General features: G+C 37.9%; 1 protein-coding gene and 1 pseudogene across 6 annotated transcripts; both read right to left on the bottom strand.

Annotated features, from left to right (window-relative positions):
• Nucleotides 1–20,422: 20,422 nt before the first annotated feature.
• LOC131825656 (uncharacterized) lies at nt 20,423–22,794 on the bottom strand (annotated as a pseudogene).
• VGLL3 (vestigial like family member 3) lies at nt 20,753–69,696 on the bottom strand. 6 transcript variants are annotated; one of them, XR_009351166.1, is made up of 6 exons: nt 69,004–69,696; nt 55,212–55,497; nt 47,039–47,569; nt 28,757–28,793; nt 22,764–22,841; nt 20,753–21,136 (listed from the first exon to the last, which is right to left on the bottom strand). XR_009351166.1 is itself a non-coding variant. In XM_059164438.1 (5 exons), coding segments are annotated over exons 1-5 (981 nt in total). In that variant the 5' UTR covers nt 69,130–69,696; the 3' UTR covers nt 22,706–22,840. The 6 variants fall into 6 exon arrangements, 4 of the variants coding, with proteins under 4 accessions (XP_059020421.1, XP_059020420.1, XP_059020419.1 ...); XR_009351165.1 differs by having other exon boundaries at nt 22,764–28,793; nt 69,004–69,694; XM_059164438.1 differs by lacking the exon at nt 20,753–21,136 and having other exon boundaries at nt 22,706–22,841.
• Nucleotides 69,697–72,089: the final 2,393 nt, after the last annotated feature.

The raw sequence follows: 72,089 nt of genomic DNA, 5'->3' as shown, positions 1-72,089 counted from the left end.
TTAATATTTTGCCTGAGGACAGATATCAATTTTTGAAATCATTTATCCTAAACATTTGAAGGCATATTCTATCACCTAGTGTCCAATGATGCTTATGAGAGCTATGATGCCCCTCTTAAAATTGATCCTTTGTAGGTAGCCATTTAGTTTAGCTTTCAGTTTCGTTTTGAATCCTTCTGCAACAGAGTTTAAAAATCTTCTCTTGTTCTAAGTTTTGTGATGTATCTAGCTGCGTTCCCCTCCCCACCCCATCACTGAATGTTGTTTTGTACTTAGGAAGATTCATTCAATCTCAGAAACACTGATTTGTTTTGTTTTGTTTTGTTTTGTTTTTCTTTTCAGAAAACCCATTCTATTTTCCCCTGATTATTTCATCCTCTCATTATTAATTTCTCACTCCTACTGTAACAAATCGCCACAACCTTGATAGCTTAAAACAGTAGTCATTATCTTATAGTTCTGGAGATCAGAGGTCCTGAAATCAAGGTGTCAGCCCAGCTGCTTAGTTCTGGATGTTCTAAAAGAGCATCACTGCCTTGTTTTTACCAGCTTCTAGAGTCTGCCAGCCTTCCTGCCTGTCAGCCATGGCTCCATGGCCCTTCCTTGATTCATCCAGAATTATGCTTCCCTCATCACATTCTCTGACTCTTCCCTCCCTACCTTTCTCTTATAGAGACCCTTGTGATTACATTGGGTTCAATTGGATAATTCAGGGTACTCTACCCATCTTAAGATCCTTAACTTAATCACATCTGTAGATGCTCCTTAGCCATGTAATCTATGCACAACTTCTGGCAATGAAGACAGAGACATCTTTGGGAGCCACCATTTCTCTACCATACCCTCTTTGTTATCTCTACTTCTGTATTTTCATTTCACTGAATTCTCAGGAAGTGAAATAAATACATGTGACCTGTGTAACAGCTTGAAGTGGAAGCTCTATAAACCTGAAATTTAGTTTCACAACGAATGGATGAAATAGGAAAACCTAAAGAAAATCATCATAAAAGAAATGGGGGCAACTGAAAAGGCAGATGAATAGCAGTGATGGGAAGAAGAAGAAGAAGAAGGAGGAGGAGGAGGAGAGGGAGAGGGAGGGGGAGAGGGAGGGGGAGCAGGATGGGGAAGGGAAAGAGCAGGAGAAGCAAAAGAAAGGGAAAAAGTTGCAGAGAGGCATCCTAGTAGGAGTAGACAGAAATCTTTAATATTTGAAAGAAAGTAATTATATTTGAGATGAAAGTTAAACTGACCTCTTCACAAAAGGATGGTAGGAAAAATAAGCGTAAGGCAGTGCATGAAGGAATAGAGACCCCTTTGATCTAGGCGCTAAATGAGGAAATAAATGTCAAGCACTGGCTTAGACAGGAGCTACAGTGGTTAATACTAAGGCTTTTAGTGTTTTGAAGTGCTGAAGAGTATTTAAGGATATAAATTTTAGTCTAGATAAATTGGTTTGAATTATGTAATAATTCATGTTCTTTGTTAAACATTCAACAAAATACTGAAGTATGTTGCATGAATATCATGAGTATTTTTACCATCAAATAAACATTAGTGTGGTGTTTATTAACATTGTAGATATGGAATTTGTTCAACCGGGGGTATGACTTGACCTGTACTCAGTGTTCTATCTACTCTATAAGAGCCAACCAGGTGACATGAACTGAAGACAAACTCCAGGTCATGTTTACTGACAACATGTAGCAACTCCAGCTTTGAAGAGGGAACCATGACAGAACAAGACCTCGTGACAACATCGAAGCATAGCTAAAGCTAGGGATATGGAGGACACTGTGACCCTCTGGATTGTTCCTGAATAAGCATGATTGCCGGTATTCAGCATGCTGATGGCCAAGGACTTCACATATTGCCAAGCAAGAACTCCATTTTACCAACTATGAACTTAGAATGTGACCCATCCTTGCCCAAAACTTGCCACACAACAACCTGAAATACCTAATGACATGGTTTAGTGTGGGCCTTCCCCTTGCAAGCAGACTATATGTGTTTGAATTCCATTTCTTCCACTCACTAGCTATATGTAAGCTTGAACATGTTGCTTAACCACCTATGCCTCCGTTTTTCCTTTGGAACAGTCAAGATAGTGACAGCACATACTTCTTAAGGTTACTGTGAGAATTAAGAGGGTCAATATATGCAAAGCTATCAAAAAAGTGCCAAGATAACTAGGCATGGAAAGAATGTAAAGTATTGTTACCTGCGGTGTCTTGTCTATCTTGCTTCCAGGAATAAAGGAAGGGCAAACCAATCGGCATTTCCATCAATAGTTAGTCTTCTTTTTGTTTTAGTAGTCATGAGGTCGACTGATGCTTGAAGTATATCCATGATGTTCTTGGATAGCCAACAACATTGACAACTTACTCCCAACACAACTGACTCCATGGAAAAGAGCCTACTTATCTCCTTCTGCTATAGCTTCCTTAGTACAGAAATGGATCTGGACCCAATGGCCCAAGAATTGATTTGAGGCCAACCACATATTTTCTACTTGCAGGCTCTTCAGTTCATGTTTGGACTTCTATTTTCTTTCTGCCCGCATTTCCAGTAACATTCCTTGTTTAATTCTCAAGGTTGTAAGGGTTAAACTACTTTGTCCCTCTCACTATGAGAACTGCATTGCACTCCACCCTCTTATTGGAAAGGGGCTTGTCCTTAAATGAAAGGCAAATTTGAATACTACTGAGTCATGATAAATGGTGAAACTTCAGCCCACAGAATATTTATCTTTGAACATATTTTTGTTATGACATCTTAAAAATATTACATGATGCAATTATCTCCACAAGTATTTGTTTAAACCACTTTCTATTCCAAATGGGACCTCAGGTTATTACCATTATCATCCCATGAATTCCTACTCTGTGTAAAATATTTTAAGGATATGGCAAACACAAAGAAATGTATCACAGACCTTGGCCACTAAGGGTTTAGAGTCTGTTTGGGGAAATTGTACAAGCACAGAAAGATAATGGTCCCAAACAGGATTTACTATGTGGCTAATAAATGTAGCAGGTAATACGTGTGACATACAAAGTATAAAATGGCTGGGAAGGGTCTTAAAAGATGAGTATTATTGAGACAAGGGAAATAAGTATATCAGAGTACTCTTGACAGAAGGGATGTAGTGAGCACACATTATGAAAGTCATGTGACATGCCTGAGAAACAATAGTAGAACTGTTTGGCCACTGTGGAGAATTTCAATATGAAATCATCTTTCTATTTAGTAAAAACTACAGAGTTCATAAGAGAAGAGGAAAAGAACCCCCAAACATCAATTAAAACAAAATATGCATTATAGCTGTTAGGTGAATATTCTTTTTGCTGTGAGCAAATATTTCTTTTGCATGTCTTTTCCCCTTTCCCTTCCTTTTTGATGGCAACCTAGTGTTTTTGATTTTGTCAAGTTATGACACCAAGCAAGAGCATCTTGAATTTTCCATGAGACAAAGAAATAGAAAATTAAAAAAAAAAATGGTTAGAATGGTTATCACCTGAAGAATATGGAAACTAAGAAGGGCCCAGATGGTATATCCAGTGTGAAATGGTTCCAATATCTCCAGAAGGCCCCTGTTTCTACTGTACAGGCTAGTTTTTTTGTATTTCACAATACGGTCAAGTCCTGTGGTGTGCTGAACTCCTTGTTCTTTTTCTCCTTCTCTTCAAAGGTTAAAATAAGCAAGAGAAATTGGGTGATGATCATAACAGGAAGAATGTGGGTGTGGGAGGTGTGAGGAATCAGTGCCTGAGGCTTGAGTTGGTTCTCCCTAGAATGACTGGAAGTTACCATGTGGTCTGATGACCAGAAAGTATACCAAAAATTTCAAGTAGAAGCTTCAGTCCAGGCCCAGGGGAACAGTATTCTGCAAGGATGAATCTAATCATCCCTCACTCACATTAGCCAAAACAATTAGCCAGGAGAAGGACATCCCTCTCCCGCCAGGTCCTGTTTCTTTCTCCCAGGATGTAGTATCGCCTGTTGCTAATGAACCCTTATGATGGCCTCAAATACACCCTGACAGCTGCAGGAGATTTTGGTAACAGCCCTGACTCTAGTTTCCCTTCCATCTGTCTGCAGATGTTTTAAATTTGACCCCTTAAAAAAAAAAAAAAAAAAAAAAAAAAAGTATCTTACCAAGAAGCAATTACTATGCTTGTATATTTCCCATTTAAAAAAATAACGGGACTGCGATTTGCAGGAGTCTTGTAATTGTGGATTATGTTGGGAGTTTGACACTCATTCTGGACATGGAGATTTTTTACACTATTTGGGGCTGGATTACTAATATTTCTTTTAGATTTATTCAAACTGTCAATCATAACGACATAGAAAATAATCAGAAATGTCAGCCATCATGCTGAAGGAAGTTAATCCTTTCAAAATTATTCATTGCTTTTATTTTTCTTTTTCAAAATATCTTTCAACTACAACAGGATAATACAACACCAGAATGTTTCTGTTTATCATGGGCCATCTGGATTTCCTTTATTAATTATATAATTCTACAAAATTTTTCTTCTGAGAATTGCAAAAAACAATTTCAAGGTGTTATTTCAATGTTCATCACACTTCAAGGGGATTATCTTAGTATGAATAATGTAACCAAGATAATTTAGGAAAAATAAAGATGTCAATAAAATCCTAATGTATTTCAAAGAATTATAGAACCTTAGAATCTTTAGGGCCTTAATGCTTTCTGGTCCAAGTCTTTCTTTTGCCAGGTGGGGGTCTTAGGTACAAGAAAGGTTGACCTGCCTGGAGTCAGTCCTTTAGTTGGTCACTGAACCAGAAGGAGATGCCAGTCCTCCTGAGGCTTGATTCAATACTTCTCACACTGAATTTTTCCGAAGATGTACTTAAGTCATTCTTCTTTAAAAAGTCAAGTTTTTGTAATGATTTCATTCCTCTCTAAATAAAAATCTCCGAAATAGGAGAGATTTCACTTACAACATATCAAAGCAATATTTTAAATCACTTGCTTTGTGTACAGTACTATGGAGCTTACCAATAAGAGACACAATCCCTTATGTAAAGAAGCATATTATTCTCTAGGGAAATAATATTGAGGAATCAAGGCCAAAGTATGTGAAAATATAATTAAGACTGTAAGGATGTATACAATAGAAAATGAATGACACAGTAGATACAGGAGACAATAGGGCTTCTTACTGGCTTTCAACAGGTGCAGTGTGAATACTTATAAGTCATTGAGCTATATTTACTTGGAGAAGATCTTCTCTTTGGGAAGAGGAAGGATGAAATCAACAATGTCGCCTACTCATTTTCAGTAAAAATCCTATAGACTTGGGTTTAATTGTGTGCTTTTGTGTATTTTATATTTTTAAAAAGATGTATTTATTTCTTTTAGAGGGAGAGAGCTAAAGAGAGAGCACAAGCAGAAGGGGGAGAGGGAGAGAGAATGTCAAGAAGACTGTGCTGAGCCGAATTCAACACGGAGCTCAATCTCAGGACCTTGAGATCATGACCTGAGCCAAAACCAGGAGTCAGTTGCTCAACTGACTGTGTCACCCACATATCCCAATTGTGTGCTTTTTAAGAATATTTAAATGTAAAATAAGTCTAGAAAGACATTTGGGTGTCATGCATTCATTCTATAAACCTGATGATAAAAATAAGGATTATATTAATATGTGAGAAAAAATATTTCTTTAAATAATTTTCTAAGGATTTTACCAGTAGCTTTCTGAACTATGATGGTGAATTTTATATGTCAACTTTGTTAGGCTGCAGAACCCAGATATTTGGTCAAACACAAGTCTATATTTTGCTGTGAAGGTATTTTTCAGATGAGATTAACATTCAAATCAGTAGACTGAGTAAAACAAATTATCCTCCCTAATGTTAGCGGATCTTAGCAACCAGTTGAAACAAATGTCTCTTGCATTAAGCACCTGAAGTTTGGTAACTGTAATCTCAGCATGACTTTCCTATTCTGACTCAAATACATCTGAAGAGAAAAAAAAAAAAAAAAAAACAGGAAACAAAAACTGACAATCCCCAAAGGAAGAGGGAATTCTGACCACAGTCTGTCTTCCGATTCTAACTGTAACATACAGTTAGAATTTTAACTGTAATATCAACCTCTTCCTCAGTTAGGGTTCCTACCTACAAACCTACCCTGCCAATTTGGAATTTGCCCAATGAATGAACAAATGAATGAATGAACAAGCAAATAAGTGGATAAATAAGTAAATAAAATTCATACACACACACACACACACACACACACCCCTATTGCTTCTGTTTCCCTGTGAACCCTGAACAATTATACACCATCAATGTAAAAATTTAATAAAGTATCACAAAAATGAGCTGCTCAAAGGAATATTCATCTCAGTGGTTCAACAGAAAAACAAAAGTAACACAGACATCAAGAGAAATCTATCATTGTGCGTGACCATTTGACTTGCCTTGGATTTCGGCAGTTGGAATATTCTTTTGCAGGTAGAGAACTGCTAAGTTGTGCCCTTAAGGCAGGGCAATTTGTGGTCTAGACTCAGATGAATTATACCTTGTATCCTTATTTATTGGCTGTATCTCTTGAGTAAGGCATTTAAGTTCTCTGTCATTATTTTTAAACTGTAATTAATTTAAAATTGCATATTATAATAATTGTACATATAAATGCATATAATAGTAATATATAACTATGTTCCTATCCATAGGAAAAATACTCTACAATATTTCACTATTTTTACTGGTTATTCTTTTTCTTCCAAATGTGAATGAATACTTGATTTTTGGAATCCTTTGGAGAAGTTTTATCATTTCAGTTGGATGACTATATTATTGAAGAAATACTTCCATGGTTGGCTTATAGGTTTCCAGAGGATATTTGGGGATTGATATATTGTTCTGTGCTCAGGATTTTGCTCAGTGATTTACATATTTATAGGTACTCAATACATATTTGTTACCGTTGGTGGCCACAGTGGAGAAAATGTTCACCAAGTATTTCCTGCCCAGCTTTTCCCATGTTCATTTAGCTGGATAGGACCATGGGAATAGTTTGAGTCAACTAAATATGAACAGAAGGAAGAACATGTTTAACTTCCAAAATGAATCCACTACAAAAATAAATAAATAAAATAAAAATAAAAAACAGAAACAGAAAAGACTCAAGTTTCCAAGTGTTGGAACTTCAATATGCAAAACCTTCCTTATTCTGGGTTCTAGAGTGGATAGAGGTCCCTGTAAATTTCTACACGGAGTGTAGAGTAAATTTTTCTTACATTAAGCCTTTGAGGTCCTATAATTATACTTTCAGCCTACCGTTCCTATCCTGTTTAAAACAGTGATGTACCATGCTTACCCTTCAATAAGAATAATCAGAGACATTCCCAAATAACTGGAGACTCCAAACAAACATTACATTAAGTAAAATATAATGAATTATCTACATAATATGTGCTGAGAAGACAAAACAATGAGATGACTCAGATTGAAAAGAGTTTTTACTTTTTAACATTTTGTTAATTTATACGTTTGTATAAAGTTTGATGTTCAAGGAATCTGTATACTCTTTACTTCAAATAAAACTTATTCTGAAACTCTTTACAGAAGGTTCAAGTAATTTAGGGAACTAACATACATTAAATGGGTTTGGCATTTTTAATTACAAGCATGTTTTAATATTTAAGATAAACTCCTTTATCTGTACAAATTCATAAATTTAGTTTCAAAAGTTGAAATACCCTTTCTGGTGTCACTCGACTGTCATTGTAGAGTTGAGATTGTGACAGAAGCTGAAGAACAGTATCCTTTAATTATTAGCATGTTGAGATACTGAAATGGTTCTAGAATTTGAAACAATAGTATCAGTCATCCCTGATGAAACTTAGAGGAGATATTCTAGTACCAGTAGGATAAATTCTATAACTCTAATACTAGTGATATCAAGAACTATGACTGGGGCATATTAGAATGCTGGATCATTGGCAAAATATTTATAATGTTTCATAACTCTCCAACCATGCGAGCCTTGTATGCTCTCATCAAATGTATAAACCATTTTAAACTCCAAAAAGTAGATTTCTTTAAAAGTTTAAAGTACATTAGACCTAAGAGGAAAAAATCCAGAATTACATGAATCCCTTATACTTTCTAGAAATTGTAAAGCTTATCTGTATTTCTAACAAGTCATTCTAAATTAATTTTTTAAAGCATTTCAAGTAATGTAACCTTGCTTTGTGATAATGCAGCTGGTCAGAGCTTGTTGTTTTAAAATAAAATTAGCTGTGTTAATAATGACACTGGAAAGGTCATTTGCAGTCAAGAAATGTTCAATTTAAAAAGGTGAAATGTTTCTTTTATAAAATTTCCCACACAAATACAATTCAAACTCTGTGCATGCAAAGCTAAGTTAAACGAAGACATGTAAAAAAAAAAAAAAAAATCCTTTGAGATAACAGTACAAAAATCATTTTCAGAGATCTGTGGGGCACCTTGGTGGCTCAGTCAGTTAAACATCTGACTTTGACCTGGGTCATGATCTCAAGGTCTTGCGATCAAGCCCAGCCCACATCAGGCTCCCCACGAGGTGGGGAGTTTGCTTGGCCCTCTTCCTCTGCCCCTCCTTCTGCTTGTTCTCTCTCTCTCTCAAATAAATGAATAAAATCTTTAAAAAAAAAAAGGCCTATAAAGAGTTTCCACATATAAAATATCTGTGTCTGTAAGGAAGAAAACTAGCAAGAAGTCATATTTTAAATTCAGAAATCCAAAGCTAGCAATGTAGGTGGTTAGCTCTAGACAGGGTGTCTTCATTAATTGGGGATAATTTGAAGATGCTTCCTGCAGAAAAAATAATAGTTTGCATGTGCATAACATCTTAGTGTCTCCAAAATGTGGGCCATAAATTCCTTATTAACTAGGAGAGATGTATTAAGCATGCATAGCCAGTAAGTCATGAAGGCAAAGTGTTTAATGCACAGACATCTTAAAATGCAATTAATGTCTCTGTCCTTAAAAAATAACAATGAAAAAAAAAAAAAAACCAATGAGATAGTAAGATAAGACATATGCGAAAATAAGAATGTCTACTTTAAACTGCGTACTTATATACTGAAGAACTCTATCTTACCTGGATTCAAGATGTCTATTTGCTTTAAATGTGGTGTGAAATTATTCGAGGGAATAAAATGAGAATTTCTTTTATGCTCAAGTCCTGCTTATGGGACAAGCGTTGGTCAGGGAATCTGGTCCAGAGAGACAAGAAAGGTTTTGCCTAAATGAGGAGGACAAATCCTAATTTTAAAAAAAAACAAAAACAAAAAAGTTGTAATAAGGAAAAATGACATGTGCTGAATCAAAATTATGAAATGGAGTCAGATCTACATTTATTTGGTATCCTGAAAATCAGGAGAAGAAATAAGCTTTCCATGCAGGGCCAATTCATGCAGGATGGTAGTAATAAAAGCACTAACATGGTGTACAAAAAAACGCAGCTGCTTCAAGGACTGAGCCAAAGTGACCACCTTGACCCTCTCAAGTCTGACAGATAAGGAAGCAGAAAATTAAATAGGTTTTCCTATTTTACAGATCCTGAGCTCCTGTGAGATGAACTTATGTCTGAATCATTTTTCTCTCCTGGGAACTGACCTCAGGGACCAAAAAAAGAGCAGGAGTAGTTGTAACTCCACAAATTCCCCAAATAATAAGTGCTAAAGGCACTGTGTCTTTGGTGCTTGAAGGCTATTTTATCTAACCCGTATAACTATGCTACTCGTGCCCTCAGCCTCTCACAGATGGTCAGGTTTATCACCTACAAGGGTAATCAAACCTACATTTCTGAAGGATCTGAGTTTCTGGGACTTGCCTTTATAGGTTTTACGTTATCTTCCCTGATCTTATTTTGAAATATGGAAGTAATAAGATCTATTGTAAGAATCCCCTGAATTCCACACATATTTCTTCTTACCACAAATTACTAGCAATCTATTTTCCCCCTTGGTTTTATAACCGTCCTCCATACCCATTAGTTCAGAACCATGAGGAGCCCAAAATAGCCAGGTGTTCATCCCCACTCCCACTTTAATAAAACAACTGTTGTATCCTCTGGTAAAACTATTCCTTCATTAGAGATCATAGCAAAGCAGCCCTCAAACCTGCAGGACGGTAAAGCAAAAACTTGCCAAGTAGATTGTTTGTTGCAAAGGAGGCACAAATATACACTATGAGGAGCGCATGTGCCTATAGTGTATATAGAGAGTTTATTAGAGAAGCATTTGTATGTGTGTGTGTGCATAAATGTGTGTAAGAAGCATATATAGTCCCCTGAACTCCACATCTTGGGTCGAGATGGCCTGGATGCACCCTGATTACTGTTCTCCCAAAGGAGACCTGCCAGGATAAAAGGCCAAAAGAGCAAGTGAGATCATGCCAAGACAGCCAGTGAGCCCCAAGGCCACACTGCATTGCACATTCATAGGTGAGCCTAAAAAGAGATAGAAAAAATCCTAGCTAGGCTAAGAAAGGAGAAATATATCAAGTTATCTCTGGGCCCAAGTATGATGTTACAGAGGAAGCATTAAAATGACTCAGGGCTGCATACGGAGTGCCCTGAGAACGGCTTGCGTGCCCAGAATGCAGACATAAATTAAAGCCTTTCTTGTTTCTCTGTGGGTTCTTACCCCGACTGAACCAGCTCTCTGCTAAGGTACCAAAAACGAAGAGAAAAGGAGCCTGGGGTCCATCTAGATTTGTCTCTTATTAGGTTTATAAATGTACCGGTGAGAGAATTACTCCTACTTCCCTCAGTCCCCACACTAGGGTCTTGGGATAGTGGAAAAGGTCACACGGCGCATTAGTTCCAGTTTCAAAGCAGGTTCAGCAAACTTTGTAAGCCAGCAAAACCAACCTTGGAGCACATTGCCCAGATGACCCCCAGATGGAAGCATTAGCTGTTCCACTACCCTACCAGAACAGTCGGTGCCTGAATTAAGTGCATTTAGATGGATGCGGATCACCCTCTTCTCTGGCTGTGAAATGGGTCTCTCAGAAGCTGTGAGCTGTGGGATATCTTGACGGTGAGGCACTCTGTCATTGTACGGATGCTGGTGCTGGAGGAAGAAGCAAGGTGCACAACTACGGTAAATCCACTTGTGTATCTGTATTTATGAAAACAAGTTTTGCTCCCCCAAAGTCATTTTTTCTTCTGAGAGATGTACTGTGCAAGTTACAGCAACCTGCCGTTCAGCTTAGAATTTCCCCCTATGCTTTTAGAAATGTGGCTGACAAGGCAGAAGATGGGATTTTCATTTATTTCCTGCTCCCTTTGCACAGAGAACTTCCTAGGTTTTTAAGTTATTCTTGCTGCTTCTTCCTTACCAGACTCAATCGGCATCACTGTCATGGACTAGAGGAATGTGCTGAGGAACATCCTGGTCAAGGACTTGAGGACTTTATCATATACAGAAGCCAGGAAAATTAAAAAGCCCTAAGATAGAGCAGTCTCTATACCTTATATATTTATAGATTCAGTATTCTGATGTCGCTGATGGGTGAAATTCTCTTAATCCTTGCAGATTATTATGGAGAGAAAAAGGATATAGGCTCTTTGCCAGCAGATCAATAATTGTGTACTGAGGGGCGCCTGGGTGGCTCAGTGGGTTAAAGCCTCTGCCTTCGGCTCAGGTCATGATCTCAGGTCCTGGGATCGAGCCCCGAATAGGGCTCTCTGCTCAGCAGGGGGCCTGCTTCCTCCTCTCTCTCTGCCTGCCTCCCTGCCCGCTTATGATCTCTCTCTCTCTCTCTCTGTCAAATAAATAAATAAAATCTTTAAAGTAATAATTGTGTACTGAGTTCCAAAGACTCTTTGCTTTCTTGTACTGAGGATACACACCTGGGAGAGTAGTTATAATTGGAGCCATCACCTGATTGAGTTTATGACAGTCTATAGCAGTGCTCCAAGGCCCCTCCTGCTTTTTGTGGATGAGTTAAATGTGGAGATCCTGGAAATTGCTATTCCTCTATCGTTTAATTCTGTGTAGAGGAAGCTGATAGACATAGTTCCTCCAGAATTTTGCTTCTGGTTTACTCTTTAGGTATGGATGGACAATTCCAGGGACTAACATGCGGCCCTTCTTGTCATAATGACCACTAGAGGGGATTCTGTCATTTTCTTCATCTACTTTACCCAACTATGTGATCAGGACCTGGGACAAAAACCAAAGGATGGACCCATGGATTCTATAGGCCCACTTTGAGACAGACTTGGGCCAAAACCATTCACCAGCCAATTTCCGTTAAGTTTCAATGAACCATAGTGACCTTTCAGGTCCACAGGGATTAGGGTGAACTCAGGGTCAGTATCTGGGATTTTTTTTCCTTTCTCTAGTGCAGAGTGGCAGATAAAATAGCTATATACCATATCAGGGGATGCTTAGAGAGACATTTAAAATCAGTTCACGTGACAGTGTTGCAAGGCCATTCTCAAGAGGGTCCTGGTGTTTCCTTCAACCAGGGGATCAGGTTTATAGACTAGCTGGGGTGGAAGAATTGGGTAAGAGGTCATGACTTGAGGCAGTGACTCACATGATATTTCTGCTCCACAAATTTCCCGTAACATAGATCAAGTTGTATTTTATGATTATTTATTTTGTTGCTGGGACTCTAATTTCTTAGCCATGCCCCAGATCCCTAGCGGTTAAAACACTCTGAATGGCAGTCCATCCCTACAGCCAGTTATGGTAACTGAGCTGTCCTTATCTCTGGAGGTTAAGTACCGCCACCTGGCCTCTGCAGCTCTGGGATCCTACAATTCCCATTAAAATCATGGAAACTACATCAAGGGTGGCAACTCCCACCATCATCCCCAATCTACAGATGACAGCCAGCACCAAATTTTCAAGGATTCTGCTATTTCTCTCATAACACATTTCTCAATGCCCCAGGGATAAAAGTGTTTTCTGTAACTTTTAGGCAACATTGTCAGGAGGAGAGAAATTAAGTTGCATGTAATAATTTTATTCTAACATTATCAAATTTGTAATTCCGTTGGATTCCTTCCTTTAAATACTTGCAGAGTAGTTCTGGCATCTTGACGTCATTAAACCTAGCCCCTTGTGGCATCCATGCCTTAGTCAGTCAACCAAGCAAATTATTAGAGCCATTTCCCACCGGCAAATTAGTATATTCAATCTGGGATCCAACAGATCAAGCCAACCAAACTTTTTTGTTCCATCTTCTTGGTTTAACATGCCCAGGATCCACTCATGTGCATGCTTCTCAGTTTCCAAATGGTAAACATGGGCAGATTCTTTCAATCCTTGTGATGTGTAGACTCTCTTCTCCCAAGATAACTAGTGATTCTCCCCTGGGTCTTATTGGAATATTATCTAGAGGCAATGAGGTGTGATACAGGTATATCATGCAAGAAGGCTAGTATCCTCAGAAAGAAGGAGGGAGTTGTTTCAAGTAACAAATGAATTTAGGAATTCAGTTATGGAATTTATTTAATCATGGGAGACCAAAATTTCCAGCTTCATCTGAGAACGCCTAAATGTTTCTTCTGACATCTAAAGGAATTATTCCTTCCTCACTAAATCCCCTATGGTTAATGGAACATTCTTGTCAAAGTTGTCTGACCATTTTGCTTCATAATTATCCAAACTGTACCATAAGATTTTAGTCCTGATCATCAACCATGCTTCCCTTTGTGTCTATATTGAATAAAAACATTCATTTAAAGTAGTCATGAAGTTTTCTGGTTTTCTACTTGTGTTTTCTTTAAAGATTTTTATTTCTTTATTTGACACAGAGAGATAGATCACACGTAGGCAGAGAGGCAGGCAGAGAAAGAGGGGAAGCAGGCTCCCTGCTGAGCAGAAAGCCCAATGTGGGGCTCGATCCCAGGACCCTGAGATCATGACCTGAGCAGAAGGCAGAGTTTTTAACTCACTGAGCCACCCAGGCGCCCCTCTACTTGTGTTTTGATATAACAGCTCAAAACTTTGAGTTGTCTTTTTCTTTTATTTTCTTCCTTCCTTCCTTCCTTTTTCTTTTTTTTTTTTTCTTTCCTTTTCCTTTCCTTTTGTTCCTTTGGCAGCCCTCCCGTATAGTCTCAAATAACTTTCTAACCTCTACAATACTTGCAACCATTGTCACTGCTACAGCAGCCAAGTTCAGGAGACTTAATTTCTTAGACTCCTGATACTTCAGGTGGTTGTGATGCCACTGGATTACTAAAATCCCTCTTTTTGCCTGCCTGGGAGTTATTCCTACACTCATGCTCTCACATGAGAACTCTATGCCACAAACTTTTCTTGAAAATGTTTCCTGGGACCATTCCTTATAGGCAAAAGTATTCCTGTCACATTCCAACTAGTAAATAAAAACCACTCTGAGTACTTAAAATAGCAAATTCATCTTAGGAACATGGTTACAGGGTAATAGAAATGCTAAGGAGATGGAGAAGCAAACCACAGAACAACAATATCAGGAAGTCACTCCCACATGTAGAGGCAAAAGGGAGAAGCAGTATTAAAGGAACCTGGGGCCAGGGAACCTGGCAGGAGCTGAAGCCACAGAGGAGCCATAGTCGTTGCTGGAGACGTAGCTGCTGCCAGAGATGCTGCCCAAACTGCACATACGGCAGGAGGCAGTAAAATATCTTGGCTTATCCCCACCTCCTCGCTCTGTGCTTTAATCTTCAGCCAGTGCCGGAGGTCAATACTCCTGTGATACTGAGTGGAACATCAGAAGATTTGGGAAGAGATCTGAGCGCAAAAAGACATGCAGGAAAACAAATGTGGTTGCCCTTTCTAGAACTGAGTCTTTTGCTCCAGAGGAGAAACTATTTTTCTTTCCACCTCAGAATACACACAGAACAAAAGCCACTGCCCAGTGAGAAGAGCCTCAGGCTCCATGTGGGGCAGTCTACCGATGATAAAGCTATTAGAGGGTGAAAACTGACCAACGATGCATTAGGATATTTACTAGGGCAAAAAAATTGAGGATAAGCAGACATTTATGTATAGAAATTAAGGAAATAAAATAGGATTAATTTGGCAAATCATTAAATTATTGATAGAACACAATGTGATTGAGATCTAAACAAATGGTACTTCCAGACCAAGGAGGTTGAAAATATTCTTAGGGCACAGAGACTGTGTCCATTTAACTCATCTTATCTGACATGAGGAGATGGTGAATGATTTCGGATTATGTTGGGAAATTGTTCTTCCTGATGAAGAGTGAATGGCTGTAGGTAATTACATGAAATTCAGATACAAGGAGATTTTGTCAACAAACATTTATTGATACTGAAATGTACTCAATGATTAGTTTTCCAGTTGAAATCATAGAAGCCAACATGGTATGTTAAAACTAAGCTGGACACATCACAAGTTTGGTGTTTTTTTTGTGGTTTTTTTTTTAATTTTTTATTTTTTATAAACATATATTTTTATCCCCAGGGGTACAGGTCTGTGAATCACCAGGGTTTTTTAAACCAATCAGAGCTAAGTGAGTAGGGGATAAGGCTAGATAACTTGTGTCTTTAATGGTATATGCCTGTGACTTTGTCTCTTGTGTTGGACATAATTAGTAATAAGAATGCCGTAAGCAAATTTTTTTTGATTTGTACATTTCTATTTTCCACAACTGACTAATTCAAACCAGCACGTGAGACACATGGGATGAGCAAAAAAGTCTAAATTATACACAGGTTTGAATATTGGCTCCTTGAGGGATAAACTGTGTTAAAAATACAAATTCCAGAATGCCTAATTTCTAAGGGAATTGTCTCCCCTTTGCCTTTTTTTTTTAAATTTCAGATTATATAAATACCAATGGCGTTTATTACAAAGAGATTCTTCAGAATTTTTCTTTGTTACACTCTGTACAACATTGTCATGATTGGATTTTTTTTTTATAGCTCAGACTTACATTGACATCTGAACAAGTTGTTAAATAATCTTTTCCAATTAGGTTATTCTTTCCAAAGTATTTTAGTTCCAGGAAAATTTTAATTCTGATATCTAAATAGGTTAATGTGTTTTATTTTACAAAAATATATGTAGAATCACAGCCCTTTTAGAATTAGAAGAAGCCTTAAAGATTCTATCATTTTAATGTCATTATTTTATAGATGAGAATACACACCAAGAACATTGAGTGATTTTTCTAGAAGCACATGTGTTGTTAATGACAGATCTAGGTAAGAAATCCATTTCTTTTCAGATAATCTAAGAAAGCATTCTTTGTTTCATTATACAATAAGTGCATTTTTTTGAACATGTTACATAATTCTGGTTCATGATCATGAAAAGCTGCAAACATCATATAGCCTTTTTTTTTTTTAAGATTTTTTATTTATTTGACAGAGGGAGAGAGATCACAAGCAGGCAGATTAGCAGGCAGAGAGAGAGAGGGGGAAGCAGGCTCCCCGCTGAGCAGAGAGACCGGTGTGGGACTCGATCCCAGGACCCCAAGATCATGACCTGGGCCAAAGGAAGAGGTTTAACCCACTGAGCCACCCAGGTGCCCCATATAGTCTTTTTTTAATCCTTAAGAAAAACAAGATTGTGTTGTGAAGTGTGTAAACCTGGCGACTCACAGACCTGTACCCCTGGGGCTAATAATACATTATATGTTAATAAAAAATTAAAAAGAAAAAAAAAAGAAAAACAAGACTGTTTTTTGCAGGAGGTAACTCATTCCTTACTGTTCTCAGCTTCAGGTTATTTGCACATAAATTCTTCAGTTCAGTCATCTCATAAACTATTTTCTCCTTGTCTATATTAAATTCCTTCCAAAATATTTCAGCTTTTTCTTCTGTCTCCCTCTCTCAAATGGAAGCCTTTTTAAATCTTGGTTATTTGGTATGGAACTCTTATCATCTTTGGATTTGTAGTTTAATGTACTGTAACATCCAGGAACCAGAGAAGTAAAACTGTGAAGCCACATATCAATGCTCTTATAAGTAGGACCTTTTTAAAAAACAACAAAAACAAAACAAAACAAAACACAAAACAAAACCATGGGTGACACATTTAAGAGAAATGATTTGTCCTAAGCCAATGAGAGTAAAGCTTCTGGACGCCTTATTTGCATGGACCACCTTCCAAAGCTCTGAGATGAATCCTAACTAACATTCATCTTGACAGAAGTTTTTGCAAATTTTAAAAGGTAAGCTATTTTAATGACAAGCATATAAAAATACTCTCTCCTTCACTCAGATATCCCCTCCACCACACTTCCCTTTGCGGGTTGGTAAGAATCAAGCTATCTACTAGATACATATAGTTTGAATTTACATTCAGCAGGATGTATTCATACCTCCATATATAATTAAGTATTTATGTCCTAGGGAACAAATGGTGTCTAGGAATACTGCAACCCCTTACGATGTTGTGTCAAGAGGGGCTGAGAACGTATTACTCTATGAACAGAACCTACCTGTCCTACCACCAAATAGGAGAAAGGAAAGAAACATGTTTGAAATGTACTAAAGATAAAACAAAGATAAATGTGCTAATTGTTGGAAGAGTAGTATGTTATGTTATACATATGGCTTGAGCAGGTAGTGAATACAAATTTGCATGATTTTTCTGAATTTTGTGTTTATGTTCATCACCTTTACAAAATTTGTTGGGATTTCTCATACATACTCTAAATACTCACTCTCATAACTTAGTATGATTTTTGTTTCTTCTTAAAAAGCTCCCCTCTGCACAACTTTTATAGGATTCAGATCCTAGATCAGCCCTTGGGTGATCAGCTTGCCAAAGTTAATCATTTCTGCCTTCAGGACCTCTGGATCCTGGCTCACTCCAGGAGCTAGAGTCAGCAGGGCTGGGGCAGTAAAGACCCTATTATGAGGAACCAAAGAAGTCAAAACAGGTACAAACTTCTTTGGGAAGCACAATAAAAAGTTCAACATCAAAGCAGTTGAATTCTACTGATAAGTCTAAGGGCATTATCATGGGGCCAGGAAACAGACAAGTTCAGAAGCTTCACAGGCCCAAACATACAGCAGAGAGCAAGAAGCAGTGCTTGCATCTGAGAATATTTCCTTGAAAAAGGTGGCTCTTTAAAGACATGTTTTTATGAATGGGAACTGCCTAATAGGAAAGTAGTTGGCTTATCTCAAATAGTCAACATGGACACTATACCCACTGTTAAGCATTCAGGCTAAAGAATTTAAAATCCATATGACTTCAAGACCATAGCCCCAAAGGATTGGAATCATTACTTCATTTTGCTTGAATGAATGTTATTAGCGTATATAGGTGATCTGTAGAAAAAGTAGATGGGAGAAGAAAAAAATAGGTTACATGCACATACACACACAGTAAGTTCTGAGGTTCCAGGAGCCAAGAAACATTAATTTCTGAGGTTCCAGGAGCCAAGAGATTTCTACTGCTCCATTTTCATAGGATTTGGAGGAAGAATAAAATGGGAATCATTCCAGTTGGCTAAGAAATTATTAAAATATTCTCGCCGCAAATACCTTCACTTTAAAGGGTGGTGTAGTGGTCTAAGATTCTTTTCTTGGTTAAATCTGGGTTTGAATCTGGCTCTGCCACTTGTAGTCAAGTTCCCTGGGCAAGGACTTAACTGATTTCCTAAATTCCCTAAATTACTAAAAATAAGGTTAATAAGAAGAAAAGCATACTATTTACTTAGTGATAAATGATTTATATATGTTATTTAATTGCTGTAACAATTGTTTGGAGTAATTTTAATATCTTCATTTGACAGGTGGACACACTGAGACTTAAAGAGGCTGAGGAAATTGTCCAAGGACTTCCAGCTTCTAAGTAGCATCATTAAAAATGAAATCTGCAGGGGCTCAGTGGGTTAAAGCCTCTGCCTTCAACTCAGGTCATGATCCCAGGGTTCTGGGATTGAGCCCTACATCGGGCTCTCTGCTTAGCAGAGAGCCTGCTTCCTCCTCTCTCTCTGCCTACTTGTGATCTCTGTCAAATAAATAAATAAAATTAAAAAAAAAAAGAAATCTGTATGGTTTTTATAATGCTCACTGCCTCCCAAATAATGCTGTCTACATGTTGCTATTTGCGAGAATTCTTTAAATTCATGCAATGCTCATGATATACGAGTTTTAATAAATATCAGTTCCTTCTCTTTGTATCTATACAGTACTATTAATTTTCTCAAAGCAATTTACATTTATTTTATTTGATCATTATGCTACTGATAAGGAAACTGACTAGATGATATCAACAAATTATGACTGGATCTGATCCTAGGTCCCAGGGTTTTTCACTTCACATTTTCCACCTTCTCGTCTCCAAACTAGTCCAAATGTGTTAAGAAGAGACTCATTTTTAATTTCTCTTGGGTCCTCCCTCCTTTTTTTAAGCTGTAGGCAGAAAGGAAAAAAAAATTTTTTAAATAAATGAATGAGTGCCTTGATGTTACAGAACCTGATAGCACACATTTAAAGTGATTATTCTCTGTTCTTTGGGAACATCAGAGCAGGAAGGCCACGCTCAACCAGACATTCCCTCGCCTTGCAATGACAAGCCTTAATGGAATCTGGCCTGCAGAGTGTCTGGGCTGTGTGCAAGGCTGGTGTCAGAGCAAGTGCAAGCAAGTTCGGGGAAGCGCAGACTTTATGACATCGTGTAACTCAAACAGTCCTTCAAGGCACCACCCACCTTTTCCAGGGGGAATCTGCTGAAGTGATTCTCTTGGAAACAGTGTGGAAGGGGTGTGTGTGTTAAGTTATGTGCTTTTGTATGTGGACGGGTGAGTGGGTGGAGACGGGTGGGGGGTTGGTGAGGGAGATGCGAAACAAAGATGGAAAAAACAACCACCACTGCCACCAAAATATTCTGCTCAAGGATGAGGGAGTACACCCTACAGCTGTTCGCACTGTTCAGCATATTCTGCATATTTACATATACCAAGTATTTCCAAACAGCCTTGTGTTTGTTTTAAAATCCCACATGAAGATGTCTGGTAAAGCTGTCACTTGAAAGCTTATTTTCTTGGTGATGTTTACAAAACTGTTTTAAAAATTCTGTGTATACATCATAGACCAAGCAGAAGAGTTAACTGTCGTTACCAACTTTATAATCTAGACTAATCCATCTACGCATCGGACAACATTCAGAGCAAAACACCCAAGTTCTTTTTTTTTTTTATTTATTTATTTATTTATTTATTTATTTATTTATTTTTTTAAAGATTTTATTTATTTATTTGACAGAGAGAGATCACAAGTAGACAGAGAGGCAGGCAGAGAGAGAGAGAGAGGAGGAAGCAGGCTCCCTGCTGAGCAAAGAGCCCGATGTGGGGCTCGATCCCAGGACCCTGAGATCATGACCTGAGCCGAAGGCAGCGGCTCAACCCACTGAGCCACCCAGGCGCCCCAAAACACCCAAGTTCTAAGGCAAAGAAAACACCTGGTTGGTTGAAGACAATTTCTCTTTTTAATTATTTTTTGGTTCAATACAAAATGAAACACAGAACATCACCCAGTGATACTCTGTCTTGAAGCCACCAAAGTGTGATATTCTTAACTACTATTGATTCTAATCTTTGATTTAGAAATATTTTGTTTTTAGGGTTTTTTTTTTTTTTTGCTTGGTGCTTTTTTGGTGTGTTTCTTGTTTTTTGTTTTGTAGGAAAAATGCTTAATAATGGCTGGATTTCTCATATAGCCATTTTCTTTAGGAAATATAAAAACAAAACCACACATAGCCCATTTGAAAAAAATTAAGAAACTTCCAGCAGAAGGAACGGGGTTGTTTAAAGCTTTATTTTCCTTTTAGCAAGATCCACAAGAAAAGGATAGAGTGTCGTGTTTAAAGGGGAACAGATTTTGTATTTTTTGGCAAGATAATAAATCCTCTGTTGCTATATTTGGCTCTCTGCAAACAGTGTGTTTTACAAGTGCAAAAGCAAAGATCCATGCTGGTGTCCTTCATTCAGCCACAGCCAAACTTGGTGTGGAAAGTAAAACGGTTGTACTTGAGTGTCGTTTCTAAGACAGTCTAGCTCATTTACTGATCAACAACATTCCAGAGTACAGGTACCTACTTTACACATTACATGCATCAAAACATGTTTGCTTTCCATCACAGTTGTTCCACTGCTTAACTGGTAACAGATGTAATGATTCAATCTGAACAAAAATGTAAAAGCTTTACTGTGTCAGTGTGGTCATATATAGATATTTTTGTCATATGTGTATAAGCAGGTCAAATGAGAAGGTTGGAGACTTAGGGCATCACAGGATGATCACACGTCCCCCAAAAAGGAGGCAAAACCATTAAATGGTAGTTGATTATCCCCAGAGAAAACACACTTCAGCTAGGAAGAATCTGCACCAGATGTCCTGCTCTCCACCCCCCGAACGCTTGTTCTAACATAAATACCGCATAGCCCTTTAGATTCCAAGGCACTATAATAACCACGTGAAATGTTTGAAGTAACAACAGAAATTCCCTTCATATGCCATTATTTAAGTGAAGGAAGATGAATCCTCCACAAATGACCATTGTAAACATGGAATAAGCCTTGCTAGTTTCAGTGATACACTAAATACTCTCAGGTTACAGAGCTGATGAAAAAATATATCGAAATCTACTACTAATTGTGGTGGTAGAATAATGCCCCTTTCAAAAAAATCTCACATCCTAATCCTTAGGACCTGTGAATGTCACCTTACATTTAAGAACTTTGCAGATGTAATTAAATTAAGAACCTTCAGATGAGGAGGCTATGCAGGCAGACTCAGTGTAATTACAAAGGTCTTTAAACATGGGAGAGAGGCACAAAAGAGAGGGTCAGAGTGATGCCATGTGAGAAGGACTAGACGAGTAGCTGATGGCTTAGAAGATGGAGGAAGGGGGCCATTAGTCAAGGACTCTAGAAGCTTGCAACAAGGAAAGAGCCTCTCCCTTAGAGCTTCCAGAAGGAATGCAGCCGACACTTTGATTTTAGCCTGAGAGAAGTGCCGAATGTCTGACCTACAGGGTGGTTAAGATAATAAATGTGTTGTTTGAAGCAATTAAGTTTGTGGTAATTTTTTACAGTGGCCATAGAAAACTCATAACACTAATCTCATTTAAAAATGGCTAACAGTTAAGAATGCGAAATTATCTCACCTAAGATGTTGGAGAGCCTACTGATTCAAACACTTATTTCTAGACTTTTGCACTTCTAAATGAAAGATCCATTTAAGAAGAAAGTAGAGTCCAATGCAGGAAAACTCCAGCTTCCTTCAAAATTCTTAGAATTTTCCTTTCCAGGTGCAGTTGTTCAGTGCCAATGAATTGTTAGGAAAGTTTCTTTTTTTTGTTGGTTTTTGGATTTTTTCATAATACTTATATTAAGTTCTGTAACCAACAAGTGTAAAAACAAAGCAACAAAATGCACTTCTCATAGTCAATGATAATTTTGAAGCACTGTACTAAATTCATTCACAAGCTTCCTGCTGTTATATAACTAACATAGCCCATTTCACTTGCCCTTCCATTATAAACACTTCGCTTCTAACCCACTCCTCACTGTAACAATTAGATTCCCTGGCCTTAGAAATTAACCTCATAAAACAAACAAACAAAACGCTAAAATGTTTTAATTTCCAAAGATATTTATAAATTGCTTAATCGAATAAGAAGAGAACAGAGCTTTAGTTAATTATCAAGAAATGCAGACCAAACCAAAATGCTACCTTAAAATACAAACATTAAATTCACATTAAATTATTTATTGAACATATTGAAGATAACATTGTTTTTACTTACAAAGTCCTCCACCATCTTTTATCACTGACATATTATGCGACCAGCATTTGAAGAATGAACAGAAATACGAAAATGTCTCTTTCCCGAACCCCAGAAAAAGAACAGAAAAAAAAAATTAAGATTTTTTAATTAGTTTGTGACGCCAAAAGTTTTATGAACTTTGTAAATTAAGACTGACAACATAGGCAAGATTACTTGTCTTTCTAGAAATGTAAAATTAAGATAGCATAAAATTGTTCATCAAACTATCAAGTCTGGAATTTTATTGTACTTCAATGGTGCAGGATAGTATTTCTATTAATAGTTTTCAGTTTACTTAAGTGACAAATATAAAGTCTTCCACATTATTTCTTATAAAAGTTATTTCACCTTCCTAGATTTATATGATAAAAATTAATCTGTTTTCCCTTTCAACATATGCATTTTAAAATGATACAAAGAATTCACATGGAAACTCTTCCCTATACTGTATATCCAGAAAAATGTATGGAATAGTCTTTTTAAATCATATATAATATCCAAGATTGTAAATAACCTAAGGAATTAAATCATGTGTGTAAATAATCATTATTAATTTCTGCCCTAGCCACAGAATAAAAAAATGTACATCTCTATTAGTATAAAGAGATACCATTAGAAAAGTTCACATCTTATGCATACACCAAACAAAAATCTCCTAAAGAATCTTATATTCTAAAAGAGCTATTCTTACGTCAAAATTTAGTAGTCCAGAAATTGTTAAAAAATGAAGCTAATTGACAGTAACCTGCCCTTTCTAGAAGGCATCATAATTTACTTATATAATGGAACTGGTAAATTACACTTAATCTAATTAGTATTTCCTGGAACTTTAGAAGGAGATTCAGATAAATTTATTGAATCTAATTAATTTGCAATTTCAAGTGAATACTTGTTTGATCAATTATTTGAAACTATACAAATATTTTTCAAACAAACAAATAAAGGATAATGGACAATAAAGGAAATAAGAAAATTAGGATATTTTAATAATAATGGCTATTTCTATATTTTGGAAAAGTGTATAGGGTGAAATACCCAGAGCGCACTAAAAGAAAAAAGCCCGCTGAAAAATTCCGAAAGTCTGTTCTGTGCCCAATGTCCATGACCAAGTTACCAAGGTAATTAACATTTTGAAGCTCTTGAGACTGAGGTCTTCCTAGAGGGTCCACCCATACCCCAATCTTCAACCATCCACTTTTGTGCAGCTTATCTATTTGTCTTCCACACACGTTTTTAAACTAAAACTATAACCTGATTTTTTGAAAATTACTTTAATAAGAGTTTTAATACTTTAATAAGTGATTTAAAGAGCTCTTAGGCCATGTTTTCAGAGAATAAATTTCAATTTCTCAAAGAAGCTTTAAATTTTCTGAAAGACATGTCTTTTATCCTGGAGGAAAGAAAACACAAAACGAAGCGAAACTGGGTTCTTAAGATCCTGTACATGAAAATCAGCAGGCGGATTTCAGTCTTGGTCTCATACAGTTTCTGCTTTTCTGCTGTCCTTATGTCTGTTGTGAAGGTGATCAATCACAGGGATTCTAACTGCCATCAATACTCCTTTGTAACTGCAATGGTTCAAGTGAACTCTTTCCATCTTCAATAACTGACACAGTGTCAACATCTGCTTCCAATAAAATTGTTTCTTTTTTCTCAAGCAGAGTAAATCTGCTGAGATTGTAAAGGGATTTTTTTCCCTCCCCTTTCCATGCAAACGATTTTTTTCCATCATATTTTGCAATTTTTCCTCCAAGGCAAGTAAAAAAAAAAAAAAAAAAGAATAACTTCAAAAGAGAGGTTTTTATTCCAGGTGCTAAAGAAGCCAAAATAGAACTGAAAAAAATATAAATTTTGGTGATTTAGTAAAGATGTTGCCTTAATATGAGAGAAAATAATATATAGGATCCTGGATGAATAGGGTTTTGGAAATGTAAGAAAACTCACAATTGGATCTACACACCACTAAAATGTTAATTTATTTTCCTTCATAAGTGACACACTAAAGTAACAGAAATAATTAAGAAATTTACATTTTATCTTCAACAAATAGTAGTGGACAAGATTCTCTTGCAACAATTTGTGATGAAAAAGCAGTCATATATCTATTTGATTGCTGCAGAAGTAGATATGGGAAGTATAAAGAAGGGACATCTGGGAGCTCAATTTTATGACTTAATTGACAGACATTTGTGGTACACTGTGGTGCTTACTGAACATTTACTATGAGACAGAGATGACTGATGATAGACAGATAGATGGATACACAGATAGATAGAAAGATGTGATTTTCAGACTTCACAGCCTGCCACTTAGGTAGTTATCTCACTTTGCTCATAAGATAAATAAAACCCAAATCACACATACCTAATTGTGGCCAAGCCAGAATTCAGACAATGACCTAACGCACAAGTCAATGCTCTTTTCCATGAATTCATTTTGCTTCTCTATTCATTCCTCAGTCAACACTCCAATATATAAATTTTCCTTTTCTACCACTAATGCCATTACCCCATTGACTTAATTTGGCAATATTATGTAACAAAGGGACACTCGTTAAGAAATAGAATTTAGTTTCTTGAAATACTGTTTCTGATTGCAACTTCAAATAACAAATGTAACATTAAACCAGATAGCCAATGCAAAAACTGGATAGATCCTGCCTGTTCTGCAGGTCTTAGCATAGGAATATGATTTCCAAAATGAATATTGAGCTCTGCAAGGGCATGTTTTATACCAGTGACTAAAATTTGTCTTTTTTTAAGTTTTTTTATAAAGTTAAAAGAATTAATTCCTTAAATTATTTGCAACCCACTGGTTCTCATTTGCAAAATGTAGAGCAACCCTGGCCATTTTTGCTTAAAATAATAATGTAAATAATTTCAAGAGGACAGAGAAAGAAAAAAAAAATGGCAGATGAAAGTTCAGAGGGGATGGTTAACCTTCTTAAGAAGAAACACTGGTTTGTAAAATATTTAGATGCTCTTTTCAAATAAACAGTGAGGGACAAAATAGCCTGTTGAGATCTAACTTAACACTTTTATGTTGTTCCTTAACTTATGTTGGTTTATAGCAGTCAAAGCCTTGACTCGACGTCAAATAAATGAGATGATTTAGTAGGGTCTAGCTCAAAGACCTTTAAAAACCTTGAAAGATGTCTAATTTTTAAAGTAGTCAAAGGCGGAGTGGTTCCAAATGAATGGGGAAGAAAGTTGGTAGCCCTCAGTGAAGCAGGTTAGAAGCCTCTAAGTTCAACAGCATCATTTTGATATGCGAAGAGCACACCCAGAGAGTGACAGCATTTTAAACTTAAATTCAGAATATCATGTTAAATTACAACTCATCTTCTTTTACTTAAGGTGGTGTAGGTAATATGATCGTAACAAGGGGGTACCAGTCAAATAAACAAAACAAAACAGAACACCAAGGGGATGCCAGACAATGATAGAGACACGCACTCTCTTTTTACTTAGACTTTGATCCATTCCTTGCCTGTTTAAGGATCTAATCCTTGCAGTATGTCAACAATGCCTTTTCTTAACAGGAGACCTCACTTACAAATCTTTCCTGGATACAGCAGAATTCAGATCTCCAACTTTTCTTGGACCCCAGAGCCAACGAACCTTTCATACTGTAGTTATCAGGAGTGGCACAGAACACAGTCCAAATTCAGGGTGTAGCTATACAATTGTCTCTCACTCCTTGAATTCAGTACAATGGCGAGTAAGGAAAGGAGCAGAGAGTTAACACTTCTCCCTTAATTGGGAAACTCCCATTGAATGACCTGAATGAGCTGGAGTACAATGCTATTCTAAGAGAAACTGCAAAGGAAATTAATAGGTTCCAAGAGAAGGGGAGGAAAATAAATAATTCCCAGGGAGTCATCCCCTGGGAACTGCGTGAATACTTGACTTTGAAAACTCAGGAGGACACAAGAGGAAACCAATTTTACAGATTCATTTAACTTCATGCTCCACATATTGGGCAAAGTACATATAACTATAACGAATCAAACTATAGATCAAAATATAGATAATTTAACCAAACCACTCCCTAGAAATCTAAGTTCATATCATTTGTAATATGATTTATAAGTCGAAAATTCCTTAAGGTTTGACCTCACATTCGGTAAAAATATGCACATTGTGTTAAGGAGAGTTTGGTTAAGAAGAAGCAACTTATGATAACAATATAAGAGAGTGTATAGATTTATAACTCACCAGAAGCACCAGGAAAGAAAATCAATGCAAAAAACAGAGATAAGGGAACTACTTTAAATTATCTATAAGAGCCCTGCCTAGCTGAGCAGAGGTTGTGCTGCTCTTATAGCTAAAATGTATATGCACAAGATATACACAATTTAAAGTGGAAAGTGGTATTTCATTAAACATTGTATTTCATATGGGTTAAGACCAGGATGGGGCACATTTGAGAAACTTTTACCAAACTAAAACTTTTATATAACACTAACTTTTTAATGTGACCCATCTCTGGAAGCAGCTAGATGAGAATGGACTTTGCATCAAAAATTCTTCATAACTGCTATTTTTATAACCCTAATATTTTCCTAACAAGGTCTTAATGGTAATTCCAACTTCACCTTATTTAGATCCTGAGGGCCATCCCAAGTTGAATCCTGAGTTTTCAAGGATAAATTTCAAAGAACAGTCAATTTGTAACCCCAATTTAAGTAACTGTGGCATAAATTCCAATTTAAATTTCATTTTGCTCTAAAAAGTTTTCTTAAAAGAGTTCAACCAACTAAGACCAGATTTAAACAAACAAGTCTTGAAAAAAAGATGTTTAAAGTATTACATATATAATATATTATTTTTTAATTTACAATGATGAGTAAAATGATCAGAAATAGTCATTGAATTAAAGGCTTTGTGATGCATCTAGTACCTTCCCAAATATTGTCCCTTGAACATCTCTAGGGAAAAAAAGTCCACTTAAATAGGACCTTAAAAATTGCCATGATTGCATAAATAGAAACAAGGAAACCAAGCCACTGGCAATCAAAGGTAGCATGGGTAAATGCATTTTTTTTCCCCAGTAGTTGGATATAAACTGGTTCCATTTATCAAAGTTGGATGGGCTAAAAAGACAATTATATACTCTAGGCAAACTCTCCCTCTGATTTAAAGTTTCTGCAAAACTTAGTCAACTTCCAAGTACTCTTTGGGACAAATCGAAGTAATGAAATATCCTTTCTTAAGTGTGGTCATTAAAACACTTCCTTTTCAAGCTATGCATATAACTCAAAGCTAAGTGAGCTAGCATGGCATTAAATCTTCACTGAGATTTAGTATAAAACAATACTATATTGGCTTGGCTATGGTGCTACTTTTGTAAAAAAGGAGAAACGGTCAAACACTTGAGGTAACCTAGAAAGCACAGAGCATATTACAGACATCTTAAAGATAAGCCTTTTCAACATTTTTGCCAGTGCTTCTCTGAGAGCAAGTTCTTTAAACAGAACTTAACAATTTTTACAATATTAAAAAAAATACATCCCTCAAAAATAGCCCATCAATGCTAAATCAAACTTTCCGTATTTCTACAAAAATAGATACACATAGAGCTACAAAATTGTATTCCTGAAAGAATGAGCATTTTCATTTGTGGTTCATCTTTTCCTGACAAGGTGGTTGGTTCAAAAAAGAAAAAAAAAAAATCCAAAGGAAACAAAAATTAAACCATGTATCCATAAAAGCAAGACTTAAAAAAGAGTTGCACAGTTGGCAAAGGCTCAGATGAGGGGAAAAAAACAAACAAAAATGCTTTTCTTCAATGTCTAGAACCCACTCTGCTTTCTCAAGAAAAGGCTCCCAACCAAAGTCAGCTGGCTGATACATCCTCTTCTTGCATGTCTATCGTGTCCCACTGCAGAATGGGAAATCCTGGCAGCATCTTTCCCAGTGGGCCCACGGAGTCACACTCCAACCTGACTTGCTAATACTGTGTTTCAGTACCATGGTGATTCCTTGCTCTTGTCTTGATGCTGTAGACCTGGGAAAGGTGAGAGTGAGAAAAACGAAAAGCTTTAATATAGGAAGTACTCAAAAGTGGGCATCATCTACAAGGCATTGGATATAGAAGCCAAAAAGACAATCTAGGCCAGTGTGGGGTATGGACTAAGGATGACCTGATCTCAAAAAAATTCCATGCTTGAGTTCACAATTTTCACAAAGCCAAATAATACAGCAGTGGACAAAGACTCTAGACCAGCGCAGTGCTATTTGGATAGTAGAAGTTCTTCTTCTTTATTTCTTTTGGTATAGTATAAATTCCTTACTGTAGTTTTTTATTTTTTTAGAGTATGAGTGATAATAAGTACAATAAAATAATATAAACAAAACCTGTTTATTTCTAATTTCAAAAGGAGCTGATATTTGGAGAAAACAAGTTAAAGTCAATTCTGCTGCTATTTTGGAAATGTAGTCCATGGAAATGTAGTCACCATCCAATATGGTGAGCAATGAGACATGGTTAAAAACTGGATCTAATAGTGTTCAGTAAAATAGACACAGTTGGTTCATAGCTAATAGCACAAAGTATTATTTTTATAAATGTACTTATTTTTTCACATTGTCCTCCAGGAAATATTTAAGATGGCTTATAAAAATCTATACTTCATAGCAAGAAAATAAAATTTACAGATAAGGTTTTAAAAGTAGTAACCAAAGGAAAATAAGTGAACATGTATGAATTCCAACTCAAAGCTAAAGTGATTAAGAAGTTTATCAAACAGAAAATGGAAATTGTGATTCTGATTTGGTTCCAGTACATTCAGTTGACTGATTTCTGAGGTGGACAATTAGCATAGCACCTTCAGCTTATACCTACTTGAAGTCACTTACCTCAGGTTCCTTTATTTTTGGCATAATCATTTAGAAGAGGACAGACAAAGCAATGATTAAAACCAAATACCAAAATATTAAGGAGTGGGTAGAAAGGCAGCATGTCTGCTGCTGTGCGGGTGCTCAGATCGCAGGGTGTTTTCTTGATCCTTGATCTAAAACGGTTGTAAGTCTGGGCTGGATGTCAGAAATGGAATGGTTAAATGAGCCAGTAGGGTTTTAAATTAAAATTGTTACTAAAACAGCTGCAATGATTTCATTTCTTGTCCCTCCAACTTGTCGAAGAATTTTATAAAACAATGGGTATCATTACAAAACAGACACAATTAGTCAGTCATTGATGGGAGACATTAAGACAATCTACAAAAAGACTACATAAAGGGAGAGAGAACAAAGAGAAAAAGACAAAGCACCTCATAGAACCACAAGTCACCATCTATATCCTATAGCACTTGCATACTGGGGGGAAAAGCAACACTTTCTGAAAAAAGATTAGTTTCATCTTAATTTTTGTTTTCTCTTGAGACCAGTATTATGTTTAGATACAGAGTCAACAGTTTTCCTTTCAAAAAAAAAGGAGGAGGAGGAGAAACAGGAGGAAGAAGGGAAGGAAGAAATAAAAGGATTTGGGGTATACCCATTCACTAAATTTGCTCTACTCGTTTTCAAATGATTTTGTGGTTAGAATAATTTGTAACCTGACACAGTCTCTGTTTGGTGACTCTTATGATCTAAACCACCTTAACTGACAATTTGCTGACTGCATAAATATTTTTTTCATTATTGAAACGTCTCATCTTCTGTATGACTCAGTATTTCCAACACTTGAAGACCCCATCAATCTATAGAATGTCAGCACGGCAAGTCATGAATAGTGTTGGAATCATCAAGTGATTTGAGTGTCTTTTTTTTTTCCTCTTAGATAAAGGCAATCCCTAGTTTGCTTTGCAAAGACATATGACTCCTTCAAAATCATGTTAGCCTTTTTCTGCAGACAACTATTGCATTACTTATCATAGCTCCACATTTTCCAACCAGAATTAACAGAGGGCATTCTCTTCTTATAACTTCATCTCATTGTTTTTGTTTCCAAGTCTTTGCATTACTCTAATGCAAACCTTAAAAAAAAAAAAAAAAAAATCAATTCGTCTAAGGCCTCAAATGTATTTTTTTTTTCAAATGTATTAAATAGCTAATGTGGTCCTTGTGGTTTAGCTGCTTCTTGGTGATGGTACAGTCTATCAAACCTTTGCTTTAGTTACCAGGTATTTCAAAAATATGCATAAATTTTAAAAGTTAGGCATAGGTAAAACACAAGAAAATGAACAACCACAAACAAAACACCCTACTACTAATAAATTGCAGGAGAGAAGCAGCTAGGATTTTTCTTATTAGACAATTGATGAGGATAGATCAGGATATTTAAGAGTCAGCTGGCATGTTTAGTTTTCTCAGCAAGGGTTCAGGACGACAAAATCATTGACTGTATGTGGTCTACATACATTTGGGGTTTCCCCAGCTTTTCTTACCAAAACACAAAATCTACTCTGCTATGTTCTCCTATTCGGGCTTGTTCTGCCTCTCACTTTCCTAACTCAAACTGATAGGAAATTGGTTCGTAACATATACTGAAATCTCCCCACAGGCTGTCTGAAATCACCCATGTTTATCTTCTTGATATCAATAACTCAGTTTTAATTTTATTGTTTAGTCTGTGAGATTTTTAGTAGAAAAGAAAATAAACATCATAAAAATGTCTGAACATTTTCTTACAGCTGAATATGACAGGCACTGTGTGAAGTGCTTCTAATGAAATATTTCATGTAATGCTCCCAACCATGCTACAATAATATATTTATTTTACAAATGAGAAAATTAAGACTAAGAGAAATTATGAAACTATTAAGTGGCAGAGCTAGGATTGAAAACAAGGTGGTCTGATGTCACAGTCAAAGGTCTCAACCACAATGTATATGGCTGCCCCCATATGGACTATATTTGCCAGAGGCTATGTCACTAACCTCTACTACCCACAATTCCCCAAGTCAGAAATCCTTTCATTAAATCAATCTGAAGAAAAAATATGTTTTTTAATATTCCTTTTCACACTGTTTAGAAATCACCTGACAACAGAACCAATGTCGTAGTTAAAAATAGAGCTCTTTTAGTAACCTTTTAAAACTATACATCTGTAATGTTTTTTAGCTTTTTAAGGTACAGTCATTGATTACACAGTAGTTTATTATACTTCAGATGAAGACTACTTCAGTTGTGTAATAGGATACTCCACGTTGACTGATATGTTTTGATATATAACCCTCCCCACAGCCACAAAAAAAAAAAAAAAAAAAAAAAACCCTTCCCCAGTGTGAACACTGAAGGCACAGGGTGGCCATCTGGTTCATGAGGTGTTTTCAGAAATGAGACCAGAGAACAAAAACATCAGATTGTTGGCTTCAGAGTTTGAGAGTCTGGGATTCAGTTAGGAGAAAAGCTTGAATGGAAACACAAGTCCACAGACCAGTTCCTCAATTCAAAGCAGGGAGGGACAGAGGGAGAAAGAAACTCAGTGAGGGCAGGGATCCATTCCACAACCCTGAGATCAGGACCTGAGCCGAAATCAAGTTAGATGCTCAACCAACTGGGCCACCCAGGTACCCCAAAGGTTCACCTCTTACAAAAGGCTCTGGAAATAAGGAAGTAAAGATAGCAATGGGGTGTGTCTAAGGATGAAAGATCTGGACACTTCCTGCTCTCATTTCCCTCCACTCTTAGATGTCTTGTGAGAAGATCCTAACGTTTTCATGGGACCCCCCAAAAAGATACAAGAGAGAGCTCAGAGAAAATATTGGTGACCCTGCTGGTGTGTCTGATGTCTGTGATGTGGGTACCCCACAGCAGAAGAAATAGCACCAGCCACCCCAAATGAGAATGTTGGAGGGATCACAATGGCTAGAAGTTGAACCTGACTTAAATGGGTCATTACCTGAAAGGGCGCTGTACAGAGAATGCACCGAGAAAGAGTGAGGGAGAGGGGGTAAGTATGGAAACCAAGGCCAGGATAGGCAGGAAATGACAAAATCATGAACTAGCAACCTCTTAGTTAACAGTTTTTATGATACAATGATTCTAGGAATAAAGAGGCAAACCCAAGGAGAGGGTGAGGATGGAATCTGAGAAGAGATTCCAACTCTAAACTGGACATTGTACTAAACTGAGAGCAATGGAAATATCACTATGTTGGACTGAGTATACTCATCATTAATGAGGTTAAGATTTCTGCTATTGGGTAGAAATAAATAATAATTCAGGTTTCTGAAAAACTACACCCCAGCACATCTGAGCTTTAGGGAAAGTTTGATTGTCAGAGTTATACCCATTAGGAAAGCATGCCCTGCTTCTAAGTCAGCATAATCACTTGACAACACCACTGCCTATAGCTCTTCAGTAAGTTGAACATGCTTCCAATTAATTTTATTGCATAGATAAAAGAGGTAATGTGGTAACCGTACACCGGGGAACATGCTGCTGATAAAAAAGAAGAAAACATAAGAACATAAAACCTTGAAGGGTGGGTAGAATATTTTATGACCTGAAAGCCAAGAAATACTTTGATGCATAAATATAGATTTTTCATTTCATAGATACTAAGAGTCTAGAAACTCTTTAGGATCAAAATGCTTGCCATTAAAATAAAAAAAGCTGATAGCTTAGTCCTACATTAAAAAAAAAAAAAAATCTCCTGCTTCTTCCCTGCTTTAATAATACTTATGTATACACAACACTGTGTTGGCTACTGTATCAAAATATCTAACCTTTACCAACAATTCGACATCTAACACGGAAACACTGACAAATGATCACAGAGTGATGCAAGAGACAGTTGTATTATCTTCTCCTACTTTATATAATTTTCATTGGTAATGATCATACAACTGCATTTGTTTGTCTGAGCCCCAGGGCAATCAGTTTAAATGCTAGTTAAGAATTTCTAAATAAAATCTATGTAGGGATAGCACCTTAACACTAAGTGGGAGAAACACAAAGTAGAGGAAACACAAAGTGGGGGAAAAAATAAGAGGGAGAGCTATCCAATTCAGAAACTATGATTTCATTTCAGGTAAATACTTAAAAAATGTTTAACCACTGTGGACATCTCCCTTCATTCTTTTTAAAAACACCTTTTTTTCAAATTCCAAAACACCACAGATTTCTTGCTTAATATCCAGTTACAGGGGATTTAGAAAGTATAAGTTCTACCTAAAAGCCCCTCTCACCACAGAACTCACGAAGTATACTTTAGATGTACACACATACTCATACCACTATTTATACTATGCTGTAACATGCTTATTTCACCTGCTATATTATCTTGGAAAATGTTTTACTCCACATCAGTGCATGTACATGAACCCTTCTGGAGGGATGTAGAATATTTATTCTACCCTGTAGTGTAAATTATCCCATTCTCTATAGATATATATCATTTGGATACACACACGTGTACAAACATACTTGTTACTAATGTGAACATTTTGGCAGATAAGACAAATTCCTGAAAATATGTTTGCATAATTGCTGAACCTCAGCATATATGTTCACTTAAATTTGCATATTTCCATATTTCATTTTGGGTGCTACATGTTTCAGCAAGTTTGTACCAATATTCATCTTATTTTTTACAGATTAAAAGTATATATTTCAATTTGCATTTCTTTTTACCTTAGTAAAGGTAAATATTCTGTGACTATGACATTTCTTCCTCTGTGTCTTATCTTTGGACAATTTCCTATGCATTTAAGAAAGCAATTTTCTCATTTATTTCTAAGTGCTTTTTGTATAGTAGATAAATAAGGGTTATTTTTCTCGTATTTTACAAATATTTTAGCCAGTTCGATGAGCATTAAGCATCTTCACAGTTAGCACTTCAATGTTGGACAATAATTCTTTTGAAAGTCATCACAAACAAAATGTACTCTTGAACCAGACTGAAGAATAAATTTATTATGACACTTGAATTACAATTACCTTCTTATCATTACAACCCTTGCACACTAAAACAATGGTAAGAGATACTTAACTATGGCAGTGAAATAATTTATTAGCAGAGGGATGTCTTTCTGTATATAAAGATGTTTTCTCCAGGCACATTTAGAAGTGACTGAAAAATTTCCATGTAGTCGTACTGTCAGAAACAATGAGGTGAAAACTGTCTAAATACTTGCTAAAATATATTTAAGTTCAGATTCAAGAGACGAGTAGAAATGGAAAACCCGCTGAACCTCATAGACCATAATTTACTACGTTTTTGTCAGAAGCATAGCACCTGCACACCTGAGGCAACCATTGCAGGTGGTAAGCGGGTCAGTGCCCAGGTGTTTCCGCTGCTCCTGTTTTCCCAGACAGCCCCCCCACCCCACCCCTGCAGCCTGCCTGCTGCCTGCCCTCTCACCACCTTCCTCCCTCCGAAGCCACAAACTCTCCTACTCACACAATCACCAGCCATTGCCTTTGGCCATGTCCACTTCCTGGGACTTGTGCAGGTTAAAATGGCCAGCTAGCAGGGACACTGGCAAGTACTCAAACCCTCAGGATATGGAATTACAAATCTGAATGAGTCATTTTAAAATCGATCTCATGGACAAATACAAAATATCAATTACAGAGTTGGGTAGTTTGGGATCATTGTGGCAATTTACTGCACTCAAATTGAAAATCAATTAAGCTCTTAGGTGAGAAACACCGGGGACCAGGAGGGAATATAGACACTGCTCACCAATTCCAAAAGCAGATATACACAACAAAACAAAACAAAACTTCGAAGACAGAGACAAAGAATAAAGGAAAGAGGGAGTGGGGAAGAGCGAAATGAAATACCCTCTGTAATTTCTTCTACAGACTTTCTCCCAGAACTAGAGAGGAGCAAGACCAAAAAATGCTTGAATCACTTTTTGTAACTGAAACCACAAGTTATAATACTCTCAAGAGATTTTAACTATCCAGACATCTGTTGGATAACAAATGCAGCCAAACATGCATCTTTAAAGAGGTTTCTAGGTTATGCAGTGACAGCTTTATGATCCAGAAAATAGATAATCCAACCAGAGGAAGAGCTAATGTGGATTCATTCCTTACTCATAAAAACATAATTAGGGACACAACACCAACACAGGAAACACCATACCTAGGAGGATGAGTTATTTAAAAAGACTCCAAATTTTTTAAAAATTACTTCAGAACTGCAGAAATATAAATGTCTTTTTCTACCCATTTGATTTAAGTAATCAATCTCTCCATTAAAGCAAAACATATTGGAAAATATTCGGTAAGAATGAGGTATGTTGCGTATCAATCATCTACACTGACATCAGTAATTTCTCATCTTACTTAGATATGATATAAACACAAGCTCGTTCTGACATTTTCCAGAAGGGATTGTCCAATCCAAGCAAACAGAAATGGGGCTTCAAAGATTCTGAAGATGCCAAGCATCACCTGATACAGTTCAGGCAAAGCAACCATGAAAATAAGCCTTGTAACACATGCTTAGAGTTGACAAAAATTATGAAAGTAAACACATAGTATATCAAGCTGTATCCAAACAAAGAATGGTATGGTTTGCCCCTAACAGTCTCTCATAAGACTTTTTTTGGTCGTCTTTTTGCCAAGGAATTCACAACATGCTGGCCACAGACAACTGTTTGTGAAACCTTATATTGTTGATAAATAGAACAATAAGAATTAGACAGCCTGGAAGGGAATAAAAAGAATCTGTAAATTCCGCAAGCTGTAAAGAATTTTTGTATGGAATCTTTGCAGCCTATTTGAAAACTGATGTGAAACTGTCTGGGAACAAGTTCTGAAACAGATTTCTTCATTTGAGCTGTTTCTTTTAGAGGTACCCCTATATGTGATATGATATGAGCAAAGCATTACTGAAAAGATAATTTGTGAACACAAAATACCCTGACCCTGAAATAGGACTTTTAATTCTTTGAGCGGTTCTCCATTAAGAATCAAACTAGAATATCCTGGGAGGGTTTTGTTTTGTTTTGTTTTGTTTTTCAACCTCTACACCTCTCCTCTCAGAAGAGCACATATGGTTCTCTCAGGAAGACACGGTGTAGTTTGAAAAAATACCCAACTGCCAACCATAACTAGTTGGCGAGGTCTCCGTTAAGAAAACAGTCAAAAGTTGATGGCATTTCCTAGTTTTGCTTGCAGTTCTTGGGAAAATATTTCAGAGATCAAAAGATGCTACCCCATTTACAGAGCAATAAATAGAAACTTGTTCACAAAATTAATACTGCAATGGAAAAATGAATCAGTTTTTAGTTCACAACTTTCAAAGATTAGCATATTAATGGAGTTTGGTGAGTCTATCTATACTCTAACTGCCTCATTCTGCTCATAAAATTTCCTTTTGATCTATATGAGTGATGAGGACAAATATCTCAACAGTACTTAATTCCAAAGGGATAGGATCCGTTTTCTAGTATGTTCTCAGTCCACAAGGCAGAGTGCTATAGACAGGAAAACAAGAGAACAAAAAACTTGTTTAAAAATGTCTTAAAGATGCACATCCTGATATTCCTTCAAATTCTTTTTTTTTTTAATTTTTATTATACCTCTCCCTTTTTGTCTGCCCAACCAATACAAAAGTACCCAGTTTTCACTGGATGGCCAATACCAGCAAACAGCAGTATTAGGAAATTTAGCTCTAGTGAACATAAAAATTATTCTTTTCTTTAAGATTTTATTTATTTATTTATTTATTTATTTATTTATTATTTTAGAGAGAGGGAGAGAAAGAAAGATCGATCGATCAGTCGATCAGGGGAAAGGGGCAGAGGAAGAGACAGAAACCTAAGCAGATCCTATGCTGAGTGTGCAGCCAGATGCAAGGCTCAATCACATGATCCCAAGATCAGACCTGAGCCAACACCGAGAGCCAGACGCTCAGTGGAGTGTGCCGCATATCACAGCTATTCTTCAGGAACAGAAGCAAATTTAGGTAGACAGGGAGTGACAGGCATTCAATGCTTGCATCTCAGTTATTCATGATGTCTCACATCTCCAGTATTCTTTTTCTGTTTGAAATGCAATATATTTAGTAAGAATAATGAGAGCTTTTGTTCTCCCTCATGTGCACCATCTAGGAAACACAACCATGTGCAATCGTTCATTGGAATCTCCCAGCTGTGACAGAGTAAGAAGTATCATCTCTATTCTGCAGCAAAGGAAGGGGATGAACATACAGGTTATAAGACTTGCTCAACATCATGCAGCTAAGTGGTGATGTGGGTCTTGGAATTTATTTTTTTGGTCCTCTGCTTTTCCCATACACATCTCTAGACACACATTTCTACATGTCTGCAAAGATTAAAGCTCTCTGTACTGGGGTGCCTGGGTGGCTCAGCGGGTTGAAGCCTCTGCCTTTGGCTCAGGTCATAATCTCAGGGTTCTGGGATCGAGTCCCACATCCGGGCTCTATGCTCAGCGGGGAGCCTGCTTCCTCTCTCTCTGCCTGCTTCTGCCTGCTTGTGATCTCTGTCAAATAAATAAACAAAACTTAAAAAAAAAAAAAAAAGTTCTCTGTACTGACCACCATTTTTATGACCCCCTAAATGATTGGGGGGAGGGGATAGTAAATCATCAGTTAGATCAATCTCATCTCTCCTTGCCTCTTTCTCTTTTACACACACACACACACACCATTATTAGTATTATTATGCAAATAATCTCAGACCATCTGGAATCCTCTCAGAAGGCTCCTGCACTTGCTCTGTAAAGTAGGAGGAGGCTCTAAGAGACAAAATCCCCATGCCATGGGCACTGTGACATTATGGCACCATTCAGAGGAGGAAGGCCCAGAAGACAGCATGGGCAAGATCTACATGGAATTGGGAGAGCAGGGGAAATTCATTAAGGCTCTACAGAATCCAGCCATGGATACTTGAAACTGACAGCAGTGCTCTGGAATGCGTTTCTCCCTCTGATTCACCATCCAGTTACTTTTCATGCAGATCTCACTCTCTGGCTGGGATCTCCTGGCATTTTGCATGCATCTCAGAGATGGTTTCCATTACCCTTCTGGTCACGAAACTGTCATTCTGGACATATGCCCTATACAACTAACACCATTTAGGAGTGTGTAAATACTTTAACATACCTTCAATTTTTTTTTTTTTTTCTCTCAGTGGAAAATAGGATTATGACATAAGTCAAAGAAAAAGAAAAACAATTAGTTGTTAATTACTTGAGTATTGTTATCAAATCATAATAAACTTTAAAAAAGTCCAGAGAAAGTATAGTTCAAAAAACATGCCAACATATACATTCTTTTTCAGCTGCAACTATTGCTTTGTGACATCTTCACTATCCTAGGTTAGATGATGTCCTCAAGGTAAGTATCCAGAAATCTATAAATTTTTATTGAATAGCATAATTGCCACTGAAAAATCACATAGTCTCAGGGCAGGCTTCTATATAATATGCCATTTAATATGTCTACCTGCTGAAATCAAATTATAAGAAGTAAGCTTCTGTGTCTATCTTATGTTAAAACATGATTACGGCCAATTTCCTAATTTCCTCATCACTTAAAAAATTACTAAAAATGACAGGAAAGGCTTCAATAAATCCCTAACCCTATAGCCTCCAGAATTTAGACAACTAATATATATGCTCCTTGAGAAGACGTGAAGAGGAAAGGAAGGAAACTGCTTTTAGCTGAGCACCAACCACATATATTACTTTGGTGTCCTCTCTTCCCTAGAATAAAAACTACCTTAGTGCTTTAATATTTTATATAGATCATACTGTCCTGTCAACTACTACTGTGGCTTTCTGACAATTTCTATCCAAACTTAGCATTTTTCTCACTCATTGTAAAGCCTGCAACTGGAGCATTAAGATATCAAATAAATATCCAAGTGTACTGGGTTGATAACTATTGGTTTCCTGTAAGGTTTTTTGTTTGTTTGTTTGTTTGTTTGTTTTCGCAAATGTATATGTTTAGAGAGAGAAATGATTTCCAAGAGATCAGTGGGTATAACGCTCTATGATTTGAATCCCTTGGATAGCCCCAATGAAATTCAAAAATTAGTAACATTTTACAAGGGGATGTTAAAATAGTTTAGCACGGTTACTTTTGAGAACTTTCATGCAATCACAATCTTCGTTGCCCAGGCTTGTCAGCACCAGACCACCTACAAGAAAGTGCAGGTTTTGAGATGTGATCTAGAGAGATGGCAAAGTTACAGGCTGAAAGGAAAAGCAAGTGGTAACTTGATGTCCACCTCTCTTTCAGGGAGGGAAACTGCCTATTTGCTGCTCTAGTTCACTAGCTACTTTCCATCCTGACTTCTATTTCCTGTATTTGATAAAACAAAGACGGATGTTCCTCCTCATGGATTGCAACGTAAAGCATCCACATAGTATTGAACAAGACTGACCACCATGGTCTTAACAGCTAAAGTCATTTGATCAGCCTATTTCAAAGGGAACAGTATAAAACAATTTTGAGCAATAATATTTTACATTGCTTCAAAATACAATTCTGCCTTTTGTGAATGAGGTCCCTTTTGTAAAATCTTCAGATAAGAAGATTAAAATTAAATGCATTTTGTGAAATGTAGTATACAGGACTTATGAAAAAATTTTCCAAGAAACATGTAAGGTTGATTCTTTATCAGACACCAAGTATCCATGGAGAGGACAAAAATAGATAAAAAGGACATTTGGTTACTCCTAACTTCCCCACTGGTGCCCAATGCTCCCTACCCATTATCAAAATTTAAGTTCTCAAAGAATGTTTTCCAGGCCTTTTAAAGAGTAACTCTATTCAGAGGTTAATCAAGGCCATTATTGTGAAAGTTTCTTCAGAAATAATATGTTTATGCCTTTACATCTGAAGGAATACTAGAAACGTAGCTTCTTGTACCTATGGAAAATTTCATAGCCTGTATCCAGCAAGTTATTTTAAGATCTAGTAGCTACTGTTTTTCTGTCTAACAAGGGTCAATGTCCCATGCTGTAATACATAATCTTGATTTCACTCAATAATTGAAGATATGCTCATTAGTGATACTGTTTAGTATCTGGCTATAATCATAGTTTGGGGCAGAATCATTTAATGATCTCCTTAAAAAAATCTACTACTTATGCAAATGTATGGTTAATGCTTATAAGACAAATTTTTTAAGAAGCCAGAAGATACATCAACATATATTAACATTAGGCTATTTAAATGTATTTCAGCAAAAAGAAATCATTTATGTATATTTTATATTGAGTTATTGTGGCATTCCTCAAGGTAAAAAATGATAAATTTGTAACAAAACTGTAACTAAAAATCATGAGGAATCCTAAGAAAAATAAATCTGTGGCTGTGCAGATAAAAACAATCTCAAGCCATGAGCAGCTTATGTTTATAGAGAAGAAGTCATAGTACAAAGCACGACCCTTTTTCCTTTTGGTAACTTTAAATATAGCGGATGAAGTGGAACTTAAAAATAAAATAAACTTTGTATTTCAGTAAAAAGTCCTCATGAACAAATCTTTGCTTACAAAAATTAATTCAAACTGGTTGGGATGAATTACATTGTATATTTTATGTTAAGTAAATTATTGGCAATAACAGGAAAGAAGAATGACAGCATTTCAGTGAAATAAATTATATGATTATGGTCACTGAACAGTGAATACTGCAACAGAATTTACTTAATGTCATTGTAAAATTTCTGAGCATGATAGAGATAGATCTTATTTTTATGTACATAGCTAATAATATGTTGTATCATAATCAATAAGATAAAATCAAGAAATATAGAAGTATGCAAAAGAAAAAGTAAAGTTCTCTCTCGACCCCCAAATTTCACCCCTACGTACATACCCAGAAGAACTGAGAGCATCGCTTGACAGAAAATCAGTACATGGGTGTTCATAACAGCGTCATTCATATTAGTGAAAAAGCAGGAACGAATCAATGAAAAAATGGTAAGCAAAATGTGCTGTGTCTATACGATAGAATAGTACCTACTCCTAAAAAGGAACGAAGTTCCGATATATGCTACGTGGATGAATCTAGAAAACACAGGCTAAGTGAAAGGAGTAAGATATAAAAGGCCACATACCATGTGACTACATTCATAAGAAATGTCCAAAGTAGAAAAATCCATGGAGGTAGAAAGTAGATTAGTGGTTGCCAGGGCACAGAAGGAAGAAGGAATATGTATGGGGATATGTTTTATATCCCTAAGATATAGGGATTTCTTGTTGAAGTGATGGAAATGTTCTGGAATTAAATCGTGAGGACAGTTGCACAACATCATGAACGTACTAAAAGCACCCAATGGCTCACTTTAAAATGGTAAAGCATCTGATATGTAAAATGTAGTTCAATAACATATATTTAAAAATTTATTTATTTGAGAGAGAGAAAGAGCATGGTGGGCAGGGGCAGAGAGAGAAGGAGAGAATCCCAAAGCAGACTCCATGCCCAGAGCAGAGCCCAATGCCGGGCTCGATCCCATGACCCTGAGATTATGACCCCAAACCAAAATCAAAAGTCAGAGGCTTAACTTGACTAAGTCAGCCAGGAGCCCCATCAAGAACATATTTTTTAAAGCTACAAAAAGTAGGGGCTTGATCACCTTCCCTTGAGAGCTAAAATTTAAAGAGTACCTATTATCCTCAAAGCACATTTGTAAATGTTTTACTTCTTCAATTCATTTAATCCTCAATACAACCCTATGAAGCATCTTTTAAAGATAAGGAATTTGAGGCACCAAAGTGGTTAAGTAATTTGCACAAAGTCCTGCAGCTACTAAGTGACAGAGTGGGGCTTCTAAAACCAGGCAGTCTGGCTTCAAAGCTCAGGCCACACACTAATTGCCAGGAGCAATGACCATTAAAAGTTGTGATATATGCTTCCAGATAATTTTTATTGAGGGAGTACAGGCACACACATGCATATGTGTGGGTGTAGACAGATAAGAGTGATACATATGGAACTATACCAGAGGCCAGCAAACTCCAGCCCACAGGCCAAATCAGGCTCACTTCTGTTTATACACAGCCCATGAGCTAAGAGTGGAAGAATGGGATTTATGTTTTTACATGACTGAGAAAGAAGGAAATACAAAAAGAAGAGTAGCATTTCACAACTGCATGAAAAGCATTTCATGACAAATAAAATTAAAATATCAGTGTCCATCACTGAAGTTTTAATGGGACACAGACATCTTCATTTCTCTAAGTTCTGCCTGCGGCTATACACACACTACACTGTAAACACAGAGTTGAGTAGTGGTGACAAACAGAGATCGTGTGACCCTGCAAAGCACTGACTATTTCTACCAGGCCCTTTATAGAAAACTTCTGCTGACTCTTGGATTATACCATACATGATACTCCAAAACTTCCTTTGTCACTAAGCATTATATCATTTGAGTCTTCCAGATTTCCTTAATTTCTTTAAATGGCTACAAAATAAAAATGTACCTAAACTTATTTAAACCTTTCCCCTACAGATGAAAACGTCATAGCCTTTACCAAATTGCTCTCAACATAGTCGGATTAATTTATTTGCCTCCTAACGGGATGTGAAAATGGCCTATATTTTGGTGGCCTAGGTAGCTGCACTTTGAGGAGTTTCAAATGTGTATCACCTGAATACAAGCTCTTCCCCTGATTACTCAGGAGCCACACAGTGTTGCTGCTGAGTCCTGAGCTAAGCCACTGTTTGGGACTACCTGGTCTAGTCAACTCTGCATAACCTGTATGGAGGAACCCACCTCGAATTCTTTTCAACTATCCTACCTTCCTGGCTTGGGAATATGACAGAGAAACTTCTGTTCTTTTTACATCGTTGGAAAAGTGGAAAGGTAGCTACCATTCATTCTTCAGTTGTTCCCCTGCCGTGAGCGTCAGACACCTCCCTAATCCATGCTGAGACTTGGGAATTACCTTCAGCAGAATAAAGTCACTTTGCCTTATGTCCTGTCCGCTTTCCAGAGAAACAAATACATCCAGTAACTGGTCAATGCAGACGTATAAAAGCCCATCCACCTTGACTTAAAGTAGGACAATTAAGAAGTACAATCCCAACTCCAGAGCTTCTTATAGAATCCATTGAGTCTCAGTTGAATGTAATCGTAGGGATTCTCTTGCCCAATTCTCCCATTGCAGAGAGATGTTTTCCTGAGAACTCTACCCCATAAATGGTCTATAATCAAATCTGCATCTTCGAGTCTGTTTTCCTGGGGAAACTGACCTAAAGCACTCCGCTATAACTCTTCCCAGAAAAAGAGAGATGCGATATTTGATAGGACGTCTGGCCTTAGGAGAAGAAAATGAGTACATATGGCTCAGCCCCTGCCCCAGTCTCTCTCTCAGGCCAGCACCTGAAAGGCACACCCTCCTCCTGCTTCTGCCCTTTGCAGGGAGGACACACCACGTTCATGCCACAGACCATCTTTTCAAGGCAAATCTGGGCAACCATCAACCTCTTTTCACAGCAATGAGGCTTTAAATTACATGACAAGGAAGAGGGCTAAGGGAATCTTTTCTGAAGTCTAGATATTTTCTAGGATGGAATCTCCCAGAATCTAATCTTAGGGGAAGACACTAGAAGTCCAATGGTGGGAGTAAAATGAATCAAGGACCTCCAATTCAGCCTGATCAATGATTATGCCTATAACGTGATCTTTATCTGCTTTATTTCTTCAACTTTGTTTTCTCAGTTGGATCAAAGCTATGGGACATCCTAAACCACACTGGCAAAGAGAAGAGTAACACTATGTACCTTCCAACAGACAAACCTGCATTCCTTATTATTAACAGTGTAATAGGCTTAATAGTCAAATGTACCTGTATTTATGGGGAGATCGTACCCTAGCAACTTTTTAGATTTGGGGTAGGTTTTAGTTCAGATCCAGCTTGGGCATTTAGATTTAAGAAGCAGTTTTCAAATAGGAAAACTGAAACTTGTTTCCTTATTGCTAATGAATCTAGATACATCTAGCTCAGATTTAGTTTAAGAATTAAAAGCAATAATATAAATAAAGTACCTCTGGCAATACCTTATATGTAGGTACTCAATAAATGTTAATTCACAGCTCAGTAAGTCTTAAGAACTACTTATATTAGACCCAAATGGGTCCACTGTAGATTTTTTGAAAAGAACAAAAATCCTCCCTTCTCCACTTCCAAAAGGCAGCATAATCTTTCATCCTGCAAAGACTATTTCAAGTCAAAATTCTGAACTATGAGTATGTGAATAAAGCTCACACCCAAAATAAGGAGGAGTGCAGAAGTAGGTAGCAGATGAGAGTAGAAACAGAGAGCAAAGGCGGCAATCACTGTCACTTTTCCCCTTTACGTTGGGCAATGCACAGTCTATACACCAAGTGTCTGTGACCCTCCCAGCATTCATATGTTAAATGTTAACCCCCAAAGCGATGGTATGAAGGAGGGGGCACATGATTAGGGAAGTGATTAGGTCAGGAAAGCAGAGCCTTCTTTAATGGGATTAGTGCCCTTACAAAAGAGAGTCCTGAGAATTCCCTGGTCTCTTCTACCAGCTGAGGACACAGTGCCGAGAAGCAGAGAGTGGACCCTTAACCGACACTGAATGTGCTGGCACCTTGATCTCAGACTTTCCAGCTTCCAGCACTGTGAAAATGAAATGTTTGTTGTTTAAGCCCCCCAGTGTACAGTATTGTGTTATAGCGGCCTGGACTGACTACGAAAGGAGAAAATATTTCCTATGCCCACTAAGAGCGCTGTTAGCTCTGGCCACATAGATACCCCAGAAGTGAGATAGGGAAGAGCCTCCAGAGACTGGCTGCCATGATGGCAGTTACCAAACTGGGACTCTAATCTGATCCCATTCCGGGCATTAACCCACTTAAGAAATGCCTTCATTCTGCATAGTATGTGGCAATGAAAGGAAGCTTGTGATCAGCCCCATCTCGTTCTCTTCTTCTACACAGAGAGAGAATCAAGTGCCCTGATTGTTTAGAGAAGCAGCTTAAACTCAGGGACTTAATAAGAAGCTGAAACAGGTCAGTTTAAACAACAAGCAACACTGGAAAGCTCAGCAGAGAACCAGTTTACCAAAACAAGAATGTTCATGTACATCAGGGCACAGCAACTTAATGCTAAGCAATGATTACTCCAGGGAGTCCTTTGCTGCGAACCAGCAACCAGGTGAAAGACCTTGCACACTAAGAATAAAACTAAGAAAACTAGAAAAACTAAGAAAAGAATGAGCTTCTTTAAACTTCTGGAAAGAAAGTCCTAATATGGGGCGCCTGGGTGGCTCAGTGGGTTAAAGTTTCTGCCTTTGGCTCACATCATGATCCCAGGGTCCTGGGATGGAGCCCCACATCTGGGCTCTCTGCTCAGCAGGGAGCCTGATTCCTCCTGCCGCTCTGCCTACTTGTGATCTCAGCCTGTCAAATAAATAAAATCTTAAAAACAACAACAAAAAAAGTCTTAATATATCACAAAGTATTCCAGGAAAAGAACCTGGGATTGGAGGTGGAGGTGGGTGACTTCGGAATGTAAACTCCGGGGATGTAATCAATGACTTGTGTTTTAGCCTCTGATGCCTCTGATTTTTGTGAACTCAAAACCACTAATACTATTAAGATGAGTAGTCTGATCTAAAAGCCAAGATCAAACATTTAACACCATGACTTTCAGAACTAGTGAATTCCAGAGAGGAGCTGAAGGCTCTGTGAAGAAACATTTGCCCTACCAATTTTATCGAAATCTGTTGAATACAAACTTTATAGGAGTCTTTTAAGTCTTGTGCTATTTAAAACAGAGCGAGAGAGAGACAGGGAGGAGGAGAAGGTAAAGGAAGGAAGACAAGGGAATTCCAATTCTTTTTTTTTTTTTTTTATTCCAATTCTTTAAAACATGCTCCCTAATTCTTTGCAAAAGACCACGATTATATTCCATGGCTTATATCCCAGGAAGCAGTTTTATAAATCCTAAGTAAAACCTGACAAAGAGGAGAGAAGGTAAAATTACCGAAGCATACTGCTTTTGAATTCTATTCGGCAATATACATGGTACAGAGCACAGAGACAGTGGAGATTTTAAAAAATGTGTTCAATTCTTTGTAAACATAAGGTAGTAGAGATTCCACTTCAAAGACACAGGTTTCTAGTTTAAGAAATGAGAAAAAATTTCTGCCACCTTCCGCAAGCTAGTCACCCTGCTTCCGCAAGGAGTGCAGAAGTCGATGTATTGTCAACGCTCAGTTTTATATAGAAGACAACAAATATTTCAAAATATTTAAAAACATCCTCCCCATTTCTATATTTAGGTCTTTACTGTGGCTTCTTTTTATGTAAAGGACGACATTCCCCAGCTCACCTGTTTCAAACCCCACACTTGGCACTAAGTCCACGGTTCCATGAAAGGCTCCGGCCCACGCTGAGGTAGCAGTGGTGACTGTAGTCGGATCTGTCTTTGTGATGTCACACTGGGGAGCAGGAATCCTGGCCGCACGCACTGAGGGCATCAGCAGGGGCCCGTAGGACGGATCCAGGGCAGAGCCAGCAGAAGGGTGGTGGTGGTGGTGGTGGGGATGGCGGTGGTGCATGTGGGCACTGGGGTGGTGGTGTCGCATGTATACGTCATGCATGTGGCTGTAGGACGGGCTCACCTGAGATGCCAAAGGATAGTGCCAGGGCTCGGACACGGGAGGGGGCGGGGCCGGGCCAGTCTGATGCAGCCCGTGTCCTGGCCAGGGGCTGGGGTCAGCTGCGGTAAAGGTGCCAGGGGGTGCAGTGACCTGGAAGTCAGGATGAACACCCCCCAAGCAGGGTGCAGATGGGGGCTGGTAAGAGCTGGTCCAAAAGGAAGTCGGGAAACTACTCCGCTGGCTTGAGAGAGTTGAGCTGTCTGAGAAGACAGAAAAATTATTTACATAAGATTCAGTTCCAGGATAGACTTGCCTCTACTTGTCCCATATTTTACAAGCCGGCTCATTAGTATTCACTCTTTTCTCCCCACACAGAGGTAAACCGATATTAGGCAAGTCTCTGATATCCCATACCAAGTCAATGCACACAGTGCAAGGTGCTGAGTGAGTGACCCCCCCCCCCACCTCTTGTTCATTTCCTGCTGGGTGGTTTGCTGCGATTGGGTCTGGGCAGAGGTCACAGGTACAAACATCACAGGTAAAGAAACTTATGCCCTTGTATGTGAGTCAAGTAGATTGGAAATGCTGATATCTATCGAACTTCTTATAAATGCAAATGCAATTTTCATTCAAACCACATTTTAATGCTGAAAGTGATAAACAGAAATATGATCACACTGAATTACCTACGCTCACCAACACTCATTCCCCATCAAGAAGAGCGCAGCCCAAGCTTATTTTTTCTGTAGAAGTCTGGGAGTCTCGGATTGAGAATAATAGTTGTTGATATTTAGTAACAGTGACCAAATGCCCAATCCTAGTCCTGGGGCTTTTCACGGATGATGCTATTGGATCGTCATGCCAATAAGGTAGTTATTGTTATTACCCCCAGTCTAGAGAGATGGAAACTGAGGCAGGGAAGAAGACCAAGACTGCACAGCTGGCAAGTAAGAGACGAGGCTCTGAAGGCAGGTGGCCTGCCTCAGTGGCTGGCACACTTCATAACTGTGCCATAAGAGGGCACAAGTGCAACCGGGACATGAAAATCTAGCATTCAGTGATGACCATGAGTGGGGGAGATTCAAGTAGGGTGCACAAGTAGGAGAAGGGGTTAGGCAGAGGGGTAACACAAAAACAAACAAACAAACACAAACAAAAAACCACTTAGAGATAAAGTGGGAAACCACCCCCACAATTATTCAGTTAAATTTCTCCACTCAATCATCGTATTTGTAGATGACCTACTATGTGTCAAGTATAGGGAGGTCAGGGATGGCCAAAAAGATCACAATCTAGCAGGGGACAGATAAGTAAACGTCATTGTGACCTGGTAGGGGTTCCCATAACGGAGAGAACAGAGAGTGGGAACAGAGGCAGCCTAAGAAAAAATAAATTACAAAAGTGGGTAGGACTAGCCTTGTGAAGAGGCTGGGAAGAGTAATTTAGGCAAATAAAGTATGTGTAAAAGGCCAAACATCACACACACACACACACATATACAAAATAGCATATGAGGAAAAAAGAATTGTGTGGGCAGAAGGTGGCAAAAAATTAGACTAAAAAGTCAGACTGGGTCCAAGAAAGGCTAAGATGGGCTTTTCCAGCCATGTAATGAATGTGGGCACTGTCCTGAGGAAGTGCCAGTGAGCTCTGAAGGGTTTTAACCCAGGGAGTAATACAGTCAGATCTATGACTGGAAAGATCCACAACTCCAGCTACGGCCAGCTGTCTACGGTGGGGTTATAAAAGAACAAGCTCAGGACTAGGAGTCTAGAGAGCTCAGCCAGAGAGCTAGCACCTACCAATTACCTTATCTGATTTCATGACCTCAAATGGATCTGTTGATCTCTCCATGGCTCAGTTTCTTCCATATGAGGTATCTCAATTAAAATTCCAAATATTTTCTGGCTCTATGTTTCTATCATTCTGTGAAGTGGCCTATGATGTCTATCTATAGATGAAGATAAGGTTGCTTAGCCCATGAGTCATGCGTGGATAATAAGATGGTATTTTCATACAAAGTTCCACAGAAGAGAACCTAGCTAGATCTTTTCTTTGAGTGAAGAAAATCCCAAGAAGTACTCTGAAACAGAAGTATTCAGAAGTCTGACATAGCCATGTTCTCACTTCATAAATTTTCAGGTCATAGTTTTCTGACCGCAGAGGAAAGCTTCCATAACCTGAACCAGCCACTGTATATATAATTTGACTAACTAATTAGGATATCACCATGGTGTTCAAATGTTTCCTTTCTCCAGCTTCCCAAGTGGCTGTTGCACTAGCCCTGCAGACCCTCCCCCTCTCTGTCAGCCCTACATCAAGGCTACCATCATTCATCCCATTCATTCTTTGGACAGACAGCCATTTGGTGTCTCACATTCAAGTCTCTCCCTCCTCACCCCACCCCACCTCCCACCCCACCCCTACAAAATCTCCAAGGTTCTCAAATCCTTTGGGGAAATTAAATAAAATAATGATAATGATATTCTTCAAGAGGCAAAGGATGGAAGTGCACATTGTTCTTCAAGTCTTCCAACAGTCCAGGAAAACTATTAATTGAATGACTTCGCTTTGTCACCATCACATCTAGCAGAAAGTAACACTTAAGGTCAAACTTACTGGCATTGGGGCTAGTCTGTTTTATTTCAGAATTGTCTCCCTTTGACCTATGAAAAGTGGCTGCTAATGACCTGCAAGGAAAGTTGTGTAAGCCTTGAGAAGAAAATTCAGATTTGCCTTAAATGGTGGCCATGTGTAGACTATTCTGTCACACCCACAATGAGAGCTATCAATGTTAAAATTAAAGCCCATGCAAAAGTTAATAGAGGCTCCTTAGATTATATAGTGCAGCTCTGCCAACCTGAATCTGTGCCACTTTGTTGTCACAGATTCAATCCTTGGGTAGCAAACCCTTCATTCTGCTCTTACCTTTCATCTCCTGATGGGGCCAGAATTCCATTATGAAAACGGTTAAGCCCAATGCACCCACAGGTGTGAGCCAGAGACACCGAGTTCCCCCTATTAAAATCCCCCATTAAAATGTCAAAACTACAGAGTCTATGTCATTTTCCTGGATACTTTCCTTTTACTTCCTTTCATTTATATATACTTAGACCCTATTTTATTTTTTTAGATGCTTAGGCATTTGGATATGCATGCACCAATGTGAATAATGAACAAATTCCTTACCCAAAATATTATCCCATTTATGAATAATTGTATTGTAATTAGTGAACACACTGTCAATGGAAGTGGAAATCTGTTTTTAAAAATGTGCTCTGTAAAGGCTGAACAAAGCTTTAAAATGCCCTGGGGAAGAATAAAATTAGAAGCAACTTAATATTTTCCCAGTCTGTACATCTCCTGAGATTAATATAAAGTCTACAGAGATCTTTGCAGCCCTTTTCAAAGATAGTGTTGCATTTTTCAAGTAAATGAAACAATATTGAAGAGAAAAATATGTTTATGGACATCTATACTTCAAAACCACTATTTGGTATCTTGGATGTTAAAAATGTCTTAATACAAAGAAACAGATGATATACTTTGGTTCATGCCTGGGAATCAGTGTACTTATTTCATATGTATGTAAATTTTTTTCATTACATGACTCTTTGCTTACGAGTACTTAATCACAGCCACATTTGTTTGATGAAAAAGCATATGAAAATTTTGTGCACAAGCTATTACCATGCAATATTACTTTTCAGGTTAGTGGAGGCAATTCAGAACTGTCAGATGTTAACACCTGGTGGTGACTTTGGACTCAGTGGTACTCAATATTTGGATGATGTCAGCCAGCACTGACATTATGACACATACAAAAAGTCTAAATACACTTTGGTCCAATTTGCATTTGGGAATTTAAAAATATTACATACACACACACACACACACACACCCCTATTTCTAAAAAACAAAAATGACAAAATTGTTATGCTGCCTAATACAACCCACCCAAGGCATACCCAGTAACCTCACTGTGTGAATTATACAGAAATATACTTTAAAAGACACAGGAGAGTTTAACATGGAACATCAAGTTATTCTTTCAATTTAATAATAGATGAGATACTTTTTATATTAGCTCTAAATATTTCTGAAAAAAAAAAAGAAAAAACTCCATAAGGGTAAACAATTTAAACCAGAGAAAATTTAACATTTAATTTCATAAATAAAACACTTTACTACTTAATTTTGAAAATTAAACACTTTACTACTTAATTTTGAAAAAAAAAATGAAAGCTATGTTAAAAGGAAAATGGTACAATAGAATGCTGTAAATCCTCTATCTTAAGTCACCTTTAAAATCCCCAGGAAACATATTCTCAGAATAATGATATAAAACATTAACATTAAAAGATAACATTTACCTTTTTATTAACTTAAGTGAAAGAAATATGACTCAACTCTTAATCCAAAGGGTCCATACTTTCATTTAATTCCCACCCTCTTATTCTGGTTCCCATGAGAATGAATTGTTGGGTCAGAGGTGAAAGGCTACATTTTCCAATGTTTTCTGTCACTCAGGGATTAGGCATTACCATTATGTTCAAAGTTTGTCCTCCAGTTACTTTGCTCTAGAGTTGCTCACAATGGACACTGTGACTAAAATGGCAGTTTCAAGGAGGCAGAATGATGATGTTAAGTCAGGCCTCGTTTACCTTCCATGTGTGTGTCCTAAACTTGCCGGCAGCAATGACCTCCAGGGCCTCCTGGAGATGCCGCTCAGCCATCTTTCCCAGTCTCACGCAGCTCAGAGATGCGCCCTCCTTCCCTTTCTCCTCTTTTACTGTTTCAGGTTAGTGCTTTCTGTGAGAGGTCTTCGCAATGAGAATGAGCTGCTCTAAGCAGACACAATATAATTAAACCAAGGAATAACTATTTATTTTGTAATAGCAACAAAATACCAAGGTCACCACTCAGCAAGGTTTTTTCCTGAGTGATACTTTTATTTTGTTAACTCAACTGCTCCACTTCCCTACACACACACACACACACACACACACACACACAAACACACACAAACACACACTTTTTGTAATAACACTTGGGCACTGAGATCAATACATAGACATATTTGGAGCCAATATTTCTATTTAGATGGGGATAAAAGGGCAATCAGATTTGTTATGTTTTCTCAACTGAGAAGCCCTATTCAATCCCTATAAGAATATATACTGGGATAAGAGGTAATTTATGTGACATTTTGCCAAGTAAAGTACAAATACTTCCTATCAATTATTTGCCTAAAAGCTACAAACACCTAAAAGCAGACTTTCTTAACTCAGTCAAGACACACACTTAGTGTATGACCATTATTCCATTATTGCTGACACTCTATCTTTGTCTAAAGATTTACTGTGGCAATACATTCTGCAATCAGACATAACTCAGTTTTAAATTCCTTTGTAGCACTGTAGCACTTGTGCAGCATAGTAAAAACTTCATGCTATAAATTAGACCCTTTAATTTAACACAGCTGGTTAGCAGCTCCTGCATAAAGCATCACCGCCATGGCCATCAACATTGTCAATAGCATTGAGCAGCTACTTTGTGCAAGACACTGTTTTTTGCTAGAAAGAGAAACTTCCAGAAAACAGTGTTTCTGGATCAAAAAACCCAAGGTTGGTTTTCTATGTGCCAAATGAGTGGAAACTTACTTAAGGAAGAGAGAAAAGGCATCTCTCTCATCATTTAGCACCTTGCATAAAGCCCTGGGCCACAAATCATTCATACACATTATCAAAGAATCTTTACAATGACCCTGGGAAACATGTATCAATAAACACATACTATAGTTGAAGTTGAGCTCGGAGAGATTTAAGTATTCAATCCAAAATCATGTTGTAGTTAGACATAGTAAGAGGCCTACACTGCAACCCCAAAATGAACAGAATCCAAAGACTGCATTATCCAAACCTGTGTTACATCGGCAATTAATACAAAATTACCAGTAACTCTCTTCAGCAGACATGGGAATCTCAATTTATTAGACCTCTCTTAAGGATATTATTTTCTAAATCTTTAATTACATTTTGGTAAATCTCCTTAATCTCCTTTCAATCACATCTAAGTAATGTGTATTTATCAAAATCCGACTATTTTGCAGCTAGAAATAGTTATGGCAAAGTTCTATCAATAATGGAAAGTAAATAATACTTTCTAATAATACACTTGAAATCACAGAACTCTACGGAGAAGAGATGTTAACAGTCACTTAATTCAACCCCCTGATTTTATAAATAACGAAACTCTAAGCAAAGATTTCACAGTTAACGCTCATCAATTCTACGTTGAAAACTTTTTTGTTTTCTCATCTGGGATAAATGGTATGAACTTGATTCATCTAATTTAGTCACAATCATCCAATTCATTTGCATCCTTGATTTTCCAGGCAGAAATGCATTATCTTGAGAATTAGGGAATTAGGGAAAATGACGTGAGAAAACTAGATGCGATATATGTAGTCTTAAGTCTCCGAGGGAGGGATGAAAATTGAAGAGGCTGCCATGTTTGCACTACCCAGATACACTAAACTGATAGTCATAAAAATCCTAATCTCTAGCTAGCGCTCTGCTTTTCATCGCGCTCATGGCAGCACTCTTGCTTCTCCCTGAACTTCCCATCTGTGCCCACATGTAGCAGACTCAGAGAGAGTATCTATCATCACCCTAAGTAAAACAACACCTAGGCATTTCATTATTTACTTACTACCTGTCTCTTCCACCCAAAAGTTTCATGAATGTAGAGGCTTTGACTCTCAAGTTTGAGGATATATTCCCGCTATCTAGAACACAGTAGGACCTTAATATTTGCTGCTTATGTCAATGAATGAGACAGGAGGTAAACTTGAAGGCCACATTTCCAATAATCCCAAGAAAATTATAACAACAGTTACAGAAACATTACTATTATACGTCCTTTCTACTCGAACATTGGACATCAGTCCAACGGTCTCTATGCAGTGGTACAGATAATGGGAAAAACACTGGACTGTAGAGCTTTAGCATATGCACAACGCCTCACTTGAAAGTAACCTGTTATAGTGCTATAGAAAATCACTCACTTCTAACTACAATTTGGGGCTCTTGTTTCTATATTACAAATTAAATGATTAGTAGGTTGCATATACCACTATGCCAAAAAAAGAAAAAAAAGAACAGAACAAGTAGGCATTGTATTTAATTCTCTGCTAGGATAGATTATCCTAATATGATTCATTATTGACATATCAGACTAATTTATTAAAACCAGCTAATTTACTGAAGCTTTCCTACTTTTCACCTTAAACACATATTAAAAGTATTTACCACATGCTATCAAATAGGCCACTGCTTTACTTTTACCGAGGTAAAAACAATAGTCTAAACCACAGAGACACAGTCAATAATGTCTGGATTGTAAACTCCGAGAGTTCATCCCACAACAAAGCAAGACAGAAAAAACTACCAAGAGAACACAGAAGGCTTTCAAAGTTTGGACTCCTGGGTCAGACTCAGATTTCTCCTATGTCACCACGTAGCACCTAGTGGAATGAACAAGAGCTAATTTTTAAAAGCTGATCCAGGCACACCCATCATTTGGAGATCCAAACTGGGCCATTGGGGCTTTAAGGAATGGCGCTTCACAGCTCAGTCCTGCCACTATAAACTCAGGCCGGTTGCATCACTACTTTCCATGAGGAATTTAAGGGGTGTGACTGCATCCTTTCCAACCCTGCATTCCACATGTGACAAAACTGATCCAGCTGTTAGTCTGAAAGAAATTCCTTGCTGTCCTTAAAAATTAAAAAGCAAGTGGATATCCGTCCTCCAGGGGCAAATCTCCAGCTGGAACCTGGTACAGGCAGTTGCGAAACAGAGACAGAGCCCTGGAGAGCATCTGCTTTTGAATTCTTACCTCGCCATAGGGGGGTTAGCCCCATCTTGCTTTTTGAAATGGCAGATTCTGGATGGAGGGTGCTGGCTTGGCCCAAAGCTCTTGAGAAGTGTTCATCCACTACTGACCCAATGTCTCCCTGGAAATAAGTGAAAAGGACACAGCGAGAGTTAAGGTACTCCATCTCGGCAGGCTGGTCTTTCTCCTCCTCCTCCTCCTCCTCCTCCTCCTCCTCCTCCTCCTCTTGTTTGCTGGGAAGGGTGACTTCCAGAGAGTCCTGCATCTTGCTGTATACCGCTAACTTCTTCTGGGATGGAATAAACAAAACACGGTATCAAAGACAGTTTGTAAAAAAGCATTAACTACTTAAATTTTCACTTAAAAAAAATCGAAATATTAACATATGTTTGCAAACTGATTCTTCTTAGTGTGCTTTACTCCATCTTTTCCCTCCCCAAACCAATCTTCTCCTTCCCACCCTGAAAAAATAAGCCTGTTATTTCAAATTTTGAAAAAAAAAAAAAAAGTAAATTATCATTATCAGACAATATATTTTCAGAGTGTAACAGGTTTGTTTGGTTTCTCTTTTTCATAATCTAAAATAGCAAAGTAGAACGGCTTTAAAAAAGTTTTTTTTCCAGTTTTTCATCAATTTTCTATTTTAAAATTTGAATATACATACATCAACATTATAGTTTGGGACAGAGAGGAATGGGGGACAGGCGGGAGTGCCGGGGGGGGGGGGGAGGGGGGGGGAAGAAAAGAGCTTTCCATAAATGAAATAAACTAAAATAAAAACAGAAATGTAGCGTCTTATAAAAGGATTTGGCAGATGTGCCAAACTCGTTTCTCAAAAATCAAACTAAAATGACAAAGCTAAGTCTGTGTGAAGATCCATTTTGCATGGAACATATTTTGCAGATGTTCCACTTGCCACCATTATCATGGAGGGGAAAAAAGATGATATTATGGCTTACTGAAAATAATACAAGGTGTTACCAATGTCTAGGGTGGCTTTCAAATAAAAATGACAAAATTTTGATAATTTTAAAATATTCTTAAAACATATAATCACAGCTGTAATAATAATCAGTGTATATTACACCAAACACTCTTATAAAACTTTGAACTTATTACCTCAGTTAATTTTATAATTCTACATCATGGTTATTACTACCATCTATATGTTAAAGGCGAAGAAACAAAAGCACAGAGAAGTGAAGTCACTTGCTAAAGGTCACAGAGGATGAAAGTGGTGGAGCCAGAATGTGTAAAAAAAAATATGCAGGTATACTTATATGTGTTTATAAGGACAGGGGAGGGGGATCTAGCGCAGGGAAGAAAAAGTCACCAAAATGGTATGTTATCATTTTCTGGCTAGTAAGGTCTCTAGTTGTTATTCCTACTTTTCAGTATTTCCAAATGTTTTTCATTGAGTACATATGATTTTTATAAGTAACAACTTCAACGTGAATTATATACAGAAGATAATGCTAAAGGTTATAAAACTTACTATCCTAATGATGAAATGAGTTCTCTATCATTTGTATACCTGCAAAACCTGTTTCTTTGTTATACTATTTTTATTCCAGAAAAAAATGCATGCTGGAAAATGAATGTGAGTCGAAAAAATAAATCATTCTAGAATACTCCGTAAGCACATAGTTCTGCAAATGTTATCAAAACATGTAACCCAGATTCGTGTTTCTAATGGAATTACTAGCTTCAAAAATCTATAGCCCCAAAATTATAAATGCATCATTCAATAAATTGAGCCCTTTCCCCCTAGCAATGAATATGTTGTTGTTCTTGAGGGAGGTGGGCCCTGAAATGTTCAGGCATGTTATGAGCTGTTGGTTATTATGTAGGAGCTGTTATTTATAAATACATGCATTACTTTATATTTAAAATCTGTGTCAATGTGGTTATCGTTTGTTGATGAATAGATAATTCATTCCTGTGAGGGAACATGCCTTGTTGATGAATAGCCGGTTGTAACGACAGTGTGGTTATATTTCCTACAATCTGTGTCGCACAGGTTTGAACATGTTTATGTTTAACTTCAAGAGCAAAAACACCACGGTAACAAAGATTATGTATAAAATAAGGGGGTTGAACCAAATGGCCTCTAAAATTACTGCTGACTTTAAATTCCATTAAAAAATAAACAAATATTACAATTTATTAGTCGAATCACACTACAATTTCTCTGTGTGCCTGTGTATTTATCTGAAGTTATGCCAGTAAGCATATACACACACTCTCTGCCAAGTACTCTGGAATATGAAAAAGCAGCACTGTTTTTATATATGAAAGGAGCTTAAACTGATCTAGAGGGAGTGACTTCAATGTCCACTGGTATTCATTACTATCCCTGAAACTGAGCTTTTTTTCCTGTTAATGTCTAGTTCAGCATTGGTTTTTGAGAGTCAGGTTTTGAATCTAATTGTTTCATTTGTTCAATTTTAACATTTATTCTTTAAAGGAAGGAGCCTGGGCTGTGCTAATTATGCAAAGAAAGGCAATGTTTTATTTTATCCCAATTAGCAAATAATTCTTAGATGAAATAAAATTAAAGTTTTATAAATATGGAAAAGATTTACAACTACAAATCCTGATATAAAGATAGCATAGTATTATGACCAGTAATAGCAGTAATAAAATATTTTAATTTATTAATTAATGGCAGTTGAATTTAATCTATAGATTTTCAATTTATTTAAGATTACACAATTTTCTAAATGTTGTAAAATTTCACGTTACACTTTTTTGACCAAGTGTTGAATGGTTGTACACAAATAAATTAATCTAAAATTTGCATATGAAAAATTCAATATGAAATGGGGAAAAGTGAACAAAAAGTGAACTGCCATTGTATCAAAATATCTTTTATGAGTCTATTTTCTAAAAGTTATTCTTCTGTTTATGGTTGCATTTATTCCCTATATCCCTTACATTTCATATACATGTAATATATGTCTGTATATATACATACGCATTTACATAAATATATAATGATACCTTATTTCTTTTGATAGGCAAACACCAATGATTTTGTTAAAATATACGTATTGACTCTATTTAAATACAATTTTTTGAATGGATATAAGATATGTTTTTTTTTTTTTCCTCTCCCAGCTCTTTAAGACAGGTCTTCTATTAAGTAAATACATTTGCTTGGAGACTATCAAATAAAATACAGCCTATGATACACCTACCAATAGGCCGGATATAAGGCATTATCTATCATTCTCTAGTACTTTTTTCTGATAAAGGTTAGTTGATTTTACAAATTATAGTGAACCAACTTAAATACTTACATTTAACACACACACACACACTCACGCATAAGCACACACACACATGTGAACACACGATTAGCTTCACCATCAATACCACTGGTTAAAATAAGAATTCTAAAGTACTCAAATGGCCTGAAACCTTCCTAGAATGCAATGAATCTGCATACTTTTTAATGTTTTTATTGAAGAACAATATAAACAGAAAAGGCTACATATCATAAATGTATAGTTTATACATTTCGTAAACTGAGTGCATCAATGAAACGAGCAACAGATCAAGAACTAGAACGTCATCAGTACCCCCAGAAGGCACTGCTTCCTTCAAGACACTACCTCCTGAACCGCCACCACTATCCAGACTTCTATCAATGTGATTTGCCAAAACTGTCTTTTGTACTTGATATAAATGGACTCATACAGCATGTACCCTTTGTTTCTGGCTTCTTTCACTCTATATTGTGTTCATGAGATTCCTGCATATTGTCGCATGTAGTCATCGACTGCGCATCCTCATTGCTGTGTAGTAATCCATTTATCTGCCCTACCACTCACAGGCATTTGGCTAGTTTCCAGATTTGGGCTATTACAAATAGTACCCCTATGAACATCTGAGTATGTCTTTTAATAAACATACGTCTGTATTTCTTTGGGGTATATACTGAAAGGAAGATTGCTGGGCCAAAGGGAAAGTACGGATGTGGTTCAGCCCTAACAGATATTGCTGGTTTTCTCAAGTAATTTTCACCAACCTACACACGGACAGCCCGTTTATGAGAGTTCCTGTTGTTCCATATCCCTCTCTACCCTTGGTACTGTATTTCTTTTTTCAGTTTGCTCTCCTGATAGATATCCCAATTTTTTTAAATTTTTTTTTCTTTGAGGTGTAATTCACATAAAATTGACCTTTTTGAAAGTCAATGATTCTGTGGCATTCAGCACATTGAGAATGCTGTATAACCACCAGCTCTCCCTACTCCAAAACATTTCATCAACCCAAAGGGGAATTCTGTACCTATGTAATATTAACTTCCTATTTTCTGACTCCACCCCACCAGTCCACAATAACCACCGATCCGCATTCTGTCTATAGGAATTAATCTATCTTGGCTATTTCATAAAAACTGAATCATACATATATGACTTTTTTGCTTCTAGGTTCTTTCTCTCAGCATAATGTCTCCAAGGTTCATTCACACTGAACTAGTACTTCATTCTTTTTATAGCTGAGTAGTATTCCATTACATGCATATAGCATAATTTGTTTATCCATGTATCCACGAATGGATATTTGAGTCATATCTACCTACTGCCTACTGCAGATAGTGCTCTTATGAGTATACACGTATTTGGTTGCACACCTCTTTTCAATTCTCTTGGGTAAGTATGTATGATAGTTGGGTCATATGGTAACCCTACACTTAACTTATTAGGGACCCGCCAAACTGTTTCCACAGCAGCTGAACCACTTTAGATTGCCACCAGCAATGTACTTGGGGTCCAATCTGTCCACATCCCTTGGTAGAAAAATAACACTTGTTATTTTCTGGATTTTGAAAAAATTATTATTACAGCTATAGTCACCCTAGTGAGTATGAAGTGGTATTTCACTGTGGTTTTGATTTGCATTTCCCTAATGACTAATGATGTTGAACAATTTGCATACATTTAAAAAATATTAAGTGTGAGTACAAAGAAAACAGGAACAGAATTTAAACAGTAACTGACTCATATGCTGACAATCATACTGTCTTAATATCTCCTCCATAGACCCTTAAGCCTTAGCTAGCTACTTTCCGATATCTGTGCTTTGGTGACAATAAATCAATTCCTTGCCTATTTTGAATTAAGTGAATTATCCATGTGCACTTTTGCCATATTCTGTATTCACTTGGTATTTGCTTCTTAGCATGAAACTTGCCTGGTGTTACATTCTTTCTTGAGAATAATATATAACATTCAAAATGTTGAGGATAAATCTCAAATCATCAGAATCTAGATTTCCTGAATTGAGGTCAAAAGGCAATCTAGTTAATGTTGTATTTTTTCCTCAAGATGCACAATACTTCCTAAAAAATACCCAAGTCTCAGAAATGTTCATGCTTTTCTTACAAGGCTCTGAAGAATTGTTAACCAAAACAAAGACGTCATCAAAAGGGACTTCAACACCTACAAATTGGTTTATTTAGTGCACATGAACTAGCTCATCCCCATTTCAGAGTAATGACAATTTTCCCCCAGGCAAAATGACCCTGCCTTAGGTGAAACAATGACTGAGTTAGCAGCCACAACGTGAAAACTAACTCAGGAGAAGAGGTTAAAGCAATGTAGGAAGGAGTAGGCCTGGGCAATGCAGACCATACCGAGCCCCCTCACAGCCTGCCACAAGGCACGACAGGAACAAACTCTCACAGGAATGTGCAGGGGAAAGGATTTTGTCTGACAAGAGAGACTTCCATGTCAGGAGCCAAATACCACTAACTCCCCAAGGCTTAAGCTTACAAAATGCCAAATGATTACTGTGCATATGTGGAAACTTCTTTTCCTAAAAAAACAAAAGTATTTTAATGAATCATTGGATATTTGGAAACAGCTTTGTCCTTTTTTTTTTTCTTTCGTTCTTTTTTCTTTTTCTTTCTTTTCCCGATTTCTACTGGCTCTCTTCTCTAAATGCAATGATTCTTTTATGTTCAAAAAACATGGTCATTGCCTCTAAGAAAGGACCGCTAGGCTGAAATAAATGTTTCAAATTCCCTATGCTTCAAATTGTAAAGTCCATAAAAGCAACTGACTGCTCCTTGATTATATTTTTCTGAATTTACTCGGTAACAGATTGTTAAAAATATATCAGAGAGACTTGAAATTTTGATCCTTAGCCTGTTTGGAAGAGGAGGAGGAATCAAGTTCAGGAAGGGTGGGTCGTGATGAAGAGCTATGCCACAGACCTTTCACATATCATATTTTGCTTCCCTCTCTCAAACACAAGCACACAAATATTTTGTCCAAATAATTGTTTCCAATTTACAAATGTAAAAACTGATTTCCTTGGCTGGGATCATAGAACTAATAAATGGCAGAGACAGGATTAGAACCTATTTCTGTCTGACTACAAAACATGAACCAAGAAAATAGACTAAAGGAAATGAGTGTCTATATATTTAGGTTAGTCGAATAAACAGAAGCCCACAATCAGCAGGGTATCAGATGCATCTCATAACTAAGGAGAGTCGAAGTTACTTATAACATTAAAAAAAAAATAGAGATGTAAACATATAACAGAGTTACAGCTATTAAATCATGCAGTGCTCTTCAAAATAGATATACACCCACATAAAACTGAAGTCTCTATCCAAAAAAGGTATTGTACCCTTGGCAACTCAGATACATAATGTTATTGCCCACCATTTTTCTGGAAATCCTATTTTGGAAATGTGAGCAGAGCCAATTTTGTGAGACACAGTCATAACTCTAGATTCTGTGTTTGTTTGTTTATTTTGTTTTGTTTTCATTTTTCTTAAGAGTTGGGAGTAACAAACCAAAAATATTATTAACTCGACCAGCTATTTTTGAGCATACTTGAGTCTCAATGATTCTGGTCATTATCAAAAATCAAACTCATCCCTTCCAAGGATGAAAAGTTTCCAGTTTCGAGGATGTTCCAAAATAATGTGCCACATACTTAGACAGAATTTCAAAATTTGCATTCCCAAAATATTTTAAGCTATGATCACATCACAAGGGTATGTGTTCTCTCTCAAACTGACTACTTTGAATGAAACAAGTTTCCAATATGGGATTTTCTGATACGTCTTTATCATCCTATTACTAGACATAGGGTATGACTTCATCTTTAAAAATTCATCTGTTATTCATTAAATCACCAATTAATTCCTCTTCTCTATCAGTAATTGTGCAAAGACATGGATTCATCACAAAGATGAAAGTCATAGCCTATCATTAAACTCAAGCTGCTCATAGTTAGTTGGAAGAGCATTGTAAGGGCAGTGGTAAATAGAGAGAACCTCACAGTTTATCCATAAGGCTAATTGCCCAATTTCTCCAAGTAGCTAATATTTTAAAATTTTTAAATAAGAAACGTAAGAAGGTAACATTAGGTCAATTATTAATTGTTTCCTTGTTTCCAAAGAAGTCCAAATGGGAAGGAACCGCAAGAGAAAGAGAGCGAGAATAGAAAGGAGGATTTGACCAAAATGAGTCCGTGAGTCTGGGTCAGTCACCAAACCGTCTGGCCTCCAGCTTCTTCCTCTGAAAATGAGGAGTTTTGAGACTCGATTATCTCAGAGGTCTCGTCCAACTCTCTATCCTAATAAGCAACATGCTAGAGCCCTAGACAAATTCACACTTAATTTTGTTTCTTACATTGGCTGCCTCTTCTGATTTTGCAGGACACCAGCCAAAAATACCGTACAGACCATTGAAGACTAATTCATTCCTAGACATGGGTCATTTAGCCCAATTCCCAAGAATTAGCTTTGGTATCTCCTTTATCTATCTTCACAGTAAGAAGAAAGGATACATCCCACAACTGCCCCGCCCCTCGCTCCATCCGCCAAGGACAAGTGTTTTGGCATACTACCACATTAGAGTTCTAAGAGAAAAGGACACCTGTTTACTTTAGGTCATTCTTCCTTTCTTTTCTTTGTATCCTCTCTACTAAAACACAAGACAAATGAAAAATAGTTTGGTTACCCCAGTTCAGACCACACTTCTAAATTATTGGCATAAATCTGGTATCCACTGAGATATCTATAAATATGGCATATACGACTACTTGTTTTTAGCAGCAGATGTTTGGGTCTATTGGTTCAGGGCAGTGTTGGGTCTTCCTAAATGAATAGTTAAAGCAGAAAACCAGCTGCTTAAAGAGGTGCTTTTTGAAAGATTCGGGGCAGAGTTTTGCCCACAATTATTTCCTTCACTGTGTCTGCCAGAACCTGAAATTCAAGTATCAGAAAGCTTTTGTTTCCTGAATGAAGAATGAAAATATTTTTCTGGAGATAATACCTTAAATTGTTATCTATTACTGGATTAATTAGTTTGGGATTCTTTGTGGGGTGTGTGTGTGTATGTGTGTGTGTGTGTGTTTTAATGCTAGCTGGAAGTAGGGTCTATGGGAATGGGATCCAACTTCAGCACCCAAGTTTTAGAATGATAGACAGAAAGTCTAATACACAAGTTTGCTTTAGGATCTGCCCTGAGTATCCTGAGCATAATATTTTTAGTCTCGTTGAACATTCCCTTTGCACAGAAGGATACAAGACAGAAATACATACACTATCCAAAGGGATCAGCTCAGCATCTTTGCTGCAACAGCCCCAAGAGTCACTGTGCACGAGGGCAAGCTTCTTCCCTCTGAACACCCTCATCTCCTTTGCTGTGGCACATGTCCCTGCCATGCCCAATTTCATGAGATGGGAGACTTTATAAAGTGCAAGGTGAATTAGGCCTTCCTTACATTTGCCCAAAATACCCTTCCTTTCCAAAGAGTTGTCACCTTATCCTGGCATTTGGTTTTCTGCTAAACATATCTCCACTATGCATGATTGTACGGATTCCAAGCCTTCTCTTTCTATCGTTATTGTAATCTCTCTTCTGGTTGACTGCCAGAGACAACAGTTAGTTTAGTCATTTTAAAGTTTAATTTTTTTTTTCCAGCTTTGAATTTTCTGGCTGCAAAGTTATTGGGAGCATAAAACTCTGGGTACTTTAAGCTTCTAAGTTTCTGCAGTCAAGTTAAGTTGTGTAGTGTGGAATTATGGGGGTTGTTCTTTCTCAATGAAGTCCTGTATGAATTCTTATAAGTCCACTTAAGTCCTTGCTTACAGTTGCAAAAAAATTGGATCCTCCACCTTAAATAAGTTGGCTGTATATTGAGACTATTTAGGATATAACTGTATTCTTTCCGTTTAATGAATCTAAACTTAGGTTAAATAACAGTAACATATGAAGCACTTAAAGCTGACTGTTAATACCACTTCCTGAAGATTATTTTAAAATAAATGAATGTTCATTTGCTAAGTGGATATTCTGCCTCATCAACAAAGGATGCAGAATGGATAGCAAAAGTCATTAGCATAATATAAATGCTTTCAAAAGGACTTTGGAATGGCTAAACTAAAAAAATACACTACCAAGGACTTGGAAAGAATTTCAAGCTCCAAGGCCAAAGAATCTACTGCATATTAATCTTCTTTATCAAAAAGTTGATTTGGAGCACTAAAGACAAAAATAAGCCTATTGTGCAATTGCAAAATATTAAAAAATAAAAAAGCTTGGAAGACTGTATGGCATGGTAGAAAGATGCTAGATTGGGGAGCATGGCATCTGGTGGTCTTAATTTTCTCACCAATTAACTCTGAAATCTTTGGCTAGGTGGTTCAGCCATGTGAGTATCCATTTTTCCCTTTTGCAAAAGGAAGGGTGTAGTATGTTTTTTCAGGGTGTCTTCTGACTACGTGTGTGTGTGTATGTGTTTTATGACCTAACCAAGGTATCAAAGTCCAGAGAAATAGTTTGGGGAGCGGGGCACTCCTTACAAACTTATAACTGGAGTTCTGCCTCCTAGGAGCATTTAATTCTTTTAAGTGAAAGCATGCAAGCAGATTCACACAGCTGTGGACAGAGTAAATACGCTATAACTTATATGAAGCCTGGAGCATAATTGTTAAAAACCCCTATGCACAATTAGAAAACTGGCGATCTTTTTTTCTGCTTTCACCACCTCATGAACAAACTACAGGATTCTGAAAGCTTTACGTATCTTTCTAATGTTGACAAAATGAGTAAATGGGGGGGGCAGATTTAGACAATAACAGGCTGTCTACATTTAAGATGAGAAGTCCCCCGGGTATGAAGGGAATCTATGATTTCATATCATTTCCCTCAATTTTTCCTGACACATATTTGGAAATTTGTTTCTCTTAGTTCCTACTGTCACTGTTAGAATGCAAGCACATTCCTTTCTGGACACGTTCTGCAGTGTCATCATGCCTCCGGAGCAGGGGCTGAGAGACTGAGTCAAGAGTTCTCTTGTGGAGATGTTAAAGAGATGGTGGGCATGAGGACCACAAAGCTTAGCATCTCTTAGCAAACCCTGTCTGGATAAAACACACTGTAAGATTTACTCATAGTCATGCAACTTCTAGGAATTAATGTCAGGGACTATAAAACTTACTCTGCAGACATATTTACAAATTATTTTGATTCATGTAGTCTACTGTATGCCTGAGTAATGCATTACAGTGCCGCCTGAGATATATGTAGTTCACTAGCTTTTTAAGACACCAACCTATACTACCTACAATGCATAATATACTTGATGAAAAAAAATCTGAACTTAAAATTTCAAGTGCGTATCTGTGCTTTTAAGGGTAAAGCAGAGTACACACGCCTGGAGAATGATATTCTATTACTTCAAAAATAATTATCAGCTATATGATCATACATGAAGAGAAAAAACACACCTGTGGATAAAATCCATCATAATAGACCATTATAGGGCGCCTGGGTGGCTCAGATGGTTAAGCGTCTGCCTTCAGCTCAGGTCATGATCTCTAGGTCCTGTGATGGAGCCCAGCGTCAGGCTCTCTGCTCAGCAGGGAGTCTGCTTCCCCCACTGCCTCTCCCCACTGTTCCTACACACACTCTCTCTCTCTGTCTCAAATGAATAAATAAAATATTTGAAAAAAAATAAACCATTATGCTATACTAACTTACAAGGACTTCTGAGCTATATGGATTCAAGGGGAAAAAATAAGCTCAAAGATACACCACTACAACGGATTACAGAAGGAACACAAACCTGAAATGCTTTCTTTTTTAACATTTTATTAGTGACCATGAAACTTTCTTTATAACTCTATCACTTTTTCTGCTTTTCTTTTTTCTGCTCAGCAAATCAAGTTTTCAAATGCTGTAGGAGTGGTAGCCTTTATTTTTGTCTCCCAGGCAAGATGCTATTAGGGGTCACTTCCCATGGATGGAGAAAACAATCTTCAAGGATAATAATGATAAAACCTTATGGAATGCAAAAACAACCAAAATATGTATTCTCGGATGACTGCATTAGGGCCAAGTCAATATTAGTCCCACTTCACCCACGCACCACATAGTCTAAAAATGTTGTCAGCCTGATAAGAATTTCCTGATTTACTCTTTTTTCCAATAGAAAATATAGGTCATCAAAATAAACTCCTGACAGTAAAAGAACAGTAGTTACACTATCAAGTCTCTTTATTTCACTAGCCAGTTAGAGTCCATTTCCTTACTTAACAACAGAAAAAGTATCCTTTAACAAGCCATTTTTGTAAAAGTAACAAGATAATTTCCAAGCACACCTCTCAGCTAAGTTCTTAAAGTCATCTCAGCCAATTATCTATTTGAAGGATACCTACAGAACCCTAAAGTCTAGTAAAGTTGACATTTACTAATATGCGCAAACTTATCAATGTGGACGATTCAGGTGAAAAAGAAAGTTCATTCTTCAGTCAGTTGATGGTCTCAGCAAAAGACTGATATCTGGGGCTCGAGTTGTAGCACTGTTACAAAAGTTGGTGTACTGGAGTTTTTCTCACTGAAAACTGAATTTTATGAATAGTAACTTAGAATTTTTCCGATGTGAATTTTATTTTCTAGTTCAAGAGTATTATAATCCCTAACCTCCACCACGGATTCATATGTTAATGGAATTATTTTCACAATTCTATAGAACGAAACCCTATTCATAACTTACATAGTTCAAGTTATCTTTTAAGGGGAAAAATACTGTTCTGTATGCTTAGTAATTTTGAGTCTGTTGCTTGTCTACATTCCAATTGACAACTGAGAGCCTCTAAGTCCCTGAGATGAAGGAAGGGTAGGGAGGAAATAGGATGGTTCATCTGGGACTGACTGTTTATAAAACACATAAAAATGATACCAGCATCTCTTTGCCTCACTTGCCTAATTTGTACCTAAATGGTTTTTCTCTATTACTTAACATCTTTTATGTTTAAAAGCAAACATCTTTTATGTTTAAAATAAAAGAAAAGCAAACAGAATTACCAAAATGTTTAAATTTATCTTCGACCACAAATTATAAAATGTTTTTCCATTCTCTTTCCTAAAAGTAATCTTGCTTTCAAATGCTAAGGCTGCTGAATATTAAAAAAAAAAAAAAATGGTAGCAATAAAATGGGGTTCCTTCCTCTTTTGCCCTACTTGGTCCGGTTAAGCTTATATTGTTTAGCAAATAACTCTGGGGCATGTTCCCTGCTCCAGAATCAGCTGAATTTTACAGTCCTTAAATTCTAAACTGAAGTTATGATTTCTTTCCAAAGAGTAGCCTTACAAATCTAGCAAAGAAACAAGTAAAAGGAATACAGAAATCAAAATTAATTATGTAAATTTTAATAAAGAGCCAAACCCTTAAGACCATAATAAAACATATGGTTCCTAAGAAATTTAAAAAAAAATTCTGTGAATGGTAATTTCCGAAGCACATCTGGTTCCATGGTAAGTGTCTCCACCTCGGAGTGCATAAATTGTATTTTTAAAAATTTCACCAAATCAACCCTAATTCCCGAATTCCCAGAGTCTGAAGACCCTACTTCAGTACAAGCTAGTGCCACATACTCACATATGTGTTCTCTATAGCACTAACTGAGGTTTGAAACACATTCTGTTGGTGTCCACAGAGGAATGTCTAGGGGTACCTAGTGCCAAATTCCCCACACCCTACTCTCTCTTCTAAAAGAACTATATCATCTCCCTGCTTCCAGAACCCTTTTAATCCACAGCATTCTCCGTCACTCTCAGCATGGTGAAGACCCAACATCCAGTGATCCAAGGTTACCTCTTGAGTGGGGACACACTTCTACTAGGCTGAACTATAACATCTCTGCGCTTTGATGGAATTAAAAAATGAATGAGGAAGTTTGGGATCAATTCCTGCCCTCCCAGACACAGTCATAAGAAGTCGGACTCTACAGAGAAGTTCTAGTAACATTTGACAGAATTACATTAGATTTCTGTTCCATTAAAGTTCCAGAAAGGTCATTCCATGAGCTCACTACCCAGGTAGCCTCCCCTATGTCGGTGACACAATTTTATCCTCTTAATCAAGAAAACCCTGAAAACATTTCACCTTTCCAAAGAAAAGAAAATATTTGATTTAAAGTAAGTTTACTCACATACTCCTAAGACAGATGCCCTTGGTGGGTTTCAAAGAACTGAGCCCAAAGAGCTAAGGTGGCTATGCGGAGCAGCTCTGAGCTCCAGTGACACCAGCTCAATGAAGCCAGGTAGTGCCTCACATCGAATCCCCACCCGTCCACCAGGCTGCTGGTCCCTTCCCGAAGCCTTTCCTCCGTTCAGCTCAACGGCGCTCCCCCAGGTCCCAGAGCATCCTCCGCGCCACCCGTCCCGGCGGGACGTCGCCCGAGTCCCAGACAGATACTCTCGGTGCCCCTCGCCCCCGCCCCCGCCCCCGGCGGGCTGCCCGGTCGGTGACTCACCTGCTGGCCAGGTTGGGGCGCCGGGTGGTAGTAGGCTGTGGGGCAGGTTGCAGCTGCCACAGGGTTGGGCAGATACTGGGGCGCTCCATACGGCTGGGGGTGATACATCACCTCCGCACAACTCATGGCAGCCGGGGCAGCGGCGGCCCCCGAGCTGCCGCCGCCGCTCTGCGCGCTCGGGCGACGGGCGCCGCCGCCACCGCCACCGCCGCAGCTGCCTCCTCTGTCGCTGCTCCAGCTGCTACTGCGGCGAAGGCGGGTCCTCGGCGGCCGCGGGCTCCGCGCGGGGCGCGGGCTCGGGAGGGGTTGGCAATCAGTGGGGGCCCATGCGCGGGCACCTTCATCTTCAGCCCCTCCGATTGTCCCCTTCCCTGCGCTTATATAGCGGCTCCGGGACGCAGGGGCCCGCCGCGCGGCGGGGGCATGACAGTGCCCGGCTCGGGCGAGGACAGCAGCGCCCACTGCAGCGCCAGCCGCCGCCGCAGCCCCGGCCGGGTTGGGCAGCCCTGGGGAGCCGGGGCTCTGGTTTGCATATACACAATGCACGCCCGGGGCTCGTCCTATCACCAGAGCTCGCGCCTGGGCGAGGACCGGGAGGCGGGGGCAGAGGGAGGGGGGCGCTGGAGAGGAGGGGGAACACTTCGCCGCTCCAGGCTCTGGCGCGGAGCTGTGCAAAGTTCCTCCAACTCGGTCCGCGGCGGGCGGGTCGCCCAGCGGGGGACCCCGGGGAGGGCCGGCTGCGGATTGGAGCGAAGTTTGAAGCCCTCTCCGCCTCCCGGCGGTGGGATGATGGTGGGAGGGGAACGGTATGCGAGAGGCTCCGTGTCCTCAGAGCTCAGGCTTTCTTTCCGCCCTGTGTCACCTGGCTGTCAGGGCAAGGGCTTCGCAACCCCAAGGAGCTTTTAGTGGGGAACACCAACGCATAGGCCAGCGCTAAACCAAGGCCAAGTGTACAAAGAGGTTAAACAGAACAGGCGCAAAATAAACTGGGATTAGCCCCTGCGTTAAATATAACCGTAAGTGAAAGTTAACTTTATTATGAACGCGCACACGCCAAGAATGCAACACAGTTTTCTACAAGTGATCTCGCTTTAAGTTTACACCTTCATGGTATGCAATTTTTGTGGGACGTCAACCTTTTCTGGCTCTTCCTGCCTGCTTTCCATAGAGTAATAACTGATTAAACTCATTCAGCTATTAAAGTTTTATCTACTTGCAAGTGGCTTATAATCCTCTCCAAAATTAAAAACAAAAACAAAAACAAAAACAAAAAATCTCTTTGTGGGAATATAACTATTTTGATAAAATCAGGTGAAGTAGAAAAGAATTGTAATTAACTTATAAATAAGTTAACTCTTTGAACTTTAACAAGTGTATCTCTCCCCTTCTATTTAAGTATCCTTTTATGACACAGAACAGTTTGTTTTCACAGAGACTATCCATTGAGAAAAAGACAAGCTGAATGTCCTATGTACTGATGTTGTCATGGATTGAACTGTGTTTCCCTCCCCCCCAGATACATATGTTGTAGTCTGACCCCCAATGTGACTGTATTTGGAGACAAAGCATATCAGAAGGGAGTTCAGATTAAGTGAGGTCCTAACAGTGGGGTCCTAATCTAGGACTGGTAAACTTATAGAAGTCGTCACACTAGCGATCCCTGTCTGCCCTGGCACAGAGGAAAGGCTTTGGGACAGCCAGTAAGAAGGTGCAGTCTACAAGCCAGGAAGAGACTTCTCACTAGAAACTAATCTTGAGGGCAGCTTGATAGTTGGATTTTTTTTTTTTTTTTTTTTAGATTTTATTCATTCCCTTGACAGAGAGAGAGAGTGTACAGGAGAGAGAGAAAGAGAGAGCACACACAAGTAGGGGGAGAGGGAGAGGCAGGCTTCCCACTGAGCAGGGAGCCCCATGTGGGGCTCAATCCCAGGACCCCAGGATCATGACCAGAGCCTAAGGCAGACGAACTGAGCCACCCAGGAGCCCCATATTGGAATTTTAGCCTCCAAAGACGTCAGAAAGTAAATATCTGTTGTTCAGGGCACCCAGTCTTGTGGTTTTTTATCACAGCCTAGCAGACTCATATACTATATCAGAGATGTACAGTATTAATATATTGCTAACTTGATATGAATGTGTATGTGTGTATACATAACTATACATTCCACACATACATAAATACATATATATTCACACATACACACATTTACACACTCAAATAACTATAGTATTTGACAGGAACTCTGCTACTCATAACAGCTCCTATTCACTCATTCATTCTTTCATCTACTGAATATTAAAAATACATTTATGAAGGGCATTCACAGTTCGGATTTTGTGCCTTTTGTAATGAAGAAGCACTCCTATCAATAAGACATATATGAACTTATTTGAAATGTTGTCCCTGCCTTTTCAAAAAATGACATCCTCTGGTCATCCTTTCCTGTGTTCCAGGTTCAACTATTTGACTTCTATTTAGATGGTTCCACACAGATGTTCCATAGGAACCTCAGTCGTGATAGCACTGATATTTTCCCACAGTCCCAATCTGAGTCCACTTGATCCCAGCTTTACACTTGTACTGACTCTCTTCCCTCATCATTTATCTCTCCTGCTATAATCCTTAGTTCATGCAGCATATTTCACCCAGACTCCTGAAGGCGGCTTCTACCTGATTTCCAGGCCCTAATAGTCTTGTCTTCTGATGCATTCTTCACACAATTCATCTTTTCTTTTTTTTTTAGAGTCATCTTTTTTTTTTTTTTAAAGATTTTATTTATTTGACTGAGATCACAAGTAGGAAGAGAGGCAGACAGAGAGAGAGGAAGGGAAGCGGGCTCCCTGCTGAGCGATGTGGGGGTGGGGGACTCCATCCTAAGACTCTGGGATCATGACCTGAGCCAAAGGCAGAGGCTTTAACCCATTGAGCCACCCAGGCACCTCCACAATTTATCTTCTTACTGTTTTCTGTCCCAGCCACTGCAAATCCAACAGAGTAATAATGTTTTGTTTAACTTTAAAAAACATTTATAATAGCCCCCCACAACCTCAACTCTTTAACCTTTAAATTCTGGGTCCCTTTGTCA

The sequence above is a fragment of the Mustela lutreola genome, chromosome 2 (assembly GCF_030435805.1).
Source record: "Mustela lutreola isolate mMusLut2 chromosome 2, mMusLut2.pri, whole genome shotgun sequence".
NCBI lineage: Eukaryota > Metazoa > Chordata > Mammalia > Carnivora > Mustelidae > Mustela > Mustela lutreola.
This window is presented reverse-complemented; position numbering and strand designations above follow the sequence as displayed.

Excerpts from the sequence above, each read along its gene's own strand:
- VGLL3 (XM_059164436.1), bottom strand. The coding sequence starts at position 69,129 with ATGAGTTGTGCGGAGGTGATGTATCACCCCCAGCCGTATGGAGCGCCC. Across the intron at positions 55,498-69,003 it reads CGCCCCAACCTGGCCAGCAG|AAGAAGTTAGCGGTATACAG; the intron begins GTGAGTCACCGA and ends ATTCCATCCCAG. Across the intron at positions 28,794-47,038 it reads AAGTGTGGGGTTTGAAACAG|GTCTACAGCATCAAGACAAG; the intron begins GTGAGCTGGGGA and ends CACCTTTCCCAG.